Here is a 72,089-nt window from a genome sequence, read left to right as displayed (position 1 = left end):
AGAAAATCAGCTTTTGCTGTAGCAGATGGCAAGCTTGGCGCCTTATTGCTGACATCAGGTGAGTGACTGAACATCTACGCATTTTTTTTATTAGTTCATGGGATATGGGTGTTGCTGGCTAGGCCAGCAATTATTGCCCATCCCGAATTGCCCTTAAGAAGGTGGTGGTGAGCTGCCTTCTTGAACCGCTGCAGTCCACGCGGGGTAGGTAGACCCACAAGGTTGTTAGGAAGGGAGTTCCAGGAATTTGACCCAGTGACAGTGAAGGAACAGTGATATAGTTCCAAGTCAGGATGGTGTGTGGCCCGAGGGGAACTTTCAGATGGTGGTGTTCTCTGGTGGTTTGCTGAACTTGTCCTTCTAGCTGGTAGAGGTTGTGGGTTTGGAAGGTGCTGTCTAAAGAGCCTTGGTGCATTGCTGCAGTGCATCTTGTAGGTGGTACACACTGCTGCCACTATGCGTCGGTGATGGAGGGAGTGAATGTTTGTGGATGGGGTGCCAATCAAGCGGCTGCTTTGTCCTGAATGGTGTCGAGCTTCTTGAGTGTTGTTGGAACTGCACCCATCCAGGCAAGTGGAGTGTATTCCATTTCACTCCTGACTTGTGCCTTGTAGATGGTGGATGAGCTTTGGGGAATCAGGAGGTGAGTTACTCGCCGCAGGATTCCTAGCGTCTTATCTGCTGTTGTAGCCACAGTATTTATATGGCTACTCCAGTTCAGTTTCTGGTTAGTGGCAATCCCCAGTATGTTGATAGTGGGGGATTCAGCGATGCTAATGCCGTTGAATGTCAAGGGGAGATGGTTAGATTCTCTCTTGTTGGAGATGGTCATTGCCTGGCACTTGTGTGGTGAGAATGTTACTTGCCACTTATTAGCCCAAGCCTGGATATTGTCCAAGTCTTGCTGCACTTCTACACGGACTGCTTCAGTATCTCAGGAATTGCAAATGGCGCTGAACATTGTGCAATCATCAGTAAGCATCCCCATTTCTGACCTTATGATTGAAGGAAGGTCATTGATGAAGCAGCTGAAGATGGTTGAGCCTGGTAAACTACCGTGAGGAACTCTTGCAGTGATGTCCTGGAGCTGATGATTGACCTCCAACAATCACAATCATCCTCCTTTGCGTAGGTATGACTCCAACCAGCGGAGAGTTTCCCCCCTGATTCCCATTGACTCCAGCTTTGCTCGGGCACCTTGATGCCCTGGTATTTCTGCGAAGCACCACATAAACACAAGCTTCCACTCCCTTCTCTGTCTCCTTAATCCCAAAGTGGCATTATTTTTAGGAGTCAATTTTAACTGGGGCTGTGCTCTTCGCAGGTGGGGGTGCAGGCCAGGAGAGAAAACCCCATGGGGAGCTCAGCATCAGTCAGAGCCATTTTAACTTCCAGCCTTTTAAAAATATTATGGGACAAGCTCTTGCCCAAAACGTGTAGGAGTCAAGTCAGGGCTGGCTGGCAGGAAAAAATCGTGTGAGCAGCTTGAGGACATCTGAAACCCAATGGGAAAACTCATGGCATATAATGAACGCTGGGCAACTGCTTTGGAAGCTGATGCTGGAGCTGGGAGATGGAGGCTTGGAAGGCCTAAGCAGGAGTGCTCCCCTGGCTGCCACAAGGAATTGCTATGGAAAGGCTTTTCAAAATATGACCTTGAAATCTTCTGGACACTCCTCGACTCCACTCTGGTTCTGCTGTCAGGGATAGCTCCAGTGGGCATCCTGTATCCAAAATTAAAATGCAGTCATGGACCTGATCACGCCAGCCAGCCACAACTTTTCAGTGTAAAAATGTGGGCAGTCCTCCTGTTCCTTTTGAAGTTCACCCATGGATTTCAGAAAAATTGTCACCCTATTGTGACATTCCCTTGTCCCATCCTATTCAATTCCATCTGCATGGAGTTTTCTGCTTCTGTCATTGGTTTCACTCTCTAAACTTGGCCAAATCTGCATCTGAAGCTATGCTAATTAACTGAAATTTGCATACAAATAGTATATTTCCATTTCCTCTGTCCAAAGATAGCAATAGCCATTCTGGCATAAACTTTGCCAAAAACAGAAAATTTGAACTATAGTATTGCTGTTAATGAGCTCCAAAAGGCTGTTAAAGTCCAAATCTCCTTATTAATTTATAGATAGTTTGCGGCAATTTTTACATCATTAGATCCATGGAAGGCTAACTTCCATCACTTGTGACAGGTAGTCTTCCTGAAAGCATTTCCTCCTTCCATATAAGAATATAGCACTGCAGTTATACAGACTACTGACTTATTTCAATATCAAGTGAAGCAGCCATTGATATAACAGTCATTTTGTCCTTAGATACCATTCAGGCAAGTCAGCACCCAACTTGTGTTTGAAATGCAAAGCATTTTCTAGCACATATAAACTGAGACTCGGGACAATAATGGTGCAGACAGAACAGAGAGCAGACAAATTGGCTGGGATTAAAATGATACAGCGAGTGAGCACACCAGAGAAACTATGCAACATTAAGCTGCTAAATAGGTCAATCCAAATACATCCACGATCTTGTCTTGTAAATTTTAATTTGTGGTTTATTCAGATTCATTCTTAATCAACTTCTTCTTTGGCCTCCTTATCTCGAGAGACAATGGATACGCGCCTGGAGGTGGTCAGTGGTTTGTGAAGCAGCGCCTGGAGTGGCTATAAAGGCCAATTCTAGAGTGACAGGCTCTTCCACAGGTGCTGCAGAGAAATTTGTTTGTCGGGGCTGTTGCACAGTTGGCTCTCGCCTTACGCCTCTGTCTTTTTTCCTGCCAACTACTAAGTCTCTTCGACTCGCCACATTTTAGCCCCATCTTTATGGCTGCCCGCCAGCTCTGGCGAACGCTGGCAACTGACTCCCACGACTTGCGATCTATGTCACAGGATGTAATGTCGCGTTTGCAGACGTCTTTAAAGCGGAGACATGGAGGGCCGGTGGGTCTGATACCAGTGGCGAGCTCGCTGTACAATGTGTCTTTGGGGATCCTGCCATCTTCCATGCGGCTCACATGGCCAAGCCATCTCAAGCGCCGCTGACTCAGTAGTGTGTACAAGCTGGGGATGTTGGCCGCCTCGAGGACTTCTGTGTTGGAGATACGGTCCTGCCACCTGATGCCAAGTATTCTCCGGAGGCAGCAAAGATGGAATGAATTGAGACGTCGCTCTTGGTTGACATACGTTGTCCAGGCCTCGCTGCCATAGAGCAAGGTACTGAGGACACAGGCCTGATACACTCGGACTTTTGTGTTCCGTGTCAGTGCGCCATTTTCCCACACTCTCTTGGCCAGTCTGGACATAGCAGTGGAAGCCTTTCCCATGCGCTTGTTGATTTCTGCATCTAGAGACAGGTTACTGGTGATAGTTAAGCCTAGGTAGGTGAAATCTTGAACCACTTCCAGAGCATGGTCGCCGATATTGATGGATGGAGCATTTCTGACGTCCTGCCCCATGATGTTCATTTTCTTGAGGCTGATGGTTAGGCCAAATTCATTGCAGGCAGCCGCAAACCTGTTGATGAGACTCTGCAGGCACTCTTCAGTGTGAGATGTTAAAGCAGCATCGTCAGCAAAGAGCAGTTCCCTGATGAGGACTTTCTGTACTTTGGACTTCGCTCTTAGACGGACAAGGTTGAACAACCTTCCCCCTGATCTTGTGTGGAGGAAAATTCCTTCTTCAGAGGACTTGAACGCATGTGAAAGCAGCAGGGAGAAGAAAATCCCAAAAAGTGTAGGTGCGAGAACACAGCCCTGTTTCACGCCACTCAGGACAGGAAAGGGCTCTAATGAGGAGCCACCATGTTGAATTGTGCCTTTCATATTGTCATGGAATGAGGTGATGATACTTAGTAGCTTTGGTGGGCATCCAATCTTTTCTAGTAGTTTGAAGTGACCACGTCTGCTGATGAGGTCAAAGGCTTTGGTGAGATCAATGAAAGCAACGTAGAGGGGCATCTGTTGTTCACGGCATTTCTCCTGTATCTGACGAAGGGAGAACAGCATGTCAATGGTCGATCTCTCTGCACGAAAGCCACACTGTGCCTCAGGGTAGACGCACTCAGCCAGCTTCTGGAGCCTGTTCAGAGCGACTCGATTCATTCTTAATCTACTGAGTCCATGTAAATAAGGTTTCCAAAGGCCTTCAAAGTTTATGCCTTTGAGCAGCTTGAATCTGTTCCCTTGTGATAATAATGCTTCTGTTGTATTAACAATGCAGACCTTTTGAAAAATGTGATTGTCTGGCTTGCTGACAGAAAAGAATAGCTGGTGCTGTCTTCACCGAGCACATGCGATAAAATCAATCCTATGGTAAAAATACTCGAAAGCATTGTACCGGTTGAAAACAAATACATAAAACACCACTTCAGTGATCACAGATTTGTTAGTAGGTCCATCAGGGACAGTCAGAGGTCAAACGACTGACAGAAAACCATTTTGCCTTTGGCCAACAGAGATCTTTGGTCTCCTCCATTTATTTAGTGCAGAAGGTATAATCTTTTTTTGTCAATTTGACATCAATTCAGTGAAGTGGTCAGCACCCAGCAAATAGAATAATAGACACTTGGGATTAGTTGCTAACCATGTTTTTTTTTTATTATCTCTTGGCTCAGGTGAAGTTAAAAGCCACAAAATTAAAACTTGCCTGGTTTATTAATGTCATCTGATCTTGAGTTAGAAATGCAGATCACTCCTAGTTGTTTTCTAATTTATATAGTACGGCTACCATTCACCTTGAACACAAAAGCCACTCAGAAATATTCAAAGAGCAATGGAAACAACTGTCCTTTATTTGAACAAAATTATTGATTGGAATGAGTGACCTGTAGGAATCAAAGGCACTTGATCCTTTGAATTACATTCTTCTCAAGTTTGATGACTTTGAGAGTAAAGTTGTGCAGATTATCCCTGTCACTGAGAAATGTCGAAGGTGCAAGAGAATCACGACAGTCACTGTAGGATAACGTCGAAGTTTATCATCTCGGTTGGATTTCTAAAATAGGAACTGAATATTCAGGGATATTCGGCATTTAGGAAGGATTGGTGGAGGGGAAAAGGAGGTGAGGTAGGGCTGTTAATAAGGGACGACATCAGTACATTAGTGAGAGAGGGTCTTCAATCGAAGGAGCAAGATGTAGAATCAGTTTGGGTGGAGCTAAGAAACAGCAAGGGGCAGCAAACATTGGTGGGAACTATTTTTAGGCCACCAAACTGTAGTGGTAATCTTGGGCATGGTGTAACTCAGGAAATTAAAGCTGTATGTAGCATGGGAAATACAGTAACAATGGATGATTTAAATTTACATACAGATTGGGTAAACCTAATTAGCACTGATGCTGTGGTGGATGAATTCCTGGAATGTGTACGAGATGGGTTTCTGGAACAGTATGTTGAAGAACCAACTAGGGATCGGACTATTTTAGATTTAGAAATATATGTAATGACAAAGGGCTAATTAATAACCTTGTTGTAAAGGAACCATTAGGAAATAGTGACCACAATATGATAGAATTTTACATTAAGTTTGAAAGAGATATCGTTCGTTCTGAAACTAGCGTCTTAAAACTGAACAAAGGAAACTATGAAGGTATGAGGGGCAAGTTGGTTCTGGTGGATTGGGAAAATACATTAAAAGACTTGATGGTAGACAAGCAATGGCTAGTATTTAAAGATGTATTACATGATTTACAACAAATATACATTCCTCAAAGAAACAAAACCCAACAAGAAGGGTGAATCAACCGTGGCTAATACAAGAAGTTAAAGATTGCATTAGGTCAAAGGAAGTGGCTTGTAAGGTCGCCAGAAAAAGTGATAAGCCCAAGGCTTGGGAGCAATTTAGAATCCAACAAAGGAGGACCAAAATAAAAGCAAAATATTGCAGATGCTGGAAATCTGAAATAAAAACACGAAATGCTGGAAATACTCAGCAGGTCTGGCAGCATCTGTGGAGAGACAATCAGAGTTAAATTTCAGGTCAGTGACCCTTCATCAGAACAGGAGGATCAAGAAACTGATAAAGAAAGGGAAAAGAGATTATAAATGTAAGCTAGCTAGAAACATAAAGGCAAACTATAAAAGCTTCTTCAGATATGTGAAAAGGCAAAGATTAGCAAGGATGAATGTGGGTTAATTGCAGCCAGAGACAGGAGAGTTTGTGGTGGAAAATGAGGAAATGGCAGAGATACAAAACAATTACTTCAAGTCTGTGTTCATGGAGGAAGACACAGAAAATCACCCAAAAAATACTAGGGAGCCAAGGGACTTGTAAAAATGAGGAGCAGAATGAAATAAGTATCAATAAAGATGTCTTCTTTCTTCTTCTTTGGCCTCCTTGTCTCGAGAGACAATGGGTAAGCGCCTGGAGGTGGTCAGTGGTTTGTGAAGCAGCGCCTGGAGTGACTAAAAAGGCCAATTCTAGAGTGACAGACTCTTCCACAGGTGCTGCAGATAAAATTGGTTGTCGGGGCTGTTACACAGTTGGCTCACCCCTTGTGCTTCTGTCTTTTTTCCTGCCACTGCTAAGTCTCTTCGACTCGCCACACTTTAGCCCCGCCTTTATGGCTGTCCGCCAGCTCTGGCGATCACTGGCAACTGACTGCCACGACTTGTGATCAATGTCACAGGACTTCATGTCGTGTTTGCAGACGCCTTTAAAGCGGAGACATGGACGGCCAGTGGGTCTGATACCAGTGATGAGCTCGCTGTACAATGTGTCCTTGGGGATCCTGCCATCTTCCATGCGGCTCACATGGCCAAGCCATCTCAAGTGCCGCTGGCTCAGTAGGGTGTATATGCTGGGGATGTTGGCCGCCTCGAGGACTTCTGCGTTGGAGATACAGTCCTGCCACCTGATGCGAAGGATTCTCTAGAGGCAGCGAAGATGGAATGAATTGAGATGTCGCTCTTGGCTGACATACGTTGTCCAGGTCTCGCTGCCGTAGAGCAAGGTACTGAGGACACAGGCTTGAAACACTCGACCTTTTGTGTTCCGTTTCAGTGCGTCATTTTCCCACGCTCTCTTGGCCAGTCTGGACATAGCAGCAGATGCCTTTCCCATGCGCTTGTTGATTTCTGCATCGAGAGACAGGTTACTGGTGATAGTTGAGCCTAGGTAGATGAACTGTTGAACCACTTCCAGAGCGTGGTCGCCGATACTGATGGATGGAGCATTTCTGACGTTGGCTGATGGTTAGGCCAAATTCGTTGCATTGCGGAGAGGCGGTGGCGTAGTGGTATTGTCACTGGACTAGTAACCCAGAGACCCAGGGTATTGCACTGGGGACATGGGTTCAAATCCCACCACAGCAGAAGGTGGAATTTGAATTCAATTAATAAATATGGAATTAAAAAGCTAGTCTAATGATGGCCATGAAACCATTGTTGATTGTTGTAAAAACCCATCTGGTTCACTAATGTCCTTTCGGGAAGGAAATCTGCTGTCCTTACCTGGTCTGGCCGACATGTGACTCCAGACCCACAGCAATGTGTTTGACTCTTACATGCCCTCTGAAATGGCCTAGCAAGCCACTCAGTTAGGGCAATTAGGGATGGGCAATAAATGTTGACCTGGCCAGCGATGCCCACATCCCATGAATGAACAAAAAACAAAGGCAGCTGCAATCCTGTCGATGAGTCTCTGCAGACACTCTTCTGTGTGGGATGTTAATGCAGCATCGTCAGCAAAGAGGAGTTCCCTGATGAGGACCTTCATTACTTTGGTCTTCGCTCTTAGGCGGGCAAGGTTGAACAACCTGCCATCTGATCTTGTGTGGTGGCAGAAAGATGTAGTACTTGAAAAATTATTTGGATTGAAAGTTAATAAATCCCCTGGACCAAATGAGCTACATTCCAGAGTATTGAAGGAGGTGGCTATAGAGATAGTAAATGCATTGTTGCTTATCTTTTTAAATTTTATAGATTCCAGAAGGGTTCCTGCAGACTAGAAAGTAGCAAATGTAATCCCACTATTTAAGAAAGGAGCAAGAGAGAAAATGGAAAACTACAGCCCTGTTAGTTTGACATCAGTAGTAGGGAAAATGTTAGAATCTATTATAAGAGATGTGATAACTGGACACTTCAAAAATAATGATATGATTGGGCAGAGTCAACATGGATTTATGAAAAAGAAATCATGTTTGACAAACCAGTTGGAGTTTTTTGAGGATGTTACTTGTAGCATAGATAAAGGAGAACCAGTGGATGTGGAGTATTTGGATTTTCAGAAGGCTTTTGATAAGGTCCCGCTTTGGAGGTTAGTAAACAAAATTAGAGTACATGGGATGGGGGGGAATATACTGCTATGGATTGAGAATTGGTCAACAGACAGAAAACGGAAGTAGGAATAAATGGGTCTTTCTCAGGATGGCAGGCTGTTACTAGTGGGATACCGCAAGGATCAGCGCTTGGGCCACAGCTGTTCACAATCTATATAAATGATTTGGATATGGGGGCTAAATATAATATTTCCAAATTTGCTGATGACCCAAACTACATGGGAATGTCAGTTGAGAGGAGGATGCAAGGAGGCTTCAAGGGGATTTGGACAGGCTAAGTGAATGGGCAAGAACATGGCAGATGGAATATAATGTGAATAAGTGTGAAGTGATCCACTTTGGTAGAAAAAACAGAAAAGCAGAGTATTTCTTAAATGGTGAGAGGTAGGGCAGTGTCAATGTCCAAAAGGACCTGGGTGTCCTTGCTCATAAGTCCCTAAAAGCTAGCGTGCAGGTACAGCATGCAGCTAGGAAGGCAAATGGTATGTTGGCCTTCATTGCAAGGGGATTTGCATACAGGAATAAAGAAGTTTTGTTGCAATTGTCTAAAGCCTTGGTGAGACTGCACCTGGAATATTGTGTACAGTTTTGGTCTCCTTATCTAAGGAAGAATATACTTGCCATGGAAGGAATGCAATGGAGGTTCACCAGACTAATCCCTGGGATGGCGGGATTGTCTTATGAGGAGAGATTTCAGAAACTGGGCCTGTATTCTCTAGAGTTTCAAAGAATGAGAAGTGATCTCACTGAAGCTTCCAAGATTCTTACAGGGCGTGAAGGGTAGATGTAGATAGGATGTTTCCTCTGGCTGGTGGGCCTAGAACCAGGGGACACAATCTCAGAATAAGGCGTAGGCCATTTAAGACTGAGATGAGGAGGAATTTCTTTACTCAGAGGGTGGGGAATCTGTGGAGTTCTCTATCCCAGAGGGCTGTGGAAGCTCAATCATTGAGTATGTTCAAGACAGAAATTGATAGATTTCTGGATACTAATGACATCAAGGGTTATGGGGATAGTGAGGAAAAATGGCGCAGAGTAGACGATCAGCCATAACTTGTTTGAATGGCGGAGCAGGCTCGATGGGCCGAGTTGCCTACTCCTGTTCCGATTTCCTATGATCCTAAAGCATTATTTTATAAATTAGTGCAGCTTAGACTAAGTGTTAAGCATGCTTTTAGATAAATAATTGATAACATTGTGAAAGACACATTTCTCCAAAGCCATTAATATTTTCTTTATTTGCTGATTAAGGGACTCAAACTCCGGGGGCTCTTTTATGCTGCCAGATGTGTAACAGGATGGAATATCTGGGCACTGTCTGGGCATGATTATGACCTTGTTCTCAATACTGAGCATGGAGTCACTTTAATAATCAGGGCAGGCAGCCCACAACTGTAAAGGTGTAACTGAAGAAATTTGGAGCAGTACCATGATGTTCCCTTTGAGGTGGTGGAAATCCAATGGTTTTTACTGGGGAAAGAAGACATTAAAATGTTTCATATTTTTTCCCCTGAAGAGAAACAAGGAGCTATGATCAATTACCTGAGCTTTGCAAACTATTTGGGACCTTCGGAAGGCACAGTACGGAGCCTGTGCTTATTCGCAGCAAGCTGGGCTCACGTGGATGTGATGGGTGGAATCTAATGGCATAGTCCACGAACATTCCCAGACACATCCCCAAATTACTGCTGGTATCGCAGGTTGAAGACTCAGTTGTCCCAATCCCACCCATTGTAATTTGGAAGGCACTAATGGTGGAACTGGGTTCTGTTCCAAATTCCTGCCCTCTTTTCGGTGACCTGCTTAACTTGCACCGTCCCTCACCCTACAATTTCAGGCCCTAGGTGTTCGTGAAACATTAAGGTGGAATCCTCAATGAATGATGATATTCAGAAATCATACATCAGCTAAAATAGCCCAATATTTACTGAGGCGGGATTTCCACGCAGGTAGGGGAGGAGTTCTAGTCACCTGAACACTATGGAGTTTTAATTGGTTCTCCACCCAGAAGCCAGCTTGATTGACAGGCTTGGCTCCCTGTTGGCCAGGGGATACTGCAAAAGGGGCCACGGCCTAGAAGCAGATAAGTTGTGCTGCTCAAGGTAGAGATTGCGAGGGGGAGGTAGATACAATGTGGTTTGGAACATTGGGGTGGAGTGTTGACAGTGGGGGGTGGGTGTTGGAGAGAAATCAGAGGCAGAGAATGGTGGTGTGAAAGGGGGTGGGGGGGGGGGGTGGTGTCGGTGATCACAAGGGTGGTTTGGTGATCGTGAGGTGGGTCCAATTGCAGAAAGGCAGCAGGCTAACTTGGGGGGGCTGGGAGTGAAATCTTCCTGGTCTACTAGCAGTGCTGGAAAAGCATTTGTCTATTCCATGCAGCAGTCCTGGACTTTCATGTACCTGCCTGGGCTGCGATTGGAGGCAGGTGGGAGCTAAAAATAGCCCCACTGGCTGGCGTGCCAGTTCCTCGACTCCATCCTGCCTCCGGGCTGTTTTCGGAAGCTGGTAGCTGACATGGCTTATTAAGAGCCACTTAAGGCCAATTAAAGGAGGCCAACTTGGATTTTTCAGTTGACCTCCAGGTTCCCCCAATTTAGGTGCCTGAAAGCAGCCTCTTGGTGGCAGGTGGGGGGTGGCCAGCACTCCAGGCAGGCCTAACGACCCTTCCTCCCTGCCTGGGTGCAGGAGAAGCCACAGGCCGCCCTGCAGATGGGTTCCCCTCTGTCCCGCATCACCCCCTCACCCACCCCATGGTGTTGACCTGGCTGAAAAAAACATTTTTTAATTTAGATTTTAAAAAATTGCAGAGCGGCTCCTCCATCTTGAAGTGCCCTCTCTTTTACTTACCTTCCATTGCAGCCTGCTGCTTCTTTCAAGCTGGAAGGCCTCTGATTTGTCCTCCAGCTTTGAGAGCCTGCCCACCATCCTTAATTGTTCGGCGAGCTAATTTCTAGGTCAATTAAAGGGGTGCCTCCTGAAAATCACAATGAGTGACTGCTCCCCCCGGGGAGGTGGGATCAGGAACCGGAAACGGTCCCGACCTCTGTTTCCTGCCCCCGGAGGGAATATCATGCTCAAAATGTCAGGCACGCAGCCTTATTAAAATATGTAAAGGAGCCTCGTGGTTGGTCCCCTGCCTCGCCCATTATCCCCCTGTCAGAAACAGAAGTGGGAAGATTTGAGGCAGGTTGGTTTCAGGTTTGAGAATTTTAAAATTTTCACATCCCACCCAACTCAAACCCACTGATTTTTGGTCTTAAAATTACCCCAGTGCCTCCAGACAATGCAACAGTAATCATTTCAAGTTGACTTTATGAAGTCTGAATGGTGATTTCCTGAAGAAGTAGTAGATTCCTAGAAATAAAAACAAGAAATGCTGGAAATACTCAGTAGGTCTGGCAGCATCTGTGGACAGGGAAACAGAGTCAATGTTTCAGGTCAGTGACCCTTCCAGAGGAGTGTTCAATACGGTAACAAAGGAGACAACCTGAAATAACAACTGTGGCCTATATATTGTATCGTATTATACATATAATTAAGTTCTCTGCCTATGCACCTGAATCCACGTTTCGTAACTTTCAAAAGTTTTGCAGCCTGTGAACATGGCACTGCATTTTCTCTCCTGTGAGCACTGGGATTGTGGTGAAGGACAAGCCCCTGTGGGCTCTGATGAAGGGATGTACCAAACCTATTTTGCCCCTGCGGAGGAATCAATCCATCCTGACATTTCTTCTCTGAATGAATTGATGATGGACATTTTGCCTATTTTCATTGTTCCTGATTCCCTCGCTTTGCTGCACATTCCAGATCATTTATAGAGATATCGATATATTTATGGAGATATCGACAGCGCAAAGAAAGATTTCAAAGCTTTCTTCAACTCTACCAATTATTAAGAACCCAGTTGATGACGTATGAATGGTGGCCATATCTTTTGATCACATAAAATACAATTTTATAAACTGTTTTGCCAGAATTTTCAAAAGATAGATGGAAATTTTGGCTTTTGGCTGTTGCCTGTTTTAGATCATTTTCTGTCGCTTAGTGCCTGGACTATGATAGGCATTGGTTTTGAGTAGTCCTTCTTGTCGTTGCAGATCAAGCAAGTCACAGATGTTTAGACCCAGAGTATCCGTGAATTCATAAGCAAAGTATTCAAAGATGCACTCAAATTATTGATGATGTTGTGAGCCCTAACAAGCAAGCTTTGCTGTCTGTAAGGGTTTTGCTAGTTGAGTTTGTGTAATCTAAAATGGGCATGGGCTCACAGAACAAAATGACCCCTAACTAGTCACTAATTGGTAGCTAACTTTGCAGTCTCATTTGGGGAAACCTACTGACAGCTGGCATGGGAAATGACTGTCACATTGGCACAGTGAGGGCATTCTCCCGAGCTGGACCTGAGGAACTTTGTTGGGCCAGACTAGTGGGAGCTTTAAACGACATCTAACAAGCTTTACCTGACCGGGAAGTGCTTGTTGTTGACTCTAGCTGCCTAAAATGGAAAGTTTTCCATTCCGCAGGACAAGCATCCCCCATCTTGATGAAAATTCACAAAAAGTGCAAGAGAGGGAAAAAGAAGATTTTGATCAACCTAGGTTATGACTGCTCCTCGAATGCTTCTGCACTTTTTCCTCAGGTGAGGTTTTTTTAAAATCACTTTGTTGTGCCACAGTGAAGAGAGAAGGAACAATTTTTCACTGATTAGTGCTCGTGAAATACTTACTGTCCAAGTGCTAAGAACAGGAAATTGGGATAAAAACATGTGACACCAGAATTCTTCCCTCTTTATGTTGCTCCAGGATTTCCAGAGCTTCCTTTGAGGAGTGGATAACCTGAGCCTAAAATAGGTGCAGCCCAGGTACAGTCAGTGAGCAGGTACAGGGAGTGAGCAGTTCCAGCCCTGCCACTTTATTTACCTATTTGCTTGCCAGTAAGGGGCACATTTTGAGGGAGGCACAGAAGCAGACCTAATAACCTGTGCCTGACCATTCTCCAAACACAGCATATCTTGGTAAATACTGGATTAAAATTCATTCAGGTAAAATTGCTCAATACTATCCATCACAATCAATTTAACCATGCCAAAATAGGAGTTTGATCATATTATAGATGATCGAGGTATGGAACAACAGGTGACTCTCAATGCCGAGGATCTGCAAAAGCAGCAGGTGAAATAGTTTTAAGATTGTGTGTAATAAGGCCCAGTAAGAGACTGTACCAGAAGTGAAATAGTACCAGGTGTGACATTGATTGTTAAGACAGGCTGTAGGAGTTGGAAGGAAATGTGTTTCATTGAGAAAAGGAACACCGATTGGGTATAAATGTTTGGTGTTTTCATTCTCTGACATTCAGTCCTTGAGGATGCCCTTGGATAATGTAGCCTCAAACCTGCCATTCATCTGTTACCATTGATCTGTTGGTCAAAAGAGATCTTAAAGAAGTGAAAGTGATTTTCAAAGGATCGTTTAGTTCCTTGTCAAAAAAAAACTCATTGTGATGTCCTTTTAATCGTTGTCTTTCTGTGTTAGGGACCTGTGACAATTGTATTCTTAGTGAGGATTTGATGTGAAATTTTAATGTCTTCATCTTCTGTCATGCTAGGCCCCCACCTGGTAAGAATGAGGCACATTAATTTTGTCATGAACATTGATTTTTAACTGTTGCTGGAGTGAGGAAATGACTTGTTAAACAGATCAGCCATGGCTGGAAAAGATATTTGCATATTAACAGACAGTACATGGAAGGACAAATGACCATTTCCTGACACATTCCAGGGCCTGCTGGGGTGATGCAATCCACAGGGGCCAGGACTGGTTAGACCAGCTGGTCACATGACTACCCGGCTGTTCCAGTCTTTTGAACCAGCCACAGAAGGTTTGAACTCAGAAAGACTGTTTGCTCCTGGACAGAGAAGACCTCTCCTGTCTGCTCCCATCTCTTTCTCACAAACCTCTGAATCCACAGAAGACACATGAACCCCAAGAGAGAGAAGTCTCCTAAGCGAACAAGTTTTAAGAAGAATACTGGGCCCCAACGAAAAGCAAGATCTACCTACAATAAAGGACTCTACAGTGAGCTCGAAGAACCGTAACAAAAACTCTTCAGATATTGCCTCAAACCTGTCCACTTTATTTTCCTTCTGCTCTTTTCTGTCTCTATTTGCACGCGTATCTCGCATATGTATGTTAGCGTGGGCGTGTCGCCTATCCGTGGGCGTCAACCAAATTAGAGTTTAAGTTCTTCTTTAGAACTAAGAAACCCTGTTTGTGCTGGTTTCTTTGCCTTATAATTGGAAAGTGGTGAACAAGGATTCACCAAGGGGGAGCTAAAAGCAATGTGTTTAAAATTAAACCCTGTTACAGTAAGACCAGGTGAAGGCTGAGAGGGGCCCCTAGACATCTTTCTCACCCAGTCATAACAATCTTGCTAGAGAGCAAAAATTAATACAAGTGGTTCCATGGGATTTGGGACAAGGGTGAGATTAAAGTGTTCCATTCTTAATCACTGTATCTGTGCATTTCTGCCAAACTCCTTGTTAATTGTATATCAATTGTCTTTAATTATGTGCAATTGGAGGGCATTAATTGGGGTTTCACTTGAGCACATATAAAGAGACACTTACTGAAACTGTAGTGTGTTTGAGTTATAAGGCGTATGCTTGTAATGTTTCACTCTGTAAATAAATGTAATACTGAATAAAGATTGGCTCCAGTATTATCCTTCACCAACTGACTTTTCAGAATAGAACACTTGTTCTCCACCAATTGTTTTAATGGGCATCAGAGCAGGTTGTTTGAGTGAGAGTCACTGGTCTCCTCTTTAGAATGCAATTATAGGACATGTTCAGGCCTGTTTACTATTAAATTTTATTCAAACAGTGAAAAATTCTCATTCCATGTTAATTATCAGTTATCCTTTTTTCCTCTTGGTCATAGCTTTATTTTTCTAATTCTCTAATATTTTACCTTTCTGTAAACTGATGGTTCAATCAAAAAAAAAATCAAATTGCAGCACATATTTAAGAAGTACAAGAGTATCAGGGGAATAGTTGAAGAATGAAGACAAGCAACTCTGATTGAAGGACACGAGTTAAAACATTGACTCCTTCAATCAAGCTGCCTGTCATCAATTACCACCTGCTGACATTTAAAGATGTGTTTTTGCAAACTATTAAATGCATGTTAACAGACACTGGTTGGCAATGGAACTGTCATACTTGAGCTGGTGTTTCTTGAGAAGGAAAATCTGATTGAAAAATAAACATTTCACCTGTCTATTAATATGTCTCTGTTAAGGAAAAGTATCTGAACAGACCAAAGAATAGAAAATGTTTTGGATTAAAAACAATGGTAATTATTGAAGCATCATTTTAGCCTGTTCTAATGCTGGTCACTCTATATTGTGCCAACAATCAAAACCTCAAGCCAGCTTGAAAGGTATCTTCTGATGGTACTCATAAAGAATTTCTATTCTCTGCACTCTGAAGTCTTGATTTTAGTATGTTTGTTGTTAACTTTATGTCATAGGCTTAGTGCTCCTAGGAGGTGGGTTACAACCTTTAATTCAATCATGAACTCTTATCAGTTGATGCTGAGAGAAGAACTTACCAAGAGAAGTCAAATAACCACCAAACATTGTAGGTGGGTCTAAATAGAAGTAAGACTATGGTTGCTATTCTGGTAAGATGTATTTGTTACAAGATAAATTGAATCTTTTAATCATGGGTCAAGTGTACAACATTGCTTCATAATTAAATACTGGACATATTGATGTATTTCAGGATAAGTTTGGCTACAAGTAGAGTATCCAATAAATGTAGTCATTTATAAATTATTTCAGACAATCAATTTAATGAATACATTCATAACAAGCACAAGCAACAAAACCTTTAATGAATAACATTAAACATAAATGAACTCACCAGGGGAGTAAGCACGGAAAATCTTAATAATGTATTATAAAATTCATTTTCATGAAAGGCAGTCATAAATAATTCTCGGTGGGGATGTTTGGTCTTTAGGTCCCATCACAGCATTCTCTTCCTACCTTGACTCCACTCAAATTCTTAGAGCTATGTATATCTAACAAATTATTAATTGAGCTAAGATCAAAGACTTACATTATACTAATTTGCACTTACCATACAAACCATTGATACAAATTTAATCTAAAAGCTCATTTACATTACTCACCAAGTCAAGAGCAACTCTACAGGTCTAGTTTGTTTCCTTTGCGTTACTCCTGAGATAATATATAAAACATTCTTCCGATTGTGAAAGTTTATTTACAGTAAAGGCATTCCAATGTTCACTATCGGGAACTGTGCCATTCCCTACTTGTTTCAATTTTCTTTTGATAAGTTATTTTGAAAGATGCCAAATAAATATTAGATTTACTTGTCAGTCAGAAGAATTGAAACCAGCCCATGCCATAGCACAGTGCTACACAGTGTAGTGAGACATTAATATTTAGAAGTTGAATCTGTTTTCATTTTCGGCAACTTTTCTAGACTTTGTTTTGGCAATATAATTAAACAGAGTTGACATTTAGATATTCCTTAAGTCAGTGGAAAACCTGAAGAGAAATTTCCATAAATCTATGTTGACTAATGAGATTTTATTATAATTGATAATGAACAATGCTCTTCAGGCTGTCAAAACAGATATAAACACCTACCCTACTATTTCTTAATTTAGCTTGTGTTCTCTCTTTTCAAACTGATGCTATCCTGCATTAAACATATTGGTCCTTCAGTCAGCTGACTCAATGGCCCTGAAATTCTTTTGGGGTCCCTACCAATGTCCTCCTAATTCTAGTGCGAGTCCAGCAAAACCCCCCAGGAAAATGCTGGATACTCGATTGCGCTAGCAGCCATTACACCAAGAGAGCGGAGGTTTTCCCATCTCCAGAAGCCTGTAGTGGATCCGAGGGGAATGTGGCTCCACTCTGCCTCCAGGTTTTGATCCCAAACTTTGCAGGGTGAGTAGGGATGTAGGACACTTCATTAGTATGGGATAGACAGGTACAAGTAGAACGAAGAGCCCATTTCTGATCCCTGCCTGTCCTATGCCCATGGAAACTCTTCCATTCACTAGTCCTTCTGGGAGGAGGTTTGCCTAATCTCTTGTTCCTTCTCCCAACCTCGACCATGTTCTGCTCTTTGGGCTGGATTTTGCCAAGCCCTTGACGTCGTGATCCGTGGTGGGGGGGGCCTGAAGATGGGTCTGGATGAGGCTCACCACAGACCTCGACGCCATATAAAATTAATAAATTTACATAGACATACCTCCAATTTTGGGAGCCCGCCACGATCTTCGGCACGGCGGCCGGCACTCCCGCACCTTCAATTCTCTGTCTGGGGAAGGAGGCATGACACTGGTGGGGAGGGGGGAGGAAGTAAGATTTTCAGTGCGAGGTGGGGGGAAACGAGGTCAAATGCACATTATGGGTGTAGGGGATGGTGGGAAGAGTTGAGCTTCAAACCTTGTGCAGTTTGAGGGGGAAAGGTTAGATGTAAAAGGTAAGCATTTTGGGGCGGAAGGGAAAATAGTTAATGTAATCATTATTAGGGGTGGGAAAGGGGCATAAGAAATTAATTTTTTTAATTTTGGGGAGGGTATGTGTTTAAAATTTAAAATTAGGTGCCCTTTAAAAATGGCACCTGCGCACAGGCAGCTGACGCAATTACCGGGAACAAACAGCCCACTCCCTGCAAGTGATTGTGGGGGGTGGGTGGGGGGGGGGGGGGGGGTGGGCGCAGGCTGCCCTGTCTATTTAAATGAGTCACTGCGCTTGAGATTCCAGCGGCTCTTTGGTGTGCGGTCCACACACGCAAGCTACCATTTTCTGAACTCGCCGCCAAGATCAGTGACGGGCTCTTAAAATTCAGCCTGGCCTGAGCTCCAACCGATGGGGCCCACAAGTTCCTCCAATCATTCGGCATTGCACCTGCCACAGAAACACCGGGTTGCCTTTCAGGTTGAAGAGAGTGAGCTCCTGGTTTACGGAGTCCCCACCCCTGGTTCCATTCCATGGCCATGAGCTGCCTAGTATGGCATGAATGGAGGTTCTGCCTCTTATAAGGCAGTCAGGAAACTCCTGGAAATGACAGTGATCTGGAGATTGACATAACACACAAGGAATTTCAGGGGCTTAACGAATAGGGAAACAAGTGAAAAAAAATCAAATGTGAATACAGTCAGTAGATTACTATTAATAAACTGCTCTGGTAATCTGTCAGAATTCTCACTGGACAAAGCTTTAGGTGAGATGCTTGCTAATACAGATCTATTTTAGTGGCCTTTTCCCCATTGAGAGGGACGCACTAAAGTTTGGGGCAGCGACTGCAAAGGCTCAATGGGGAAAGGCCACTGTGTAATGCCTTCCTGCCATAGTGAACTGAGGGACTGGAACCCATGTAAAACCCCTTGGGCTGTATGCAACAAAATATGGTTTTGCTGTGTAAGGCAAATGTACATTGCATGTAAAATGGAATGGCACGGGTTGTGAGGCAAGTCATTTTCTGTATCGACGGAAACTGACTTCGTTTACACTTTCTGGAATGTCAAATTGGAACTGGTTTGTAATGTATTTTATTTTACAGATTTTTATGAATAAAGTATATTTTTGGGAAAAAAATCTATTTCAGCTTTCTTTGATGAAGAAGGCTCTGTATTTTTAAAAAATTGTTCTAATTTCTGTGCAAGGGACAGTAATGCAGCATTTGAATGAGAACAAATTCTGTTGATTTGATTGTCTGTTAAAATTCATTACCTACCAAATGGAGCTCCCCTTCATTATGGCTGATAATGGCAGCTCTGCTAGACTTTATTATCTCCGGGTAGGAACTTGCAAATTGGCTGTGAAACTCTCCGAGAAGGTTAATCTCCATGCTGCTCTTCTGACTTTCTGACAAAAAGTATACAGATTACAAATAGGATTGCATGATCATCAATATGTATTCCACCCCACACTCCCACTACTTTCACTGAGGCTAGAAAATTAAGCATTGCGTTTTTTATGGGATGGTGGGGGGCGGGTTTCAATATACAGTGAAAGCTTTGTTATCTGGCATGTGCCAGACGTGAGAGGTTCCGGATAATCAAAACTTCTGGTTAATCAAGAGTTGTACATGGAACTCAGGAGCAAAATGCATCTGACTGCAGAATCCCAATATAGTGAATGGAAAACCAGTCACCAAGGCAAGGTAGCATTTCCACCCGCAGATGGCAATCTTAATTCCCGCGGTTCTTGGTGGTGCAGCCCGGTAGGTTGAGAAGTCTCCCAACCGGCTTCCCGCTCTCAGACTGGGTTGGTTCTGGTTCTGTTGGATGCCACTTGAGCCCCATGCCCACCAACCGACGCATGGAGAAGGTCAACCTTGGCCTTGCGGATTCAAGAGACGGGAAGAGATTTCCCCTTTCCTGTTGCTACTCAGCCGGACAGAGGTGCAGCCATGGGGCACTGGTACTGTCTGCTGTGCCTCACCGAGCCCTATCACCTGCCATTGTCCGCATGGAGATCAGACCTTCCACTCTGAAGTTATTGCCAGAGGACCGAAGGGTACCCAGCGCCCGGCATTGGAAAGCCGATTTTTAATTTTCCCTTAACCCTTCAGGGTCGATGCACTAATATATTGTAGTACGCATGACAGCGCACTCGGGAAAACTCGGCCCGTCACAGCTTTGGGAGATTTTGGAAATTCCGGATAATAGAGCTTGCTGGTTGGTAAAGTGCCGAATAACAAAGCTTTTACTGGATTACGTAGCCCTGTCTTAGGCTTCCCTGGGCTTCGACACCAACTGCAACTGAGACAACAAGGATGCACCTAGTCTCAGGTTTCTGCCAATGCTGATCTGTACCAGTCGCTAGGAGACCAGTCTGCTGATGATTGCGTGATTTGTCCTCCTCCTGTGGGGAATCATTAGGCTTCTGCTGAGACTGGGAACTTGGCAATGTAAACACTACACTGGGCACATTGTTTAAGGAGCCGTGATATAATTTGTGATGATTTCAGCTCTTTTATTGTTCTCTGATTGGGTGTTTGTTAGCCTCTCATTGTTTTGTGCATAAGTTAAGTAGAAATGAACTTGTATTTCTCTATTATTTAAAGGTGCATGCAAATTCACAAATGGTTTTATCAACTTGATGGTGATTACATTGCTTGCTCAGCCAGTACAAACTCACTGTACGCCTATGATGAGCTCTGATCTCGACTGGTCCATCAGGAAGAGATGCCAAGTAGAAGCCAAACACAGAAGCCACAGGGATCACAGAGAAACTTGAGGCAGCACGCGAACCTGACAGCTCTTATGTACCTCCTGGAAAACTATTTTCATAGCGGTAGAGTCTTACAAGCAAATGGCCTGTCCAATGTTTCCATTGAGGAATGATGTGTATCAGTGTTGGATGGCAGTTTTTTTTTACTCATTCATGGGATGTGGGCGTCACTGGCTATACCAGCATTTATTGCCCATCCCTAATTGCCCTTGAGAAGGTGGTGGTGAGCTGCCTTCTTGAACCGCTGCAGTCCAAGTGAGGTAGGTACACCCACAGTGCTGTTAGGAAAGGAGTTCCAGGATTTTGACCCAGCGACAGTGAAGGAACGGCAATATAGTTCCAAGTCAGGATGGTGTGTGACTTGGACGGGAACTTGCAGGTGGTGGTGTTCCCATGCATCTGCTGCTCTTGTCCTTTGAGGTGGTAGAGGTCGCGGGTTTGGAAGGTGCTGTCCAAGGAGCCTTGGTGCGTTGCTGCAGTGCATCTTGTAGATGGTACACACTGCTGCCACTGTGCGTCAGTGGTGGAGGGGGTGAATGTTTGTGGATGGTGTGCCAATCAAGCGGGCTGCTTTGTTCTGGATGGTGTCGAGCTTCTTGAGTGTTGTTGGAGCTGCACCCATCCAGGCAAGTGGGGAGTATTCCACCATACTCCTGACTTGTGCCTTGTAGATGGTGGACAGGCTTTGGGGAGTCAGGAGGTGAGTTACTCGCTGCAGGATTCCTAGCCTCTGACTTGCTCTTGTAGCCATGGTATTTATATGGCTGCTGCAGTTCAGTTTCTGGTCAAACGTAGCCCCCAGGATGCTGATAGTGGGGGATCCAGCATTGGAAATGCCATTGAATGTCAAGGGGAGATGGTTAGATTCTCTCTTGTTGGAGATGGTCATTGCCTGGCATTTGTGTGGCGCAAATGTTACTTGCCACTTATCAGCTCAAGCCTATATATTGTCCAGGTCTTGCTGCATTTCTACATGGACTGCTTCAGTATTTGAGGAGTCGCGAATGGTGCTGAACATTGTGCAATCATCAGCGAACATCCCCACTTCTGACCTTATGTTTGACGGAAGGTCATTGATGAAGCAGCTGAAGATGGTTGGGCCCAGGACACTACCCTGAGGAACACCTGCAGTGATGTCCTGGAGCTTAGATGATTGACCTCCAACAACCACAACCATCTTCCTTTGCGCTAGGTATGACTCCAACCAGCCAAGAGTTTTCCGCTTGATTCCCATTGACTCCAGTTTTGCTAGGGCTCCATGATGCCATACTCGGTCAAATGCTGCCTTGATGTCAAGGGCAGACACTCTCACCTCACCTCTTGAGTTCAGCTCTTTTGTCCATGTATGAACCAAGGTTGTAATGAGGTCAGGAGCTGAGTGGCCCTGGCGGAACCCAAACTGAGCATCACTAAGCAGGTCATTGCTAAGCAAGTGCTGCTTGATGGCACTGTTGAAGACACCTTCCATCACTTTACTGATGATTGAGAGTAGACTGGTGGGGCGGTAATGGGTCAGGTTGGATTTGTCCTGCTTTTTGTGTACAGGACATACCTGGACAATTTTCCACATTGCCGGGTAGATGCCAGTGTTGTAGCTATACTGGAACAGCTTGGCTAGGGGTGCAACAGGTTCTGGAGCACAGGTTTTTAGTACTATTGCCAGAATATTGTCAGGACCCATAGCCTTTACAGTATCCAATGCCTTCAGTCGTTTCTTGATATCACGCGGAGTGAATCGAATTGGCTGAAGTCTGGCATCTGTAATGCTGGGGACTTCAGGAGGGGTCCAAGATGGATCATCAACTCAGCACTTCTGGCTGAAGATTGTTGCAAATGCTTCAGCCTTATCTTTCGCACTGATGTGCTGGGCTCCCCCATCATTGAGGATGGGGATATTTGTGGAGCCACCTCCTCCAGTTAGCTGTCCAATTGTCCACCACCATTCACGGCTGGATGTGGCAGGACTGCAGAGCTTAGATCTGATCCGTTGGTTATGGGATCGCTTCGCTCTGTGTATTGCATGCAGCTTATGCAGTTTGGCATGCAAGTAGTCCTGGGTTGTAACTTCACCAGGTTGACACCTCATTTTGAGGTATGCCTGGTGCTGCTCATGGCATGCCCTCCTGCACTCGTCATTGAACCAGAGTTGGTCTCCTGGCTTGATGGTAATGGTAGAGTGGGGGATATGCCGGGCCATGAGGTTACAGATTGTGGTTGAGTCCAGTGCTGCTGCTGCTACTGATGGCCCACAGCGCCTCATGGATGCCCAGTTTTGCATTGCTAGATCTGTTCGAAATCTATCCTATTTAGCCCGGTGATAGTGCCACACAACACGATGGATGATATCCTCAATGTGAAGGCGGGACTTCGTCTCCACAAGAACTGTACGGTGGTCACTCCTACCAATACAGTCAAGGCACAGAAGCATCTGTGGCAGGCAGATTGGTGAGGACAAGGTCAAGTATGTTTTTCCCTCGTGTTGGTTCCCCAACCACCTGCCGCAGACCCAGTCTGGCAATTATGTCCTTTAGTACTCGGCCAGTTCGGTCAGTAGTGGTGCTACCAAGCCACTCTTGGTGATGGACATTGAAGTCCCCCACCCAGAGTACATTTTGTGCCCTTGACACCCTCAGTGCTCCCTCCAAGTGGTGTTCAACATGGAGGAGTACTGACTCATCAGCTGAGGGAGGGCGGTATGTTTGCCCATGTTTAACCTGATGCCATGAGACTTCATGGGGTCCGGAGTCGATGTTGAGGACTCCCAGGGCGACTCCCTCCCTACTGTAGACCACTGTCCCGCCACCTCTGGTGGGTCTGTCCTGCCGGTGGGACAGGACATACCCAGGGATAGTGACTGCAGTGTCTGGGATATTGTCTGTAAGATATGATTCCGTGAGTATGACTCTGTCAGGCTGTTGCTTGACTAGTCTGTGGGACAGCTCTCCCAACTTTGGCACAAGCCCCCAGATGTTAGTAAGGAGGACTTTGCAGGGTCAACAGGGCTGGGTTTGCCATTGTCGTTTCCGGTGCCTTGATTGATGCCAGGCGTTCCATCCGGTTTCATTCCTTTTATTGACTTTGTAGCGGTTAGGTACAACTGACTGGCTTGCTTGGCCATTTCAGAGGGCATATAAGAGTTAACCACATTGCTGTGGGTCTGGAGTCACATGTAGGCCAGACCAGGTAAGGACAGCAGATTTCCTTCCCTGAAGGACATTAGTGAACCAGATGGGTTTTTACAACAATCGACAATGGTTTCATAGCCATCATTAGACTAGCTTTTAATTCCAGATTTATTAATTAAATTCAAATTCCACCTTCTGCTGTGGTGGGATTCGAACCCATGTCTCCAGATCAATACCCTGGGTCTGTGGGTTACTGGTAGTAAGGAAAGGACTACAAGGAGAAGCAGAACAAATAAAACTTTTGCGTCTTTCTACTGCTGTTAGATGTAAATGCTGGTGGCTGCGAAAATTAACCACTTAAAATCACTCTTAAAGGAAATAAAAAATTCATGGCAGAAAAACCCGGATGGTTTTTGATGCCAAACTGCACAATTTTAAAACTCTAACGTTTACAAGAAAATCAAAGCATTATTAGAGACAGCTTCAGGTATCATCAAATTATGTATAATTTACACAGCAAAATCAGATTTTGTCCCTTTTGAAATATGGCTGAAAATAAATAATCTACTCACTTCACCTGTGGACTGCAGTAAGGATTTGCTGGCCTCTTGACTGCTGCACTGAAACTGTGCTTGGAGACTGCTGCCATCACATCACAGTAAGAGGCTTATATGTCCATTTTGGCTCACTCTGAATCAACTCTATTCTCTATTTGCCCAAAGACACAGTCAAATCCAAATTGAACTACCTACTATTTTCCATTTCCCGTAATGTTGCTACGTTCACTCTTTGTCCCATAAAACATTCTTTTAATATTTAAAATGCAGTATGAAGTTCTATACTGTAAGGTTCGACACGTGTAAGTAGACTGGTCTCTCTGAGACTTAGAAAATACTGTGCTAAGTTTGTGTTAGACTTACAAAATGGATGATAGAGTCAGTTCGATGAAACCATCTGCCTCTAAGAAACTGAATTCAAATTTCAGAATCAGGATCCCGTTCGGCACTGCATGGAGATGCAACTACCGAGACATAGAGAAACTGGCACAAACCCTGTGACTGGGTCACTTCACTTTGTTTAAAATTTGAATGGAATATGATCTTCTATAAAAGAATTAAAAGTTAATGTAACATCTTATAATAAACTATTATAACAAACCTCTCACCCTGACAAGCTTTTGTCTTGAAGACAGCTCAAGTTCTATTAGAATCAAATATGGATAAGAACTCCCAGGCTGCTTTCTAATAGGCTGTAAGCGTGACTGGATTTTATATCAGCCTCCAATGCAATACAAGTCTTAACCATCTCCAGATACAGTGGGCTGAATTTTATGAGACCTCTGGCGACGGGGGTCGTGGCGGGGGCCCCGGAAAATTCTTCCGGGTGAGGCCCGCCACAACCTCCGCGCTGAGAAGACCCTGCCACATTTTACCGGCAGTGATGAGGCCCTGGTGCAGCACCCGCATCCCGCCCCCCAACCCTTCACCCCTGCTGCTTGGCAGCGGGGCCTTCACTTAATTCTTAAAATTAATGAATAAACATGCAAATCAACTTACCTTGCCTTGGCGGCCGACCCACACCGATATTACCGCTGCTGGCCGGAAGTCCCATGCCTTCGGAAGTCCGTTTGGAGTTCCGAGGAATGAAACTGAGGGGGAGGGAAATCTTCAGGTCGGGAAGGGTGTGGGAGTGAGGAAAACTGCTCCGATTGGTTGTGGGGATGGTGGGAAGGGGTTGAGGGTCAAATGTTCTGAAGGTGGGGGGGGGGGTTAAAGGTCATTATTTGAAAAATTGGTTTTCCCGGAGTATTTGTAATTTTATTTATTGTGAACTCGTGGGGCGGGGGGGAGGGGAGAGGGGATGCAAAGTTTGAAGAAAATTTTATTTCAAATATAAGTGCAGTGGGACCTTTAAACATTTAAATTTACATGTAGCACTTGAAGCCCCTTAAAAATGGCGCTGGATCCTGTGCAGTGGTGCCGGACACCATTGTTTGGGACGGTGTGGCCGCTCCCTCTACGTCATCGGGGGCGGGATTTCCACCCCCCCCATTTCAATGAGCACCCGCGTGAAATATCGTGGGGGCTCAGCGACGGCACATCGCACCTGCAGAGTGCATCGCTGAGGTTTGCAGTGCGCTCATAAATCTCTGCTCAGTGAAACTCCTGAAAGAATGAATCTCCTTATACAATGATACACTGGCCCATCTGTCAGCATCTAGCAAGAGAAAAATTAAGTACATGAGGAAGAAAGGAATAGATGGATGTGCTGATAGGGTTAAATGAAGTAAGGTGGGAGGAGGCTTTGGTTGAGTGTAAAAGCCATCCTAAAGCAGTTGGGCCGAGTGGCCTATTTCTAAGCTATAAATTCTATGTTAACATTTTGTGCTGAAGCACTCATTAAGGACCTTGACCCGAAACGTCTTTCACTGATACCCATGGATCTCGTATCAATTTCCTGCACTTTTGGCCTATAATTTCAGATTTTCAGGAATTTGTAGTTTCTCTTTATCATTGCCAATTCTTCCAGCAGAGGTTTAATTAGAAGATGATTTCTATAAAAAGTCAACTCTGTTTTTTCCTTAACAAAACGAAGAACAAAGAACAGTACAGCACAGGAACAGGCCATTCGGCCCTCCAAGCCTGCGCCGATCTTGATGCCTGTCTAAACTAAAACCTTTTGCACTTCCGGGGACCATATCCCTCTATTCCCATCCTATTCTTAATGAAGGAGAAAAATGGGGAAGGAGGATCAAGAGTTTAAATGATAACAAATTAATGGCTGGATGCTAGATTGGAGCATTGTGAAGCAGACATATTTCCAGTCCAAAAAAAGGGAATGTTTCCCTTTATTATCTTTCTTCTAAATCATTTGAGCACACAGAAAAGTCTTCTCAAGCAACACCACTCGATGAATAGATTAATATAGCTGAGAAATGACTGCAGTTGATAACAGTGGATGAACACTTAGATTTATACATTTCTCTGTCTGTAATTTTAACAATCATTAACCTGTTTACTCCAAACATTTTAAAGCACTATTAGGTATTCATTCACTACTATCAGTGACAATCATTTCTATACTTGAGAAAACAAGCTCTTTGGAATCATGTTTTAATTTGTTTCTCTATCTGGAGGATTTTAAATTCAGAAAGAGATCTTCATCTGGACTCAAAAGCTGGACAAATAAGTGATAATACATTTGCACTGAAATAATTAAATCCTGTGAAATGCTTATTGATAATTCAGACAAGCTGGACATGCACTCAACTAATTCCATTTTTTCGTTGATCAGAATCATATCTGCTTTACAGTTCTTCAGTCTAACACTGGATAATTGTAAAATATTGCTGCAGCATCTAACTCAGTGTGAGAAGAAGCTGGTTGAGCCAATTCCTCAAGCAACATTGGGAAAAGAGATAATCTGGACATTTATCTCATTGCTGTTTGTGGGACCTTGTTGCCTACATAATTAATGGTGCCTATATGTCAAAAATACATCATTGGCTTCGGAAGCATTTTGGCATGTCCTGAGAATGTGAAAAACACAAAGTAAATGCAAGCATGTTCCCTTTTTTCTACCTTCCCTGCAATTGGATGCACAAATAATTTGGCATAGTAAATGGATTATCCGAGTCCTGAATCACAGCGAGGTTTCCGGTGTGCACTCGAGGCATGTGAAGTATGTGAACAGACTCAGGGGGTTGAATTTTACAAGCGCCCCGCATTTCGCGGCAGCGCACTCTCATCTTGGCGGTCTGTTCATGCGGATGCGCTGTCACTGAGCACCCGCGATATTTCGCGCGGGGGCCCATTTAAATGGAGGGGGTGGAGCGGCTGCCTCCGGTGACATAAAGGGGGCGGCCCCTCCGTCCCTGCAACAGCGTCCAGCGCCACCGTGCATGCGCCAGCACCATTCAATCTGCTTCAAGCCCTTCAATCTCATTTCAATAACTAAAGATGCTGCTTCACCAGAACCTGCCGAACACTTTTATTTCAACTTAGATTCCCCTTTCCCACAGCCCCCACTGAGTCCTCGTGTATTACAGTTACATATGCCCCCCAAAAAGCACCTTTTCATTTTGTGAACTTGCCCCCCTAACTTCAGAACTTTTGACCCTCAACCCCTTCCCATCATCCCCACAACCAATTACAATAGCTCTGCCTCTCCCCCCACGCCCTGAAATTTTCACCTTCCCCCCTCCCCACCAGGGTCACGCCTTGGAGTTCTGAAGGTGTGCAAGTTGCAGCTGGCGGCAGTAATATCGGCATGGGACAGCTGCCGAGACAAGGTAAGTATATGTAAATCTATTTGCGTTGATTTTGCTATTTGACTGAAGGCCCTTCCGCTTGGAGGCGGGAGGGCCGCACCGAGGCCTCGTCGCCGAGTGGCGGGGGGATCGTATCGAGGCCTCACCGCTGAGCAGCAGGGGGGTTGCACCGAGGCCTTGCCACTACTGGTAAAATGCGGCGGGGCCTTCTCGGCATTGGGGGTCGTGGCGGGCTGCTCTCGCAGGTATTTTACCGGCCCCTCCCGCCACAACCCCCGTGTCGAGGGGATGGTAAAATTCAGCCCAAAGAATCTACTTTTGTGTTCATTATTAATTTGAATCTGATCAGCTGCTGCACTTTTGATTCAGAAAATGTGTCCAGTAATTCAAAAAAATTCTAAAAGACTTATTTTGGCTCATAATGTGATGACTATTCATTAAAATTAAAATCCAGGTTTTCAAATCTATTAATCCACCTTTACACTGAATTTCATTGATATAGGTGAGGGGGTTACAGCTGTTCATCTCCTGAACGCATAAAAATCACTTATTAGAGGTCACAGTTACATCGTACTTCAAGTGACAGTGAAATTTTATGAAGTGAGTAAGATCATCATGTCACGTTTCTATGGTGACCACACTTCTTTAATAGCGGTCAGCAAGTAACAATCCTCTATTGGCCAAATGAGATGTCATGGATGTGAAAGATTGATGATAGATACTTAGATCAGATGTATTGCTTCATTATTTGATTAGTCACATCTGGGTTAATATTTTATTGATCGATTATGCTTGTCATCAATGTAAGTATGATACATTAATGTGGTCTAGCACTGCTAATCATGGTTGTAAGGAAAGAGTAAATGGTAAAAGGTAGATTTCTGATAAATGTACAGAAATATAAATCCTGAACCAGAAACTTTAATCATTATTTCAGTCTTACAGTTCTCTCTTTGATCCATCCTTGTAAAATCAGGATAGTCCAAATCACTAGCTTCTCTCTAGCCACCATAAGTGCTGTTCTGTTATTGGCTGAAAGAAGACATGGGGCTGAATTTTACCAGCCCCTCGACACATGGGTTGTGGTGGGGGTGCCCGTAAAATTCTATGGGGAGAGGCCCGCCTCAACCCCCGACGTCGAGAAGGTCCCGCTGCAAGTACCGGCAGGTACCTTGGTTCGCACCTCCCCCCCCTCCCCCCTCCCCCTCCCCCCCCCCCCCGCTGCTTGGCGGTGGGGCCTTCATCTAAATATTTAAATGAACATAACTAAGATGCAAATGAACTTACCTGCTGGCGGAGGCCGACCCACGCCGATTTTATGGCCACCGATTGCAACTCGCGCACCTTCGGAACTCCATACGGAATTCCGAGGCAAGACACTGGTGGGGAGGAATAAAATTATCAGGGCGGGAGGGGTGGGGGAGCGGGGAAAACACTTTTTATTGGCTGTGTGGATAGTGGGAAGGAGTTGAAAGGCAAATGTGAGAAGGTTGAGGGGGAAGGTCGGGTCGGGAATAAAGTTAATTTTGGAGCAATAGGCCCAAAAACAAACATGGGTGGCGGGATGGGGGTGGGTGGGGAGGGAAAGGGCCTCCAGCTTTTATTTAATGTTTTAATTGCAATGTTAAACACTGTGCCTTTAAAAATTCAAATTTCTTCTAAGGGCTTGAAGCCCTTTAAAAATGGCGCAGGCATCTACGTCATTGGTGACAGCCGCTCCACCCCCTCCATTTAAATCAGCCCCCGCACGTAATGTGGAATTGTTGTCTACTCCTGTTACACAAAGATCCATATTGTGACCCAGCCAAGAAGTGGTCCATCTCTTCCAATGGAGAACAGGAAGATCCAAATGCTAGTCAGTGTTGAACTTCAAGCTTCGCTTGGGTGTTGCACCCTCAGACAGCTTCAGTTACATTAAATATCAAATCTATCCATTTGCAATTATGCCTGTGTATTGCCTACTGATATGTTAAAGCTAAAATTGGGCACTGCATCATTCCACCATGACAAAAAAGGGTGCTATTTGGTGTTTATTTAACTCTTCTTCAACCATAAATTAGGTGCTCAACAAGGCCAACCCTTCTCCTATCAACCAACATTGGGATGAGTTTAGTAATTTCCAGTTCAACTGCTGGTGACCCAGGGATAAACATCACACTCACTCATGCTTTACTGTTACAGAATAGAATCCACAAAAGTTGCTGTAGTTGTGAAGGAAGTTGTGCTTCTGCTCACAAGGTAATCACACTAAGTTAATCATCATGAGGTGACAGATGGGTCACCAAAGGAAAGGGAGATACTGAACTAGCATCTACCTTTTTAGGACTTGGTCTCACTCATTTTCCTTCACAAAGTTATACTTTTTGTTTATTCAGAAAAAGTTGCCTTATGAAATATCCTTACATATAATTTACATTACTAATTCTACCAGATAACATTCAATATATTTCACACAAACTTGGCTGTCTGGGTATTAAGGGACAAAAATTTGTTGAAACATTTGCTCGAAAATGGTTGCTGTCTTCTGACTGACAAATAAAGTGCATTAGAGATTTGTCTCCTCAGCTTATGCTGTTCTTGAGTTACTGAGTGAATAGTGGGAGCACACACAGACACGCAACAGAGACCTACCATTTTACAAACACAGGTGTGGAAGAGGGTATTCTTCAGTGCAAACAATGGCATTATTTATAATAGTTAAAATACTTGTGCTGTTATTTGAACTCATATCCTTACCAAACCTTTCTTCCAAGTCCTCCTTGTTATTACATGCACAGCAGCAGCAGTTCAATAGATCACATCCCTTTTCCTCAACTGCATGCATTAGTTAATTTCTTGAAGAGATACCAAAGTTACATTTACATCTCTCTTTTCCCCAATTTCTAAATTCACATAAATAAACTAGAAGTCTGTAGTTAATTATGTAGCAAAAGTATAGAGTAGTCTCTTTTGGTCAGAGACATCATCTGGCTGTTTAGTACTTAGGGAGCTTGTGGCAAACATGCTCACAAAGCAATGCTGTCTGTGTAGGGTAGAAATTAAACAGTAGGAGAGGAAGGTTACAATTCCACAAAGAGAAAGAAAAACGAATACTAAGGTAATGAGCTCACCTGCTTCTGCATCCTCCCTTTACTGTGAGTTTTCAATCTCTTTTATCCAGATGCCATGATAAATAATGTAATATTAATTCCGCCTGACCTATAAAACTGATGCTATGAAGACAACAGGCACGCCAGGACTAGGAGAAGTAGAGATTATTAAACAAGACATGTTGAGCGGAAGTGGTTGAGACATGTGGGCACTTTACATAATATCTACAATTTGTCAGTGTCCTCCGCTAATGGAGGAGGCAGTTATTTAATTATTCATCCATTTTACTATTGATCCAATGTACCTTTTAAACCAGTAAAATTATTCAAAGGTTTCAATATTAAAAACATTAGATATGGTTTTAGATGATAAATTACAATAATAATTGATCTATCTTTTGTTATTCTGGTCACCTGGAAATTAATCCACAGACTATTTTTCCAATATGAATCTGAACTTGCCTCATTTAGCCATGAATGTTTATTACTGATGCTACAGAAACAGACACCATCTGTTGAAGTGTTCCATGAAAGTTGATACTATGCATTAGACATTGTGAGTTTTTTTTGTGTTGGACTTTTTAAACTTTTTTACTTCCACTTATAGAACCACAAAATGCTGTAATAACAGGCACAGAACACTTTAACAGTTATTAAACTCTTATTACCAAGACTTTCAGTGTGCGAGTCAACCTGCTAATCACTCCAAATCTGAACATTATTTAAAAAAAAAATCCCCTTCCACCACCTTCATCCAGAGGGAAAGTAGGGAGTATCACTATGGTAATTATAATCAGGACACACCTTCTGCACCAGTCTATAGTCTGTGCTGTAAAATGAAATGTAGATACATATAACTTTAAAGGGCTTGGAACAGATCCAGGACACATGGCTTTGGGTCTGTTCCTGGTAACAAGTCTTGGATGGATCATAATTACATAGTGCAGTCTTCTTTGCTCTGTCAATTTTTTCATATTCAACGCGGCAGTTAAATATTTTCGAATCTTTGGCGTCAATTACTGTTTGTTGAGCCAGGTCAAATTCGACCGCTTTTGTAGGTGGCACAAGGCTAACTGATATATTTCCCTGGCCAGTGGAATTGTGGCGGAAGTACACACTAAACGTACCATTTCCATGGTCCACGATTTTCCCAGTGATGAGGAGGTTTAGTTTCACGGTTTTGATGTTTGAGTAAAAATCGCCCCATCCAAACATTTTCTTAAATTTCCCAGTTTTAACAATCGGTCGTCTCTTGACTCTGGACTGGGGGTCTTCATGCTGCTCTGACACATTTCCCAACCAATCCCAAATATCCTGTTTGGAGTAAGAGGCTGGTGAGGAATATGGAAATCCCAGTAGAGTCGAGTTCCCTGCGCTTGGCAACGTATGCATCATCCATTGGCTGAGGGGCGACATTTTGTTGCTTTTTATTAAGACATGCTTTTGAGTGCCTTTAGATCCTCTGGACTTCACATCTTCAGTATCATTTGATGTATTCCCATGTGCAAAAGCAACCTGCAGAAACAGATACTAAATGTTATTTTAAAGAGATGCACAGGTACCTATTCTTTAATATGCATGATCAACACAAAACAATTTATTTTGAAAACCCATTGCAACAGTTATATAACTCATTGAATTGCATCATTACTTGTGTGGCAACTCCCCAAAGCCTGTCCACCATCTACAAGCCACAAGTTAGGAGTGTGGTGGAATACTCCCCACATGCCTGGATGGGTGCAGCTCCAACAACACTCAAGAAGCTCAACACCATCCAGAACAAAGCAGCTTGCTTCATTGGCACCCCATCCACCACCTTAAACATTCATTCCCTCCACCACTGCTGCACAGTGTGTACCATCTACAAGATGCACTGCAGCAACTCACCAAGGTTTCCTCGACGGCATCTTCCAAAACGTGACCTCTACCACCTAGAAGAACAAGGGCAGCAGACGCATGAGAAAACCACCACCTGCAAGTTCCTCTCCAAGTCACACATCATCCCAATTTGGGAATATATTGCCATTCCTTCACTGTTGCTGGGTCAAAATCCTGGAACTCCCTCCCTAACAGCACTGTGGGTGTATCTACACCTCACGGAGTGCAGAAGTTCAAAAAGGCAATTCGCCACCACCTTCCCGAGGAATTCGGAATGGGCAATAAATGCTGGCCTTGCCAGTGACGCCCACATCCCACGGGCAAATAACTAACAAGCCTTCAAACAAAAACTGTTGGCTAAAGGCTTGACATGGATCCCCTTTAAATAGTAACTCTGCCCTAATTATAACTGGATAAATAAATTGGTTTCTTTGTATTGTAGTGATGTTTTACCAAAATGATCCAAACAGCTGAAGTACAACTAGCTGAAGGTAACGGGCTAGATTTTAAGTGCCCGCCACGAAAATAATCATGGCCTGCACGTGCAGCCCATACACTGCTGAGCTGCCGCGATCTCCCGCACGATGGCTCATTTAAATGCCCCGGTTGACCCTCCCTCCCAATCACATAGAGGGGGTGTGCTTTCCAACACCGGCAATGGCGTCAGCTGCCTGTGCACAAACGCTGGTGCCATTTTTAAAGGGCAGCCAGCCCTGCTGTTTAATTTAAGTTTTTGAAAGGTACCACCCCGCCACCCCCCCCACCATTGAAATCAAATTTCTAACACCCCTTTCCCAGCCTCCAATAGCATTATATTTAAGTATCTGCCCTTCCCCCCCCCAAAACACTTACCTTACAAATATGACCTTCCCCCTGCCAAACTGTACAAAGTTCACAGTTGACCCCTTTCCACCATCCTCTGCATTGATGATAATTTGACCCCATCTCCCCACCCGCACTAAAAATCTTACATTCCCCTCTTCCCCACCAGTGTGGCGTCTACTTTCCCTAGGAGGGCCCGTAAGATGGCAGGTAAGTGTATTTTAATTTATTCATTTTTATTAATTAACATGTTTAAATATAGGTCCCGTTGCCCAGCGCGGGGGTGCTGCCATGCAGCCTTGCCACCACTGGGAAGATCGGGCCTGGCCCGCCCGGCGTTGGACTCCATGGTGGGCCGCTGCCAGAACGATCTTCAAGCCCCCCACCGCCATGGAGCCTGATGTCAGGGGCCCTGTAAAATCCTGGCCAACATGTGGATTTCGGGAGACCGGAGTGAAGCTCTGAAGCTTTATTTGGTTCTCAGGACAACCTCCAATGTTGGCTACATCTAATTGTTGATTTTGTTTTTTCTATTTGGCTTTGTTTAGTTTGAAATGTGTCAAGGGTTTTGTCAATTGCCTAACACAAGAACACAAGAAATAGGAACAGGAGTCGATCATATAGGGCATCAAGCCTGCTTTGCCATTCAGTATGATCATGGCTCATCTTAGGCTTCAACACTTTTTCACCCACTTACCATATTGCTTGATTCCCTGAGAGAGCAAAAATCTGTCTATCCCACCCTTAAATGTATTCAACAATGAAGCATCCGTGACCCACTGGGGTAGAGAATTCCAAAGATTCACAACCCCTTGAGTGAAGTAATTTCTCCTGATCTCAGTCCTAAATGTTTGGCCCCTTATCTTGAGACTATGAGCCCATGTTTTAGATTCCTCTACCAGTGGAAACAATCTCTCAATGTCTGCCCTATCCAGCCCCTTTAGAATCTTGTATGTTTCAATGAGATCGCCTCTCATTCTTCTAAACTCCAGAGAATTATAAGCCCAATTTACTCAGCCTCTCACCATAGGACAACTCCCTCATCTCATTTAGTAACAATTTAGTGAACCCTTGCTGTACCGTCTCCAACACAAGTATATCCTTTTTTAAATATGGAGGCCAAAACTGCAAACAGTACTCCAGATGTGGTCTCACCAAAACCCTGTACAATTGTAGCAAGACATCTTTATTCCTGTGCTCCAATCCCTTTGCAATAAAGGCCAACATGTCATTTGCCTTCCTAATTGCTTGCTGTACCTGCATACTAACTTTCTGCATTTTTTGTACAAGCACACCCAAGTCAACACTTACAAGTTTCACACCATTTAAAAAAAATTCTGATATTCTGCTTTTCTATTCTTACGAGCAAAGTGAATAACTTCACATTTCCCGACATTATATTCCATTTGCCATCTTGTTGCCCACCTACTTAACCTGTCTAAATCTCTTTGCAGCCTCTCTGCGTCCTCTCCACAGCCTACCTTTCCACCTACCTTTGTATCATCAGCAAACTTAGATACATTATTCTATGTCTCTTCATCTAAGTCCTTGATATAGATTATAAATAGCTGAGGCCCCACCACTGATCCTTGTGGCACTCCACTATTCACTGCCTGCCAAATTAAAAATACCCCATTTATGCCCACTCTTTGCTTCCTGTCAGTTAACCAATCCTCTATCCATGCTAATATGTTCCGTCCAACTCCATTAACCTATTAACCTTTTGTGTGGCACCTTATTGAATGCCTTTTTGAAATCCAGGTATACTACATCTACTGGTTCCCCTTTATCTACCCTACTAGTTACATCCTCAAAAAACTCTAATAAATTTGTCAAACAGGATTTCCCTTCAGTAAAGCCATGTTGACTTATTCTAATCATACTGAATATTTACTGCATCTTTATAAATAATTGAACAATCAGTAAGTGGAACAACCATTCACCAAGTACAGCAAATAGCAAGTCACTTGGATAAAAAGAAGCATTTGATATTGCCATCAGTGTTGATACTGTTATGAGGGCATTTAATTCTTTATGAGGAATGTGTAAGTGGAGAGAATCAAACTGTAGGGCAAAGTTTCCTCTGCTGGGGTAACAATTCTGCATTCAAGAGACAATTTGGTGAAGGATATTCCTGAGTGCCTGCAACATGCTGTCCTAGGAAGTTGAAGTACCTCCTCGCTGCAAAATAAAACCAAGCCTGCAATGTACTGTGGCCTGGAATTGAGTTTCTAATCTCAGCCCTGCACCACAGTCCTGTAAGGGACTGCTGTTTACAACCAAAGAAGGGAGGTAGATCTGGATAAGAATAGAATAGAATCATAGAAAGTTTAAGCACAGAAAGAGGCCACTTGGCCCATCGTGTCTGTGCCGGCCGAAAAACGATCCACTTATTCTAATCCCACCTTCCAGCATTTGGACTGTAGCCCTGCAGATTACGTTATCCATGTGTTAGTTTGTGGCTTTGTGAGACAAGAAAAAAAAAGAGAAATGGAGGGAATCGTAAAGACTTAAAAAAAAAGCTATTTGCATTTATTCTAGAGCGAATCATAGAATGTTACAGTGTAGAAAGAGGCCATTTGGCCCATCATGTGTCAGGCTATGTCAGCTCTTTGAAAGAGCTATCCAATTAGTCCTGTGCCCCTGCTCGTTCCCCATAGCCCTGCAATTTTTTTCCCCTTCAAGTATTTATCCATTTCCCTTTTGCAAGTTACTACTGAATCTGTTTCCTCCTCCCTTTCAGATGGTGCATTCCAGATCATAACAACTTGTTCATAAGGAAGTGTTTTCCTCATGTCAAATTGTGAATTATCTTGAATCTGTGTCCTTTTGACACTGACCCATCTTCCATGGGGAACACATTCTCCTTTATTTACTCTATCCAAACCCTTCATGATTTTGAACACCTTTATCAAATCTTTCCTCCTCAGCCTCTCCACATAACTGAAGTCCCGCACCTCTGGTACCATTCCAGTAAATCTCTTCTGCAACCTTGTCACAATCTTCACATTCTTCCGAGAGCGCAGTGCATAGAATTGGCCACAATACTCCAGCTGGAGCCTAACTAGTGCTTTATAAAGGTTTCGCATAACTGCCTTGCTTTTGTACTCTATGCCTCTATTTATCAAGCCAAAGATCCCATGTGCCTTTTTAACAACCTTCTGAACTTGTCCCGCCACCTTCCAACATTTGTGTACATACATCCCCAGATCTCTCTGGTCCTGCACCCCCTTTAAAATTGTACCATTTAGTTTGTATTGTCTTGCCCCATTCTTCGTAGCAAAATGAATCACTTCACACTTCTCTGGATTAGGTTTCATCTGCCACGTGTCTGCTCATTTCACCAGTCTGCCTATGTCCTCCTGAAGTCTGTTACTATCCGCATCACTGTTTACTACATTTCCACGTTTCATATCATCTGTAAACTTCGAAATTATGTCCCGTATAGCCAAGTCAAGGACACTAATATATATCAAGAAAGCAGTGGTCCTAATACTGACCCCTGGGGAATACCACTGTGTACTTCCCTACAGTCTGAGAAACAACCATTCAGCACTGCACTCTACTTTCTGTCCCTGAGCCAATTTCATATTCCCACAGCCACTGCCCCTTTAATCCCACGGCTTCAACTTTCTAACATGTTTATTGCATGGTACTTTATCAACTGTCCTTTGAAAGTACATAAACATAACTTCAACTGCACCACCCACATTAACCCTCTCTGTTACCTCAGCAAGGAATTCAATTAAGTTAGTTGAACATGATTTACCTTCAACAAATCCATGCTGGATTTCATTTATTAACTTATAATGTTCCGAGTGCCAATTCATTTTGACTCAGATTATTTGGTGTTAAAATTGGTAGCTCCCAAAATTGGGTCTGGGGATCGTGATCCACGATGACCCCACGCCCATTCAAAGTATTGCAGGCAAGGCACAAACCTCATGCTTCCTGCTCATTTGAATAATTATGGCATGCAGTCCAGTGTTGAACGCACTGCTGATTGGCTGCACACCTCAACAAGGGGGTCCCAGATTGTGCGACGCTAGAACAACTTAAATCTAGCCTGCACAAGTTACAGCCACTCTGCATCTCTTAAAGATGAGTACATTCTGGCTGCAGCAGGGGCTCAAAACTGCTTGGAGAAGATATGAAGACCTAGGGGTAGGAACAGAAATGGTGCAACAGGCGAGAGCGTGTGCGTCCAGGTTTTTGGATGCTGTGCTGGAGTCCTTAGTGCTGGAGGTCAATAGGAAGAGAGAGGGAAGGGCATTAACATATATCAAAAAGTGCAATGGTCCTAATTCTGACCCCTGGCGAACACCACTATATACTTCCCTCCAGATTCAAAAACAACCATTCACCACTGTTCTCTGATTTCTGTCCCATAGCTAATTTCATATTCCCACAATCACTGCCCCTTTAATCACATGGGCCTAATGTCCCTCAGGGGGTCAGGAGGCCCTTCAGACAAGTGCTGAGAGGCAGTGGGAGCAAGTGGCAGTGACAGCCAATGTCAACAGTCTGGCACCGAGAACCTGGGCACAGTGCCACAAGTTAAATGACCTCACAAGAGTGGTCAGGGTCAATGAATGTATCCTTACATGGCAAGTCCTATCAACTGCACCACTAGCCTCACAACTGCTCCATTCACCACACCCCTTTCACTCACCTATCAACTGTAATGTTAATCACAACTCAAATTTCACATTCATATGTTTCACCTTACTCTCACACACTTAGCACTGCTGTAAACGATACTCACACTTTGCACACGCTATCAGCTATTCAAGTGTGGGAGGCACATCACCCAAACACATGCCACTAGGCTCACTGACACACTTCCCTCCCTTTTGCAGAACAAGGTGGCCCATAATAAATGGCAGCAGCAGCAGCTACCTGGCGGGGGATGGGGGCACGGTTGCATGCGCTCATTCCAATGGAGGAGATGGTGCTGAGAATAATTGGAGCGCCGTCAATGAAGCTGTGGCCAGCAGCATTGCTGAAGCCATCAAGGATGATGGTATGTCCCCACCTAATGCACCTTCGCAAATTCACTTCACCCTCATCCTACAATTTGTTATAATGTACAACTTGCAGATGTTGTAACCTTGCACCTCTTTCTTTTTCCCCACCCTTGCCTCACATCAACCCTACCCATGTGCATTTATGGTTTCAGATATCCAAGAATTGTCACCTTGCCAGCCTATGGTGCTGGAGGCTGAAGGCCTAGAGGGAGAACAGACTGAGGAGGAAGAAACATCATCACTCAATCTAACACCTTGATGGCCTGCTTGTTGGTGTTCCTCGTGGCAGCATGGCTCTCATTATATGAGTGTTGGCCATGTTGGTGGGGTTGCAGAGGGAAGTCAGAGCTGATAGCCCTTGTGGCCGACCAGCCACTCTCTGTTTCGGCATGGTGTCTGAAAGATTGCTGCAACAGCAAACTGGTGCAAGATGAACGAATCATGACTGCTACCAGGATAGCGGGCGTTCACCAGAATGATGTGCTGGGCATGGTTGTACAACAACTGCACATTGAGTGAGTGGTACCCATTGTGGTTGCAGTATGTCTCACCATTGAGGTACCCGCAAAGCCACTGTGACAGAAACCACACCTGCCGAATGGAAACATATTAATTTCTTCAGATGGAACACTACTTGAACCCTTTTACTGGACATTGCACAGAACTTGTTTATAAAAAAGACCACAGAGTTGGACAGCTGAAACATGGTAGCACATTTGCATTCTGAGAGACAGTTGAATAGAAAGACAATGAGAGTGCTTACTGATTCAGTTAACAAGATTGGTCTAGACAATCGTAATAATCAACCTTCTTTGTCTGTGTAAGAGCCAGAGCTCCACATCCCATTGAGTGTGACTGGAGAATTTTGAGAATAAACAACCCTCACAGAAGATGCTGTTTCAAACAAAGAGCTGGTCACATGACTTACCTGCTGGCCAGATTGGGAACTGTTTGAATTGTGCCTCACAGAAAAGTTAGGGCAGGCTGCAATTTGAAGACCAAAGAGAAGGAAGCTCTCTCTCCCTGCCTCTCTCTCTCAAGCAAAGTCCCTGAGACACACAGAAGCAGCTTAATCCTCAAGACAGAGGACCTCTTCAGCCTTCTGGTACCAGCAAAACAAGTTTGAAAGTGTGCACTAGGCCCCAGCGAGAACTGCAAGACCTCAACTCCAACCAAGGACTTTACATCCAAACCAAAAGACAGTAACTGAATTCTATTTATTGCCAACCCTACTTAAACCTCCCCTTTTAATTCTTTCTCCCCCTCTGTATCTATTTGTGTATGTGTTTATCTTGTATGCATGCTAGCATGGTTGCGTTGCATAGTTTAGTAATTTTAACCGAGTTAGAGTGATAAGGTTAATAAACTTACATCTTTCTTGTTTAAACCTGAGAAAACCTGTCTGGTTGGTTCATTTACAATTACAATTCGAGAGTAGTGAGCAAGGACTCACTGAGGTGTAAAGCTAAAAACACTGTGTTTTAAAAGATAAACCCTGTTATGGTCAAACCAGGAAAGGGGCAAGAAGGGAGCCTGAGACCCCTTCCTCACCCGGTCGTAACACCATGTCTGTGCAGCTGATGGCACCTGAACCACGGGGAATCTCTGTTTGAGAGAAGGGAATGAATTCCCCTGTCCTTGCATTCAGAGTCTCTGTAACCTCCTGGACGCAGCAATGATAGGTGAACTGCAAGACATTTGCTATGTCAGCTGTTTCAAACCAGAAGGATACGCTGACGAAAATATTCAGGGCCGCGGTTACCTTGACAGCCACTAGCAGCTGCATCCTTACCCTCCTCTGAGGGTGTATCTCTGGTTCCAAGAGGTGGCACAGTTCTGTGACCATCTACTTGGTGAACTGCAGCCGGTGGGCACACGGCTCCTGGTTTAGGTGTTAGTGGGAGAAATGCCTCAAGACCCTAGATGGGTAAGGCCTCCTGCTAAGAACCCCCCTCCTCCTCCTCCCTCTGCAAGCAGCTGGTCCGCTTTGTTGCCTCTTCCCCATCTCTCTCTGATGCTGCAGCCCAAGGGGAAATGCAACTATAGCCCCATGACTGGGAGCAAGTGGCATGCTCGGAGGTCTTGCTGTAGCAACTAACGTCTTTACAACATCCAGGACTACTCCCTGCAGACATTATCAACATTTCAGAGCTCTTCAAAAAACCCAATATTTCCACAGACTCAGCAAGAGCCAATATATAGTATTAAGCAAATAACCTGGAAAGTGATGCTTTTAAATAGCGGTGGTGGGGTGTCCCTTAATCTGCTGAATGCATGTTCAGCTATGCGTATTTAAAAGAGAGGGTATTAATTACAGTGGTGAGGTCTAAAATGGCAGGTTCAGCAGCAAATTAGCATTAGACGCTGATTGGCATCATGATCTGCCTACTCTGCATATTTCCTGTGCATGCACATAACGCCCGCACTATCGCCCTCAACATCATGGCATTTGGTGTGGGCCATGCGGAAGAGGGCGGAAGTGGCACAGACACCATTTCACACCTAAATTGGCATCCATAGCACCAAAACTGAAGCTGAATTTTGCATCCATATGCAGCGTCGGGGGTCGTGGTGGGGGGGGGCCCAGAAAATTCTTCCGGGAGAGGCCTGCCACGACCCCCAATGCCGAAAAGGCCCCACTGCATTTTACCGGCGGTGGCGAGGCCTCGGTGCAGCCACTCGGTGGTGAGGCCTTCATTTAAATATTAAAATGAAGTAAAATAAATGCAAATTAACTTACCTTGTCCTGCTGGCCGTCCCACATCAATATTCTGCCTGCCAGCTGCAACTCATGCGCCTTTGGAACTCCGTTTGGAGCTCCGAGGTGTGACACTGGTGGTGGGGGGGGGGGGGGGGGAGGAGTGAAAATTTCAGAGTGGGGTGGGGAGTGGGAAAAACACTGTGGGGATGGTTGGAAGTGGTTGAAGGGCAAATGTTATGAGGTTGGGGGGGCTGGAAGTTTGCATTGGCAATTAAGTTTATTTAGGGTCGGTGGCCCTAAAACAGACATTGCGGAGGAGGCGGGGGGTTGGTGTTGTAAGGGCCTCCAGCTTTTATTAAAATTTTAAATTCACATTTATAAAAATGGCCCTTTAAAAATGAAAATTTCCTCTCAGGGCTTGAAGCCCTTTAAAAATGGCACCGGCACCTGCGTGGTGCCGCCGGACGCCATAACCAGGGACTCAGCGGCTGCCCCCTCTACGTCATTGGGGGTGGCTGCCCCAAGCCCTCTATTTAAATGAGCCCCCGCGTGAAATATCACGAGGGCTCAGTGATGGCGCATCCCCATGGGAAGACCGACGATATTGGACCGCGCTCTGCCGTTTGCGGTGTGCTCGTAAATTTCAGCCCATTGTCTCTAAAAGTTGCCCCACTACCAACATGAGACTGACTGGCCAGTAGTTGTCAGGCTTATGTCTCTTGGCAGTGAAACAACAAAGCTGAAGGTTTTACCTCTGAATGAATAAAGTGGATTATCAATGGATTGGAAAAACTCATCATAAACACAGAATTGAAGAGCGAAGAGAAATGGAATTACATCAAAGTCCAATAACCTGAATGAACCATATGGCCCTCCTATAGCAGTTTTCTTTTTGACAGAATTAGATGGCTATATACAATTTACACTTTATATTTCCTTTCATTTTAATACATTTCATTAAATAAATGTTATTAAAACAATTGGTACTATTTCCAGATCTAACACCTAGCTGACTGCCTTCTCTGTGAAAATAAAGAATATCAAATGCCTCCTTGTGCAGTATTTTTTTTTATTTCAACGATGATCGAGACTGGCTGTATGAGAAATGGAGTATGATTAAGTTATATTGAAGATCAAGTGGAACAGTAACTGTGTTATAACACTCTTGGGGCTCAACGTTATTGTATGTTGTGGCAGCACGAGTGCCGTCTTATTGTGTTTGAACGTAACTATAACTGCAGCAGGTATCTATTTCAATTATTGGTCAATATGGATTCTGCCCTACCTCTGTGCCACTTTCAGCTGCAGCACTATGTGCTGTAAAATACACCTTGCATAATAAAAATATAAGAACATTTCTGTGCTTTGTCATCCATAGTAGCCAATATCTTGTGTACACCAGAGGCAGGATATCTAGTGGCAGAGCTCATAATACCAAAAACAGCAAATGCAGCCCAAAAAAGGTGAAATAAAAGGGTGAAAGGGTGATACCGCAATGCAACTGGTGGTGTGACCTTGCCATTCCTCACTTCCAAAGTCGCCAAGACTCTTGTGAGGATGTATTGGGTAGGGTCCCAGTGCATTTCCACGGAAGCAGAAAATTGCGGAGAGGGTCAGTAGCCACTCCTTTCACTCCCTTACACACGCCATCGACCTGGAAGCAGTTCAGACAAGTCTAACTTTGCCCCAGTGTCACTAACCAGAACAAGAGTTCCTCAAGAGCCCTCCCACCCCCACGGCTAATGAGACATCACTACTATAACAATTTGAACATGATGCCCAATAAAACTAAAAGCTTACACTGAAGCTGAATCATAGTATTATTATCCATATCAATTAAACAGAGTATGTCCTGCTGTGCCCACTTGCCATGGAAGGCCTCGTGCATACCAATGGATACCACCCACATGTTCCCCCCACAGGGCCATTCAGGCACAGACAATTAAAGACACCACTGGGAACTGAACCCTTGAGCAAGATAAGTGCTTACACCAGTAAGCCAGGGTGCCCAACTGAAGAAATTTCCTGACCATTAAAAAATATTAGGAACAGGAATAGGCCATTTGACCCAACAGGCCTGTTCCTTTATCAATGATCAGAACTCCCGATTACTTGCCTTCCCACAAACTCCCCCAATCCCTTCCCTCTCTAGAAATGTAACTATCATTTCATGAACCATTTATATTGACCGAAATTTGTTGTCAAAATAATGGTGAGGCTAATGACACTCATTGTTATTTACGGGTAAATGATACAGCAGTTTCACATGAGGAGCAGATATGTAGTTAAATGGGAATACTCAGATGTAGTTGTCCAAGTTGTGCCACTCCACTGTTAGCTTCGAAAAAACATCATCTTGCTGTCTGCCTCCCATTGACATGCATTGAACGTCATGAAGTTGCTGTACTTATGTGGTAGATAGGGACTAAATTTGCCACAGATATTTAGGGCTACTAATTATAGTATAGGTACCCTTTCCATGACATGATAATTGCTAACATGGCAATTGTACGTCAGCTGTGCCTCAGATGGTCGCACTCTCACCTCTGAGCCGGAAGGTTCTGATTTCAAATCCCACTCCAGGACTTCAATGCAAAAATTGTGGCTGATACACCACTGCAGTATTGAGGGAGCACTGTACTGTCAGAGGTACTGACTTTTGGATGATATGTTAAACTGAGGCCCTGTCTGCCCTCTAAGGTAAATAAAAGATCCCATGGCACTATTTTGAAAAAGAGCAGGGATGCTAACAATGGTGTCTGGGGCAATATCTACCCTTCAATCAACACCATAAAAACAGATTATCTGATCCATTATCACATTGCTGCTTGTGGGAGCTCGTTGTGTGCAAATTGACTGTTCTGTTTCCTACATTACAACAGTGACGAAACTTCAAAAGTACTTAACTGGCTGGAAAGCACTTTGGAATTTGCTGTGGTTGTGAAAAGCGCTATATACATGCAAGTTTTTCTTTAATTACTGTCAATCAACCACTCTGGCACTGAAATTTAACTAATCCAAATGTGGAGTCTCATTCCTTCAGGTTTTGAATTTTCTGAGGAGATTTTAAAATTGTCAATCTTTTTTCTTTTTCTTTTCTGTCTCTTTGTTTCTTTCCCTCTTAATGCAATCTTTCTTTCCCTTTATTTCTCTTTCTGTGCCTTATTTGTCATTGAATTCACCTCTCTAATTCACCTTTCTTCCCTGTCCTCCAGATGTTTATTTTCAAATCCTTAAATCTCATCGGTTAAGGAGATACCCTGTTGGTTGCCCTGTTCACGTGGGACCCAGATGCCCTTTTGCCCTCACTGTGCCGTTATCAGTTCACATGTTCAGCAAATTAGTGGGGACCTTTTCTGAGTTGAAAGGGTGCAGGGCAAGTGTAACGACCAGTAGATGCCATTAGATGCCCTGCTATGCAAAACTGGCCCACTGTTTACATCAAAGCTTTTTCCTGTACATGTTCACACAAGAAAAAGGAAAGTAAAACTAATAAAATACCAGAAAAACATAATTACATTTCTAATTTAAGAGAAATTATTTAAACACAAAGAAGATATGCAGGGATTAGGGAAAAACACAGATAAGGAGATATGAGGTCGAATTCCACAATCCCAATGGGGAAGCCAACTTGAAGGGAGTGTGATCCATTAATGGGTTACTGTAATCCCAATCCCCACACCCAGGGAGTGTGGTTCCCCGCTGGAAATGGAGAATGGCAGAATTAGCCCCATAATACTGTTACGAAAGTACTTCCAATTTTTGTTAAATTTTGAGGACTAGTGTTTTAAAAACTGAAAAAAGGATTCTATTGATGCTGGACTTAGTGATTTTTAAAAAAATAGAAGTCATTGTAAGGTCTTTTGGACTTGGTTTGTAAACAACCTTTACTGGAAGTCAGCTTTCTTCAGATAAATACCCAGCCGGACGTTTTGACTTGGAGAAGGCGTTTACAGAAACGTGACAGGTCAAGATTTATAAGGGTCAGGAGGGTTGACTCTTGAGATATTGTTTCGGTTTCACTTTGGACTGTCGGTTGGGGTATGGACAGTGTTTTGAAAAGGAGTTTAAAAATCAGCCTGAAGGATAAAACTCCAGCTCAGTCTGTTCCATCTCTTTGAGAAGCTCTTAGAAGCGAGTGTAAGGAATAGAGAAATTGATGCTACATTCATCCTGAAAGGCCTGCTTGAAACCCCTGTTGTCTTCTGGAAAATCTGCCAAACTGATCCTCAATGTCAGTAGAAAAGAACTGTTCTAGGGAGATCCCAGAAACAGCCATCTATGCGCATTTGGACACCAAACCAAAAAAAAAAGACAAGTGACGTCTTTCTATATCTTCTCTTTTTTCTTCAAGAATTAGTAAGTGTTTGGCCAAAATATTCTCTTTTATCTTTTTTTTTGTACCAGAGCTCTAAAAAAGAACATCTCTATTTTATTCAGCGTGTGTGTGTGTTTGTGTGAGAGGCTAAGGTAAAAGGGAACTTTTATATTTCACTCTGTTTTAATGCTTTGCTTCATTACTGGTTATGTCTTGTTTTATAATAAACTGATAATTTTGTTGTTTATTAAAGAAACCTCGTTGGTGTATGTTATTTAGGGATGAAGAGTAGAGTCTATGATTGACCACATCGGTAACTGGGTAAACATTTAAATATATGTTGTGACCTGTGGAAAAGTTGAACTAGAAAAGACAGTGCACTCCTCCCACCTCAGTCGTAACAATATTTACAGAAATTAGAAGTAGGTCAAGATAAAGCAAACTGAAGGAAGAAATAGCAAAGGCAGCAATTATAGACATGAGCTGGAATGTTTTTATAATAGCTGATTTAATTATTCCTCAGAACTTTGTAATAACTGGCTCTAATCAAATTTTTATAACTCAATATTAAAGTGTTGGACCTCCTGCTCTGATTTAATGATCTGCTTATATTCAATAGTCATATAAATGTATTAGTCATCCTAAGCGTTTAGAATGTCAGCTAGAAGGTTGGCTAATTACAATCCACAAAGCAAAGTTTAGGGAGGAAAAAGGTTAACCATCTCAACTTGGCTCATTATATTTGTATTATTACTTACAAGGCTTCTTCAAAAGGACAATGTCAATGATTAGGCACCAGGGCCTGTAAATAATTTTTATAGGCAGTCCAAAGTAACGTACAGCATGCGCCATGGAGCGTAGCCCTGAATCTCCGGATTTAATTGTCATACCTCAATTTTGCAAATAAATTTATCCTGCCTTTGGAATGGCATTCCCAAATTGTGAAGTATCTTCCATGCTTAAACATTATTTTTCCTTTTGGAGTTGAGGAATTGGGGGATGAAGCAAGTCTGATGTTTAATGTTTTTATTTCTGTCAGAAGGATTAATGCTTTATTGGTTTTTGATGGTACATAGTCTAAATTATGTACTGTGAAAATATTGTTAGTCCCTCTGGTTGGACCTGTGAAAAAATAAATTAAACATGGACCAGGCTGAAACTCCCTTGAGCTGTATTTGGATTTGCAATAATGCATTGAACTCATTAACATATAAATAATAGCACAAGATTGAGACTGTCTAATTGATTATTTGAATATTCATGCTGCTACACATTGTACACTAAAATGTTTCTGATCTTGCCATAAGTCCCTGACTTTTACATTATCAGAGTAAGATGGACAGGTAGGTGATTGGCTTGTACTGAGCTAATGATTTCAGCAGTGCTACTTGGTGGCAATGCAGGATGGAGATGAGACACTTCCCTGTATCACCACTTGTTATTCTATTTCATGCTTTACAACCATTGGTTGAAGGAAGCCTGGTGGCAGCCATTCTATGAAGGGCTGATGAATTCATGAAGTTCCCTCCACCATCATCCTGAATTGAGGCTTTAGATTTCCCCATTTATTGCATTAGCCAAAATAAAGTGATCCTTCAATATAACATTGTTCTTCAGAACCAAGAGAAAATTGTGTGATATATGAAGCTCTTTTATAAACAAGACTAATAAAACAAACATTACAGTTGTACACCAAAATCATTAGTGTTGTTATCTCATCAGGAAAGGATTGAGAAAGAAAGGATCGAGAACAAGAGGGCACAGATTTAAAGTATTTGGTAAGAGAAGCAAAAGTGACATGAGGAAAAACTTTTTCACGCAGAGAGTGGTTAAGGTCTGGAATGCGCTGCCTGAGAACGTGGTGGAGGCAAGTTCAATTGAAGCATTCAAAAGGGAATTAGACAGTTAAATGAAAAGGAAGAATGTGCAGGGTTATGGGAGAAGGCAGGGGAATGGAACTGAGGGAGATGCTCTTTCAGAGAGCAGGTGCGGACATGATGGGCCGAATGGCCTCCTTCTGCACTGTAACGATTCTGTGATTTGTTGAAATTTATTGTTGGAAATCAATGAAAACACTCTGAAGTAGAGTTTGCCCAGAGACTCCCCCAATCTCTAGCAGTAACTTCTGCAGAAACCCTGGAGAATTTTTTACTCACTTCTCTGGGGTTTCCAATGATGATCTAAAAAGTTCTGGCAGGATGGAGATCAGGAGAATCCTGTGGAAATTCGACCTCAATGTAAACTTGGAACACGAGTAAAAAAAAAGTTTGCATCTGAAATAACTCGAAAATCATCAGTATCCAGAGACAGCTGCAGTTAACGTAAAACATCTTATAGCAGCCCTCGTTGAAAGAGAAATTATGTGGAGGAGTGGGTAGTGCAGTGGTCAGCCACTAGGGTTTGGGTTTAAATCCAGACTAGACTGATGGAATTGGTAGTTTCCTCACTCTACTGGCCATGAGGATCCTCCATGAAATGGATTTGCACAGTTTCAATTTAGGTTATAACGGGCATTGGCCTACAGCACAAAACTGCTCCAGTTTGCAAATCTCACTCAGGTGTTGGAAGTGGAAAAATGTCATCCTGATGAGAAAATAAAAATGAGAGGAAAAAAATTGACAATGCAGTATCTTATTTATGTTCTTTGCTGTCTCAAAACATTAGCTCCTGCTGAGCTGAAGCTTGATGAACATGACATATTTCTGGTTGTCATTTTCTCTCCTCTTATGAACAGCCTTTATAATCAAATTTTCCACTTCCAGTGCAAATCAGTTGTCATGCAGGCCCCCACCTGCCAAGAGTGAGGCACATTAATTTTGCCACATAGACATTAAATTTCAAATTGTTTCTGGGAAGAAGAGGCCTGTGACAAGGTGTTGCCATGCCCCTGACTGGAAATGCATTTTTGCATATTAATAGACAGTGTTTCGGAATAAAGGAGCTTTCCACTGCTCCAATACAATCCACAAACAGAGGTGGTCAAATCAGATAGTCACATGACTAACCTCCTTGGCAGTCTTTTTTTTTTCTGAATTGTACAGTTTGAACTGAGAGTTTGGGCAGAAAGCTCTTTGCTCCTGGATTGAAAAGACCTCTCCTGGCTAGCTCGCCACAGCCCCTCCTGTCTGCTCCCATCTCTTTCTCACGGAACTCCAAAACCCGACTGCAGACACATGAACCCCAAGAGAGAAACGTTTCCTATAGCGAACAAGGTTTAAGAAGAATACTGTGCCCCGACAAAAAGCAAGATCTACCTGCAATCAAGGACTTTACAGTGAGCTCGAAGAACCGCAACAACAATTCTTCAGATATTGCCTCAAACCTTTCCACTTTACTTTTCTTCTGCTCTTTTCTGTCTCTATTTGCATGTGTGCATCACATATCCATGCTAGTGTGGGTGCGTCATGTATCGGTAGACATCAACCGAATTTGAGTTTAAGTTTAAATTTAATAAAATTTCACCTTTCTTCTTTAAACCTGAGAAAGCCTGTTTGTGCTAATTTCTTTGCCTTATAATTAGAAAGCGGTGAACAAGGATTCACCAAGGGGGAGCTAAAAACACAGTGTGTTTAAAAATAAAATCCTGTTACAGTAAGACCAGGTGAAGGCTGAAAGGGAACCCTAGACCTCTTTCTCACCTGGTCGTAACACAATGATCAGTGGATGGTGGCAGTGCACAAGCATGCACGCACACACATCATGGCAAATTGTGCTGCTGCCCAGTATAATACTAAGAAAGAATATCTGCTGTGTGTCTAACAAGGGCTCAAACCCATGCAGGTAAATTATCTAATGATTAACCTCTTTGGGAAAAGGAAGGTAAGCTGAGTATTTTTGGGGTCTAATCGGCTCCAAATCGTAACACATGACAACGGGAAATTGGATTCCAGTTGGCTTTCTGCGACAGACTTTGGAATGCAATACGTGAGTTATGTGGGTCTACAGCACTGCTGATCAATGTTAGCTGGACAGTTTGGCTTATAGATGGAACCTGGAGGCTACCCCTGTCACTACGGCTACAATCCTTTCCATGTCATTGCAGATAACCCTGCCAGCCAAGTTCAAGCTGGTAGAATATCAAAGTTGGACAAGCAACAGGAAGTTTACAAGTGGTCTGGGCTGGCACGTTATGTGGTTTCAGCTAGTTTAAAGTCCAACAGTCACACTTGAGGGACCTCTTTCCTTTCCAGCCTGGACCTAAATTGGTGGCTTTTAAGTAAGTGAGTGGTTCCCTTCATGGAGAGAATTTGCACTCCACATCAGGCAGCGGAACCTATGGACTGGATTTTATTAGTTCGCCGCGCTCCGTGGCAGCGCACTTTGAACTCGCCGGCCTTCCGACGTGGAAGAGCCACTGCACAGCCTCCGCAATATTATGCGCGGGGGCTGAGTTAAATAGAGGGGGTGGAGCGGCCGCCCCCAATGATGTAGAGGGGGCGGCCGCTGCATCCCCGGCAACGGTGTCCAGCACCACTGCGCAGGCGCCGGCGCCATTTTTGAAGGGCTTCGAGCCATTCAGTTATATTTTAAACTTTAAAGGTCCCGATCTCCGGGAAATAAAAATAAAATGCCATTTCAATTGTAAATCACGTCTCCCACCACCCCCCCCCACAATGGATTAATACATTAATTTCCTTTTCCCCCCATAATAAACTTTTATTAATATCCTGAACTTTCCCCCCGGAAATCTGTTCCCTTTGACCCTCAACCCCTTCCCATCATTCACACAAACAAGAAAAATTGATTTCCCCACTCCCCACCCCTCTCACCCCGAGAATTTTATTCCTCCCCCCTCACCATCAGGTTCCCACCTCGGTACTCAGTATGGAGTGCCGAAGGCGCGCAAGGGACGAACGGTAGCTGTAAAATCGGCGTGGGATGGATGCCGCCTGCAGGTAGGTTTATTAGCATCTCATTTAGGTTCATTTGAGTATGTTGAATGAAGGGCCCCCCCGCCAGGCGGTGGTGGCGCTGCACTGAGGCCCCCTCCCACTGCCGGTATTATGCAGCAGGCCCTTCTCGATGTCGCGGGTCGAGGCGGGCCTCTCCCTGCAGAATTTTACCAGCCCCCACGCCGTGAGCCATAGTGTCGAGGACCCAGTAAAATTCAGCCCTGTATGTGGATTTCTCAGTAGTTTGGTGATTCTTAAATATGGTGATGTATTTCCATACGTGTTAGACACCCAGCTCACCTAAAAAAGCCAAGTATATTGTTTGTGTATTACTAATTAATGACTGTACATTCTCTTATTGTACGAGCAGCACTGTCAGAGAAATATTAAACTTGTAAATGAAGCTAATGTGCTTCTCCGGCAAGGGACTAATTCCATTAAAGGCCAACTTTGTAATTATTTTTTAATGTGTTGTCAGAATGAGAACTCAGCAGGCATTTGAGGCAGAGTAATTAGTGGGTTCTGTCTGTCTGTGGCAGGGTGTGAAAGCACTGTTTGAAAATGATTTATGACTGTGTGTTGTAGTCAGTAAATCTTTGCATTCTTTATGAAGTTGAGACTTTTTGAGATAGCTGTAAACATAACTATGCAATTCATTTGAAAAGGCAAGTTGAAAGAATTGACATTAAAAATTAACTTTGGCACATTTTAATAAGTGTAATACTGGACTATTTCATTTTCTTGGCATCAGACACATGTAGCTTGTCAAAGCTAATGGAAATAATATATGGAAAACAGTGAATATTTTATAATTTCATCATAAATTATCCTTTTATTTGAGAGATAAAGCATGTGCCTAGGATGAAAGATTGCGGACAAATGCTGTGATATTTTAAGGAACTGTAATTGTTCTATTTAAATAGATGATATAGTGTCCTGGATCATTAGCCACCCAGAGGGTGGTTGGAATCTGGAACACACTGCCTGAAGGGGTGGTAGAGGCAGGAAATCCTCAGAACATTTACAAAGTATTTAAATGAGCACTTGAAACGCCATAGCATACAAGGCTATGGGCCAAGTGCTGGAAAATAGTCTTGCTCCTTCTAATCTCCAGGCCTACAACCCTCCAAAGTCACTAGACTCCTCTAATTCTGCTCTCTTGTGCATCACTGATTTTTATCACTCTATTACTGGCAGCCAGGCCATCAAGCTGCCTAGGCCTTAAGCTCTGCAATTCCCTTCCTAAACCTCTCCATCTCTCTATCTCTCCCTCTTCCTTTAAGACAGTACTTAAAACTTTGACCAGGCTTTTGGTCATGTGTCCTAAAATGTTCTTCTGTGGCTCAGCATCAAATTTTGTTTGATAAAGCTCCTGTGAAGAGCCTTGAGACATTTTGCTCTATGCTACATAAATGCGAGTCGTTGTTCCTCTTCTTGACCATCAGTAAAAGGCTAAAAATGGGTCAGCGCTATTTGTTGGCCACAGGGGTCATTATAAGTGGCTGCCCGCGCTCATTGTTGTGAAGGTAGGCAGCATGAAAATTTGATGTTGTCTCCTCATTTACCCAAGTGTAGCATTGGACAGAGTGTCAGTCGCACAGCTGGCTGCCTGACCGCTCAGCAGGGGATCAACCAGAAAGTGCTGATAATGCGTGGTGCAGACAGCTGCTCTTCTTAAAGGAAGGCTGTCCCTCTTAAAGAGAAGTTGCACTGAATCACAGGAGGCTGCTGCTGAATCCTATTGCTGCAATTCTGAAGAAGGAAAATAGCACACCAGGCTCCCAAGTTATAGATGCAGCGTTGAAGGCTTTAACAATGTTACCAAGGCAGGAGGAGTACACTATCTTTTCTAGTTCCATTTCTCCACAGGTCACAACTTATATTTAAATGTTTACCCAGTTATCGTTACAATCATATACTCTATTTTTTTAATCCCAGAATAAACTACACAACCAGGTTTCTTTAATAAACAACAAAATTATCAATTTATTATGAAACAAGACTTAACCAATAATGAAGCAAAGCATTAACACACAGATTGAAATATAAAAGTTCCCTTTTTAAATTCCCGAATTACATGCACACACACACTGGAAAAAAATACAGAAATTCCCTCTGCAGAGGTCTGTTACAAAAAAAAGACAAAAAAGACTACTTTGGCCAAATACTTGCTAATTCTTGATGGAAAAAAAGAAAATATATGGAAGGATGTCAGTTGCCCCTTTTTTGGTCTGGCATCCAAGTGTACAGAGAGGGGCCACGGGGATAATTTCAGAAGTAATTTTTCTGGAGATGTCAAAAATTATTCTAGTAGGCTTTCTAGGAAAAATGTGACATCAGGGTTTTCTGCCAGCACACAATTGAATCACAGATTTTTTTTTTAGCTTCTCAGGAGTTATGCAGCACCAGGAATTTTAGCTCTCCCACACTTGATTTTTGCAGGATTTCTTCAAAGAGGTAGAGAAGGAGGTGAGCTGGGTAGTTTCATTTTCCTTGGCAGGAAAACACTATCTGTCTTCAATCAGTTCACACCCCAACTAAACTGAAAGCAATGTCCAAACCCCAGACAGAGAGTCAACCTCCTCACCTCCATAAACCTTGACATGTGGCTTCTCTGTAACCATTTCCCCCTGGTCACCAAGGGATCTGTTGTTTACTGAGCCCAAAGCTTCCCAAAGCTGACTTCCAGCACAGGGGGCTTTCAAACAACATCTCAAATGTCCTTTCAGTGAACTTAGTAAAAAAAAACACTTTCATGGAATCTTTTCAGTTTTAACACAAGTTTTCAAATAATGGAATATTTAAAAAAAAGAAAGCACTTTTATAACATGGTGGTCAGGAAGAGAGAGGCCAATGTTCCATGGGGGATTGGGGGTGGGGGCAGGAGTCCCCCAAGGACCACTGACTGAAGGGATTGGGTGCAGGAGACCAGAGAGGTCATTTCCGGAGCCTGGGCCAGAGAGCCTGCCACCAGCGCTACAAGACATCAAATGGCCTCACGCTCATGGTCAAGGTCAGTGAATGCATCTTCACATGACATCACCTACCCATCACTTCACCAACTTCTCACACTGCTAAATGCACCACACTCCCATCACTCATTCATGAGCAGCCCCTGGCACTCAGGACTGAGGCCTAACATTCAGATACTTCACCTCACCCTCACACACATTCCAATGATGCCAGCCTTGCATCCAGCTCCTGCTGTTTCTACATACCTCCAGCTATTCAGCTGTCGCAGGCACATCACCCAAACACAGTGAAACACAATCACTGACATTCTGCCCTCTCTCTTGCAGGACATGGTTGCACATAATAGAAGGGAGCACCACAGAATCAGTGGGGGACAAGCACAATTGCATCGCCTGAGCCTTACGGAGTCGATGGTTCTCCTTACCATTGGCCATTCAGAACATTGAAGATGATGCTATCTTCAAGTCTTATGTCCCTTCTTGACTCCCAGCTCACCCTCATCCTGCTATCCAGAAAGCTATAGATGGTATGACCATGGACCTCTTGCTTTCCACCCCACCTCCCTTCCCTCACCCCAACCTTCCCCTTTCCGATTGCCTGCTTTCAGACACCCAAGGGCTGATGCCTGCCCAGCCACAGCACACCCAGGAGGAAGAGAGAGAGGTCCCATCATTTGATCTGACACATGCAGCCTCCAGCTCAGATACTGATACTGCACTTATTTTAGAGGCAAGTATAGCAATGGGATCAGCACATAGTGGGGAGAATTTTACAGGCCCCATGACGTTGGGGGTCGTGGCGGGGGTGGGTGGAGCCAGAAAATGCCTCCAGGAGAGGCCTGCCATGGATCTCAACACCAGGAAGGCCCGGCCCAATATTGCCGCTGGCGATGAGGCCTTGTGGCGGCACCTCCCGCCGCTCGGTGACAGGAGCCCAATTTAAATATGTAAATTAAAGTAAATTAATGAATTAATTACCTTCATGCACCCACCGTCCATCCCAGAGCAATATTGGTGCCGGTGGCCGCCACTCCCGTGTCTTCAGATCCCCATCCAGGGATCTGAGGCGGAACGCAGGTGGGAATGGGGGTCAGGTAAGTTTTTCAGTGTGGATATGGGGGGAGCGGGGTCAAGCTCATCTGATTGATGTAACGGATGGTGGAAAGGGTTACAGTGCAAAGTTTATGAACTTTGGGATGGGTAAGGTCAGGTGCTCAAGGTAAGTGTTTTGCGGAGGGGGTGGGGAAGGGCAAGGAATTAATTCTATGGTTATTGCAGGGGGTGGTGGGAGAGGGTCAAGATCAATGTATTTAATTTTTTAAAATCAATCTAGCTTTAAATAATTTAATTGAAATATAGGGCTTGAAGACCTTTCAAAATGGCATCAGCAACTGCGCAAAGGTTAGCACTGCCGCCTCACAGCTCCAGGGACCCGGGTTCGATTCTGGGTACTGCCTGTGTGGAGTTTGCAAGTTCTCCCTGTGTCTGCGTGGGTTTTCTCCGGGTGCTCCGGTTTCCTCCCACAAGCCAAAAGACTTGCAGGTTGATAGGTAAATTGGCCATTATAAATTGTCACTAGTATAGGTAGGTGGTAGGGAAATATAGGGACAGATGGGGATGTTTGGTAGGAATATGGGATTAGTGTAGGATTAGTATAAATGGGTGGTTGGTCGGCACAGACTCGGTGGGCCGAAGGGCCTGTTTCAGTGCTGTATCTCTAATCTAATCTAAAATAAAAGGCTGCTGGCGCCATTGCTGGGGACGGACAGACGGCCCCCACCATCATCGGGGTGGGCAGTCCACCCCTGCTATTTAAATGAGCCGCCACGCTTAATATTGCAGTCGCTCCACAATGTGCAGCCCGTATTGTTTTCGCCTGCCGCCGATTTGCCGGCGGGACCATAAATTTCAGCCCAGTGCGTCACCAGCAATGTGCCCTTTAAAATTTAGTTGCTGTGCATGGCCCATTTTCTTCACCAACAGAGTTGGTGACGTCTTGAAAAATGTCCCAGAAAATCTTCCAATGTGCAGCCCCTTTAAGTTCTTTTGTGTGCACTCATGCAGCTCAGCGGAAACATTGGTCAGCAAGTATGAGTGGGCTGCAGCCATTCCAGAGGAAAAGGATAGTTTGCGTGCCAGCTCACCAGAGGGCAAGGTCGAGTTCTGCTACGGGGACTTTGATGCGGACCTCAATGCAGCGGCATACAGGAGATCACTGATGAGGATGTACATCAAAATGTTGGGAGCATTAACTGACCTGCCAGACAACCTCCAGCCACCGTCAAGGAGGATGGAAGAGACGGGCTTCAAGTTGGCACTGGGCATTGCGCAGAGCTTGCCTTTTCCGCAGCCTCTGCTCCATCTCCCTGTCATGCTGCAGATCCAGAGGCACTGCAACTACAGCCCCCATACCTGTTATAGCCTTTGTGTGGACAGATTACCAAATTCTCTGCTCTCCCTGTGGGCATGCAGCAACACCGCCTGGTAAATCCAGGAAAACACTACAACATCTCCAAAAACACTCCAGAGAACTTGCAGAGATGTGGCAATAGCAGAAGTTACTCTAAATTACCTTAACTGCAAGCTGGGTACCTGGCTTTTTAAACAATGCTGGTGCTGGGCCCCTCTGACATGTTCTTTGGTGAGTGACAACTGAATACATTGAATGGACCTGTGTCGCTTTGTCAAGGGGAGATGGTGTCCAACAAACTTGTTTGAATTTTTCAAGGAGGTGACTAAATGTGTAGATGAGAGTAAAGCAGTTCATGTAGTCTACATGGACTTCAGTAAGGCTTTTGATATGGGAGATTGGTTAAGAAGGTAAGAGCCCATGGGATCCAGGGCAATTTGGCAAATTGGATCCAAAATTGGCTTAGTGGCAGGAGGCAGAGGATGATGGTCGAGGGTTGTTTTTGTGAGTGGAAGCCTATGACCAGTGGTGTACCACAGGGATCGATGCTGGGACCCTTGCTGTTTGTAGTATACATTAATGATTTAGACGTGAATATAGGAGGTATGATCAGTAAGTTCGCAGATGACACGAAAACTGGTGGTGTCGTAAATAGTGAGGAGGAAAGCCTTAGATTACAGGACGATATAGATGGGCTGGTAAGATGGGCAGAGTAGTGGCAAATGGAATTTAATTCTGAGAAGTGTGTGGTGATGCATTTTGGGAGGACTAACAAGGCAAGGGAATATACAATGGATGGTAGGACCCTAGGAAGTACAGAGGGTCAGAAGGACCTTGGTGTACTTGTCCATAGATCACTGAAGGCAGCAGCACAGGTAGATAAGGTGGTTAGGAAGGCATATGGGATACTAGTCTTTATTAGCCAAGGCATAGAATATAAGAGCAGGGAGGTTATGATGCAGCTGTATAAAACGCTAGTTCGGCCTCAGCTGAAGTACTGTGTACAGTTCTGGTCACCGCACTATAGAAGGATGTGATTGCACTGGAGAGGGTGCAGAGGAGATTCACCAGGATGTTGCCTGGACTGGAGCATTTCAGCTATGAAGAGAGACTAGATAGGCTGGGGTTGTTTTCCTTAGAGCAGAGAAGGCTGAGGGGCTCCTGATTGAGGTATACAAAATTATGAGGGGCATAAATAGGATAGATAGGAAGAACCTTTTTCCCTTAGCGGAAGGATCAATAACAATGGGGCATAGATTTAAGGTAAGGGACAGGAGGTTTAGAGGGGATTTGAGGATGGTTTTTAGCCAGAGGATGCTTGGAATCTGGAACACACTACCTGAAGAGGTGGTAGAGGCAGGAACCCTCACAACATTTAAGAAGTATTTAGATGAGCACTTGAAACGCCATAGCATACAAGGCCAAGTACTGGAAAATGAGATTAGAATAGATAGGTGCTTAATGGCCGGCACAGACACGATGGGCCGAAGGGCCTGTTTCTGTGCTGTATAATTCTATGACTCTATGACTGTATGGTCCAAGGTCACAAATATAGCGTCAAACCAGCTGGTAGGGCTGAATGACATCATATCAGCACTAGCTCAGAGGCTTCTGGCGCACACAGGGGATGCCCGCATCAGCTCCCCTTCTCAGTATGGGACACTATGCAGATCAAACTGGAAGTGGCTTGAGGCACTGTGTGCCCTACTGAGAAGGCCTCTCAGTAGGGCACAGAGTGCCTTCAGTGCTACGGATCCAAATTTAATCTGGCATGTTGTTGGGCATCCTGGAGAATTCTATGTTGGACATCTTGGGAATTAAGAGTTAATGGTCTAACATCTTTATATCTTCAAGCACCAGGTTTTCCAATATAAATGATTATGTGGCGACTCTTCAGATTCTGAAGCAGTCCATGTAGAGATGCAGCAAGACCTGGACAATATCCAGGCTTGGGCTGATAAGTGACAAGCAACATTTGTGTCACACAAGTGCCAGGCAATGATCATCTCCAACTAGAGAGAATCTAACCATCTCCCCTTGATGTTCAATGGCATTACGGCCACTGAATCCCCCACTATCAACAACCTGGGGTAACCATTAACCAGAAACTGAACTGGAGTAGCCATATAAATACCATGGCTATAAGAGCAGGCCAGAGGCTAGGAATCCTGCGGTGAGTAACCCACCTCCTGATTCCCCAAAGCCTGTCCACCATCTACAAGGCACAAGTCAGGAGTGTGATGGAATACTCTCCACTTGCCTGGATGGGTGCAACTCCAACAACACTCAAGAAGTTCGACACCATCCAGAACAAAACAGCCCGCTTGATTGGCACCCCATCCACCACCTTCAACATTCACTCCCTCCACCACTGACGCACAGTGGCAGCAGTGTGCACCATCTACAAGATGCGCCGCAGCAACGCACCAAGGCTCCTTGGACAGGATCTTTCAAACATGCAACATCTACCACCTAAAAGGACAAGAGCAGCAGATGCATGGGAACACCACCTTCGAGGGTAGTATAGAGTCCGGATCTGCACATGGTGAGTCACCAGGTGTGAATGGGCTGCAGCCAAACCAGGGGAAAGGGTAATTCATGTGCCAGCTCATCAGTGGGTGAAGTTGCAGATGGGTTCTGCTGTAGAGGACTCAGAGGTTTGCCTTTATGGAGTGGGTGACATGGAATAGAACTGATGGTCATACGCACTGAGCTACATGTTGTCTTGACCACTGTCAAGGAGCATGAAGGACTCCAACACTAATTTGGCACAAGGTTTTGCACAGAGCTTGCAGCCCATCCTTTCTAGTGTGCAACTGGTGGCTATATCCATGATGCACTTGCGGATCCATTCATAATTTAGTATCTGATGACTGATATCTCATATTCTCTTGTAGCACAGGCGGAAGCCATCCAACATCTCACTGCTACAGTGGAAGTTCAGACTGAGCTCATGGCATTCATGCTTGGTGCCATGTGGCTAAGATTGCTGTCATTATGACTGCTACTCTCAGTGTTCAATGGGGCTTGCAGGTTGTCATTGCAGTTCAGTCATTACTAGGATTGCTGAGGTGCTGTCCCAGGGGTGTGGCAGTTTGTCCATGGTCCACGAACCTGCTGTCCTCTCTCAGGATGACAGCATTTGTGCTCCCACTTCTGTCAATCTGCCAGGGTCCCTGCTGTTGCTTTTCAGCCAACCAGACTGCTGCCACCCAGGCCGAGGTGGTGCAGTCTGAAGGGGGGCTCACAAGGCCCGGAGTTGCACTAAGTCATCCTGCTAGGCCACCTTCCATCTTCCCCAGAGAAAGACAACAGCCTTCCATTAATCATTCTGCAGCTAAAGGAGTAGCACTGTGTAGGAGCACTGGGATGGGCAAAGTCACACAGACGCCAGGCACTAAGGGAGTGCACAAGGGTGAATAGTTCTGTTTTATTTGTATTATTGGAAGTGCTGTTGAATAAAGTTGTTATGAAATGGTTTTTGTTGGTGGCTTTTATTTCAGGACTTCTACCAAGAGGATGCCATGATGGTACGTAGCAGATGAATTGAAAGGTGGGGAATTTTGGAACAACTGTGATGTTCGGATGACATTTTAGGGCAACAAGAATATCCGTTCACAGACAGCCTGTCTAGAGCGATGGAGCCCTGCATGCCTTTTCCCTGCCTCCTCTTCTTTCTCCCGAGGTGGCCTCCAACTGCCTGATGGTAAGTGTTATATATTTGGTTCTTTATGCTGCCACCATATAGAATCTAGCCAGTGAGAGTCTTAGAATGTATTGTTTTAACATTAATCTTTATTGTATAGTAACTATATAAGCTTCACACTAGCCTGTGTGTCTCCTTCAAAAGCCACTCGGTAACTGGTCTCAAGTCTCTCCCACATGATCTCTTACCTCATCATGGTGGGCGATAATCCTTACATTCTCTCTTTGATACCTTTATACCACAGCAAGGGCTGCACCCTCTTGATAGCTAAGTTGTGGAGGGGGCAGCAGACTAAAACAAATTTGGACACACGCTCTGGTGAGTACTGGAGGGTGGCCCTCGTGGAGTCCAGGCCGTGGAGCTATTGCTTCAGGACACCAGTGGCTTGTTCCATGATGTTCCTTGCTGCTGCATGGTTCTCATTATAGATGCACTGTCCTCACGTGATCACGTGGTGGAGGGGCATCATTAGTCAGGTGTAAAGTGGATATCCCTTGTCACCCATCAGGCAGCCTCTGATTCTTTATGGTGGTGCAAAGATGGCAGGTACATCTGACTGCAGCAGGATGAAGGTGTCATGGCTGCTGCCAGGATAGCAGGCATTCATCAAGAGGATCTTCTGCTCATGGTCATACAGCAACTGGATGTTAGTAGAGTGGTAGCCCTTGAAGTTATAAACATCTACCCGTTAACAGGTGAGACCTGCAGAGTCACATGCATGCAGTCAATTGTGCCCTGTGCCATTGGGAACCCTGCCAGCCTGACAAATCCACATATTCCCTCCTCCTGCTTCTCCCTGGTCAGTAAGAATACGATAATGCCAACCTTTCCTTCTAGACAGGGCCTTTGTGTTGTCCCTGATTCAGCAAAGTACAGCAAACTGTAAGATGTTGCTGATGTTGCCTGCTCCTGCCTGGAAGGATCCGCTGGTGTAGAAATTTACCGACTGTGACTTTGACAGCCATTGGCAGTGCCATCCTCATCCAGCTATGCTGTTGCAGGTAGGGGTGCAGGAAGTGGCATAATTCAGTGATCACCACCTTGTGAAACACAGGTGCCTTGGACACTGCTCCTGGCTGAGGTGGAGGTAGGAGGAGTGATCCCTAAATGGTCCTTTGAAAATCCAAAAACTTAGCAAAACTCCTCCATGGTCACAACACAATACCTCCAGAAATTACGTCAAAAGCACCTCACCTGGATGTTGGATGGTTATTCATTTAAAGAACACTACTGGGCAGTCCTTTGTGCAGCTGCACACATGTTCATCTGTGAGTGATTAAGAGAAGCTGTTAACTGGACCTGCGCGGTCCAAATTGGCAGATCCTGTGCCAAATCAGCCTTAGCGGCATGGCACGCCCACACTAGTGCCATGCCAGTCAGGGCGTGCCACACAGGTCATGCTGGAGAAGGCCAGAAGCATTCCAGCCACTATTATTTCACTTCAGGGTTTCCATAGGGCCAGGACCAGTGGCAGTACTGAGCCCAATTTCACGGTTTAGGAATCTGAAAGTATTTATACAGTGCCTTGTACAATTGCAAGATGTCCCAAAGTGCTTTACAGCCAGTGAAGGATGTTTGCAGTGTAAAAGAATTGAGGCACAGCACGGTCCCATAAACAGCACTGAGGTAATGACCAAATAACCTGTTTTTGTGTAGTTGGTTGATGGATAAATGTTGGTCAGGCCACTGGAGAAAACTCCCATGCTCTTCTTCGGATAGTACCAAGGATACTTTGATATCCACCTGAGAAGGCGGTTGGGGCCACAATTTAATCCAGAAAAAGGCACCTCCAACAGTTCTCTACTCCTTCAGTACTGCACTGAGATGCCAGCCTAGAATTTTATGGTCAGAACTCTGGAGTGGAATTTGAATCCACAATTTTCTGACTCAGATGCAAGAGAGCTACCACTGAGCCAAGCCTGAACAAAATACATATATCCATTCTGCTCTTAATTTTATATTTTACATTATAAATTCCTATAATAGAAATGCCTATGTCAACTTGCCACAAGGTATTTGCAACCACTCCCTTCCCTCCACCCCTGCACTTCAGTCAGGGCACTGCAATAATTGTGAGCATTGAAATTTATAACAGAAGAAGTTGACTGGAAGTGCACGCATACTGACGATTTTTAACATAGATTGAAATCAAAGGTTAACTGGTGTTACTTTGCCTTCTTTTCCAGAATACCCTTCTGTATCTGATCTTCAAAATGATTCAACTCCAGCCATTAGACAGGATTACACTCGAGAGAGCAGGTCCTACAATCAATGCATTAGGTAAGTCCCAACAGAAGAGTTACTACTCCTCTTCTTTTTCACTTAGTGGTGGTTAATGTAAGACAGGTTTTGCTTAACTCACATTGATTTGGAACTATATTGCCATTCCTTCACTGTCGCTGGGTCAAAAACTATGAACTCCCTTACAAACAGCACCGTGGGTGTACCTACACCCCAAGGACTGCAGTGGTTCAAGAAGGCAGCTCACCACCACCTTCTCAAGGGCTATTAGGGATGGGCAATAAATGCTGACCTAGCCAGCGATGCCCACATTCCATGAACGAATAAAACAAAACATTGTTAATGTCATCAAAATTAGCCACAGGAACGTTATATATCAAAATTCTGTTCACTTCCTCTATTTGCAGCCAAATAATTTGTTCCGTGTGTTATGGCCAAGGTGAGGAGGGGGTCACAGTCGCCCCTCTTGCCCTTCCGCTTATTTGACCGCAACAGGGTTTATTCTTACCACCTTAGTGAGCGTTTTACCTTTTATCTTTAATGTGATTGTGAAAGAACCAATCGGACAGTTTTTGTTTAGTTTAAACAAGAAAAAGGTAAGTTTATTATACTCAGTAAGTTAAATCCAATCTAAAATAATAAAAAATTACGCTACACATTCACACACACATTCTTACAAGGATCACACACACAAATTGATTACAAAGTGGAAAGTGAGCTTTTTTTGGTTGGATTAAAGTTCAGAATAAATAAAAGTTAAATACACAGTCTGAGGTTGGATGATTTGGTGGTCTTCCGGCTGGAGTTGTATTCTTGAAGTCGTTGGCTATCAAGGTGCACTCTGTGATTGGCCACTTTGCTCAGGGTTTTCTTGAAGGCAGAATTGTAGTTGGCTCTCTTCCTCTGGTGTCTGACTATAGCGGTCTGTAGGCTTGAAGGTCCACAGTAGCAGACGGTTTACAAACTTGATGTTGTCTGGAGAGAGAGAAAGAGAGAAAGGGATGCACAGAGCCTTCTCTGCTATTGCACACTCAGTTACTGCTTGTCTCTTTGTGTGTAACAAAACTCCCAATTTTTCACATCCTGGGGTGATGGTCACATGGTTCTCTCAATCCCCTTTGTTTTTAATGAGGCCCAAAGTCTAAAACCCAAAACCTCTCTCAGGTGGTATTGTCAGTGTTTACCCCCTGGAGGGACATTTCCATTCATTAATGCCTCAAGATGGCTTTGAATGTCCCGCTAAAGAGGGTGATTTGGATAATCTACTCAGTTAGCCAAAGTATTGTCTGGCTGGGTTCCAGTTGGGCTTTGGAATGTTAAAGGTGTTTCAGATGCAAATTGCAGTGGCCATCTTGACTGCCAGTTTTTTAAAAGTTAACTGTAGGATTTTCCCCTTTAAAAGTCTAATGTAAGTTTCCAGCCGATGAATTAATATTTCTTATTTGACATACGCTGTTTTCTTGACACATGGTTCAGTGTACTTTAAGCAGTTATTTACTGACTTCAATGTATCTTGACAGGCAGTAACAAAGTTAGAAATTAGTTGTATAAAGCTGAACATGCTAAGTTATTGGTTCTAGTTTATTAAAAATATGTACATGCCTTGGATCGAAATCTTTGTAAATAATAAATTGCTTGCACAATTTATATGGGCTTTATCTAGGCAGCAACTGACCAGCCTTCAGAACTTGAGATTGTCATGCTTTAGGAATCTGTTGAATATCTGCTGATCATGGGCTTATAAAAAACCTGGTGGAAAGGTCAATGCCACAGGGTTCACAATGCTTAGTCACATTAACATAACCCAGTGCCAGTGACTGGAGATTGGACTCAGTGACCAGAAGATAACTGGCTAAGCAAAGCAGCAGTTGATGATAGGGGCAGTCTGGCAGAACCAAGAGAACCAAGTGGAGCAGTGTCCTAGGCCCAATCATCTTCAACTGCTTCATCAATGACCTTGTCGCAATCATAAGGTCAGAAGTGGGGATGTTCGCTGATGATTGCATAATGTTCAGCACCATTCGTGACTCCTCAGATACTGAAGCAGCCCGTGTCCAGATTCAGCAAGAACTGGACAATATCCAGACTTGGGTTGATTATTGGCAAGTAACATTTGCACCACACAAGTGCCAGGCAATGACCATCTCAAAGAAGAGAGAATCTAACCATTTCGCCTTGATGTTCAATGGCATTACGGTCGCTGAATCCCCCACTATCAACATCCTGGGGGTTGCCATTGACCAGAAACTGAACTGGACCAGCCACATTAATGCTGTGGCAACAAGAGCAGGTCAGAAGCTGGGAATTCTGCAGCGAGTAACTCACCTCCTGTCTCGCCAATGCCTGTCCACCGTCTACAAGACACAAGTCAGGAGTGTGATGGAATACTCTCCACTTGCCTGGATGGGTGCAGCTCCAACAACACTCAAGAAGCTCGACACCATCCAGGACAAAGCAACCTGCTTGATTGTCACACCATTCACACCCCCAACATTCACTCCCTCCACCACCAACGCACAGTGGCAGCCGTGTGTACCACATAGAAGACGCACTGCAGCAATTCACCCAGGCTCCTTCGACAGTACCTTCTAAACCTGTGATCTCTACCACCTAGAAGGATAAGGGCAGCAGATGCATGAGAACACCACCAAGTTTTCCTCCAAGCCATACACCATCCTGACTTGGAACTATATCGCCATTCTTTCACTGTCGCTGGGTCAAAATCCCAGAACTCCCTTCGTAATAGTACCTACTCCACATGGATTGCAGCGTTCAAGAAGGCAGCTCACCACCACCTTCCCAAGGGCAATTAGGGATGGGCAACAAATGCTGGCCTAGCCAGCAATGTCCACATCCTGCAAATGAATAAAAAAAAATCAATGCTGTCATCACCAGATATCTGAGTAAATCTGAGGGATATCAAAAGAAAACGCTGATATGTTTGAGAGACAAGAAGTTACATTTTCAGTAACTGCTAAGAGTAGTTTGCAGAAATAAAATCTGAGATATTTATCTTGGTAACTAGGAGCCAAAAATACATGAGATTTCCTTCTTTGGGTTATTTTAAACATACAGCAACAATAACAGTAATGAAAACACCATTAAAAATAAGTGCCTCAAAAGACCACGTGGAATAAGAATGACAACAGTTGATTTTTCTCCAAAGGAATAATGGATAACAGACCATTGCCCTGCTGCAAGAAGTAGGAATGACATAGATTCAAGTGGCCACGCAAATGAAGAGGCGATTATTGATGAGTCATTTCGGAGGTGACGAGGGGACCTGACTGTAATGAGGAGGAGTGAGAGTGATTTAAGTTCTAATTACTTTTGTAATATAAATCTGGGGTTTAAAGGGGATAATAAAGCCTTAATTAAAACAGTGAATCAGTAGGAAGATCTTTGCAGCATATTGTCAGTTGCTTTGTGTTGGGTTGCAGTGCTGAAGACTGAGTAATCATCAGCAGGGCAATTTGGATTGAGACAAATTACTTCAGTTAAGGTGATGCAACTGTAGACAGAAATTTCCTGGCTGGCTCTTGGCCAAAGTTTCCTGTGTTGAATTGAGTAAAAGTCCATCAGGGAAATTCCTGCCCATAGTTCCACTCGCAATTAAAGGATAAAAGGGAAAAGAGAAATCCTGCCTCACATATAATAGTCTATTATGCTGGCTGCACTGTACAGGCACAAGCAAACGTGATAAGAAGCTCCTCACCTCACACAAAAATTCACTTTCACTCAACATCTTTAACACTTCACAATGTGGCAGCTTCCATCACACCAAACAACTGATTGAGTGCCTCAGTACCTATATACTGTTCTGCTTTAGTCTTGAGTGTCTATTGACACCATTGTGTCAGTGAATGAGTTGCACTGTGTCTGACAAAGACTTGGAGGCAGGACAGATCTTATGATGGCACATACAGCAAATAATGTACTTTACAGCAAAGCCTATTTAGCAAGAAACAGACTGTATTTAAACGGCACACTACAGCAAACAGTCTACAGAGTCTATTTAAACAGTGTCTCTTCAAACTACAGCAAATAAAACTCATGACTGAAACTACAGCAACCTCTCCTGATAAAAGGTGATTTCTCCAGCAAAATGCAGTGAGTTGAGGATAATTAAAGAATACAGATTATGTCCGTAAAATCAATTTATAACACTGTGGTTTCCAAGTGAGAGTGACGGGCGGAATTACCGAATCACCTCCATCTGGCCAGGAATAGTGGTGTTACTATATAGATATATCATTACATGCAGCCACTGTAATCAGGATGTCCAGTCAAACAATGATGCTGAGATAGGTAGCAACAAACTCCCAAGCCAATGAAATCAGCAGGTTCGAAAGAAAAGTATACTCCCGTCCCAAGCAACAGTGTGAATGTTGCCCTATTGTTATTACTGTTTAATTTTCAAATGTGAGAATGGTGCACTAACCTCAGCACAATGATGCTAATCTCTATGGGAAATCACAGTTAGAAGCTCCTTCTGCCAACCATGCTATTTCAATTTTATGGGTTGAGTTCATAGGTACAACTATAATATAGAGGCAATTCTAACATTTTGAGCTGGTGAATGCTGTATTGCGTTTCATACAAGTAACGCTCTGTACTTACAAAGTAAGTGCACAAATTTTATGGTGCAATCTCATCCCAAATAAACAGGAAAATGACTGTAAATGACAAAGACAGAGAAATCATAGGACTTACTCCAAAAGAAAGTTCCTAGTATGTACAAGGTAAAAATGAAGATAGTACACAAAAAATAAATACAAAGGCAGGAATTTATCACTTCATGTTTAACAACCTGAAATATCAGTCTCGTTCTTATCTGAAATGCAGAGAGAATTTGCAGTGAAGCTGCAACTATCAGAAGACAGCAGCCGTGTAGCCATGGATACAATATTAGCTCCACCCCTGACTCCTATTAGGCAGCCAAGCAACTTTAACTAAGACCTTTATCCTGTATAAAAGTTTTTCTCACTCCCACATGGCTTATTGGTTCGTGACTCACCTCAAGATTGGAGCTCATAATCTAAGTTAACTTTCCAGTGCAGTACTGAGGAAGTGCTTCATTGTCAGAGGTGACTTCCTTCAGATGAGGCCTCAAACCAAAGCCCAATGTGCCTGTTCAGTTAGGTGGATATTAAAGATCCCCATGGTGCAATATAGTAGACATTGGGTTGCTCCTGGGCAGATTATGTAAATAGACTGTGATCTTCACAGGAAGTGATGTAATGTTATCTATGCAGAACCTCGTAGAGAGTTGTAGAGGAAACCTTAGCTGCAAGTCAAGTTCAATAAACTCCCGCTATTTCAACTGTCTGACTCTTACATATTCTGTACTAAGCCTAGTAGTTATCAGAATATTACAAGAGCCAGTCCTGGTCTTCAATTCTTCCCTTTCCCATGGCACCCTCCCATGCAATCACAGGAAGTGTAATACCTGGCCTTTTACCTCCTCTCTCCTCACCATCCAAGGCCCCAAACACTCCTTCTAGGCAAAGCATCGATTTACTTCTATATTTTTCAATTAAGTATACTGTATTCGCTGCTCACAGTGTGGTCTACTCTACACTGGGGAGACCAAGCACGAATTGGGTGATCCCTTTACAGAACACCTTTGCTTGGTCCACAAGCATGATCCCGAGCTTCCAGTTGCTTGCCATTTTAATTCACCACCTTGTTCCCATGCCGACATTTCTGATCTTGGCCTGCTGCAGTGTTCCAGTGAACATCAACGCAAGCTCGAGGAACAGCACCTCATCTTCCGATTAGGCACTCTACAGCCTTCTGGACTCAATATTGAATTCAATAATTTCAAACCAGAGCCCCTTTATTTTTTGTTTATTTATTTGTTCAGTTTGGGTTCCGCCAGGGCCACTCAGCTCCTGACCTCATTACAGCCATGGTTCAAACATGGACAAAAGAGCTGAACTCAAGAGGTGAGGTGAGAGTGACTGCCCTTGACATCAAGACAACATTTGACCAAGTATGGCATCAAGGAGCTCTAGCAAAACTGAGGTCAATGGGAATCATGGGGAAAACCCTCTGCTGGCTGGAGTCATACCCAGCGCAAAGGAAGATGGTTGTGGTTGTTGGAGGTCAATCATCTGAGCTCCAGGACATCACTGCAGGAGTTCCTCAGGGTAGTGTCCTGGGCCCAACCATCTTCAGCTGCTTCATCAATGACCTACCTTCAATCATAAGGTCAGAAGTGGGGATGTTCGCTGATGATTGCACAATGTTCAGCACCATTCGTGACTCCTCAGATACTGAAGCAGTCCGTGTAGAAATGCAGCAAGACCTGGACATTATCCAGGCTTGGGCTGATAAGTGGCACATAACATTCGTGCCACACAAGTGCCAGGCAATCACCATCTCCAACAAGAGAGAATCTAACCATCTCCCCTTGATATTCAACGGCATTACCATCACTGAATCCCCCACTATCAATATCCTAGGGGCTGCCATTGACCAGAAACTGAACTGGAGTAGCCATATAAATACTGTGGCTACAAGAGCAAGTCAGGCGCTAGGAATCCTGCAGCGAGTAACTCACCTCCTGACTCCCCAAAGCCTGTCCACCATCTACAAGGCACAAGTCAGGAGTGTGATGGAATACTCTCCACTTGCCTGGATGGGTGCAGCTCAAACAACACTCAAGAAGCTCGACACCATCCAGGACAAAGCAGCCCACTTGATTGGCACCCCATCTACAAACATTCACTCCCTCCACCACCGACGCACAGTGGCAGCAGTGTGTACCATCTACTAGATGCACTGCAGCAATGCACCAAGGCTCCTTAGACAGCACCTTCCAATCCCGCGACCTCTACCAACTAGAAGGACAAGGGCAGCAAATGCATGGGAACACCACCACCTGCAGGTTCCCCTCCAAGTCACACACCATCTTGACTTGGAACTATATTGCCGTTCCTTCACTGTCGCTGGGTCAAAATCTTGGAACTCCCTTCCTAACAGCACTGTGGGTATACCTACCCCAAATGGACTGCAGCAGTTCAAGAAGGCAGCTCACCACCACCTTCTCAAGGGCAATTAGGGATGGGCAATAAATGTTGGCCTAGCCAGCGACGCCCACATCCCTGAATGAATAAAAAAAATTGTAATTTTTAAAAATATATATTTTCTTTAAAAAAAATTTTTTTTACCATGTGCTAGTCTTAAACTTATTTTTCATGTTTTTGCTTTTGTACAGAGCTGTTCATTATCTCTGGACTCATGTTTTGTCTTTCACTACAACTATTTAGCACTCCATCTGCATTCTGCTCCATGACATCTGTCATTTAATCTCTCCCCCCTCCGTCCTATCACAGTCCTTCCTTTCTTGTTCGTCTTCCCCCTCCCCCCTTTCACTTGCTCAAAGGCTGTTACATTTCTAACTTTTGCCAGTTCTGATGAAAGGTCACAGACCTGAAATGTTAACTCTGTTTCCCTCTACACAGATGCTGCCAGCCTTGCTGAGTATTTTCGGCACTTTCTGTTCTCATTTCAGAGTTCCAGCATCCGCGGTATTTTGCTCTTATTTCACAATTTCATTATTAATTTTGTACCTTTGTTTAGTGTGAATAATTTTGTAGCATTTCTAACTCTCGTCTATCCTCATGAATTACATGCATTAAAACAATAACAGAAAATCGATAAACGGTTAAAAGGTACACATTTCAAAATTCTAATGACATGATAAGATGTTGGACACTTAACAAGGAATAAAATCTGTTTAGCATCCAGTACGACTATACGATTACATTACTCTACAAACTGGATGGAGGGAACCATAAGGCAGTTAAAATATTTGGCTGCTGTCTCGCAATGTAATACATGCTTCTAGATACATGGCACATTTACATAGTGTGTCCTGACCTGTGGTACATAATAGAGTCTTGCTGTACGTCAGCATTCTGTGCTGCCTGTAATGAGGCTTTTCTGCCGCCAACACCATAATGCAAATCAGACGAGGTACCTCAGCCAAGCATCTGGTAAAAATATTTGAAGTAAATTCACTAACAACCTTAAGGGCACAGTCAGTGCATTTGCCCAATGTAGTTAAAACCTTAGAAGTACACATTTAATTCACTAAAAAGAAATAAAATGAAACAAGGATAATTAGATTGAATGTGAATGGCATTTTGGAGTTCATTAGGAGGATCAGATTCTTTATTTGGCCGAGTATCCTGTTCAGTGTCGATTGTAAATACCAAGGACAGCACATTCTTCAACAGTACTGTTCTTTCTGTCTCTGCAAGAGCCTGTGAAAGTTGAACAGAGCTCAAACATGTTCTTAAAATGATCATCATGGGTACAGAGCCTCCCCTGTACACTTTCAGGCTGTACTTACTCTGCCACTGATGTAAAATAGTTTTGGGTGTGTATCAAAGCAAAGGTTGCAGTATAACCCTACAGACTACTACGCTCACTGAAGCCAAGAGATGTGGAGTTTCTTTAGTGTAGTCACAGTAAAATAGGAGCAGGAGTAGGCCATTCAGCCCACCGAGCCTGCTCCGCCATTCAATTAGATCATGGCTGATCAGCTACCTCAACGCTACTTTCCCGTATTATTCCCATATCACTTGATGTCATTAGTATCCAGATATATATTGATTTCTGTCTTGAACATACTCAATGATTAAGCTCCCACAGCCCTTGGGATAGAGAATTCCAAAGATTCACCACCCTCTGAGTAAAGAAATTCCTCCTCATCTCAGTCTTAAATGGCCTACCCCTTATTCTGAGACTATGTCCTCTGGTTCTAGACTCACCCACCAGGGGAAACATCCTATTCACATCTATCCTGTCATGCCCTGTAACAATTTTGTAAATTTCAATGAGATCACATCTCATTCTTCGAAACTCTAGAGAATAAAGGCCCAGTTTCCTCAATCTCTCCTCATATGACAATCCTGCCATCCCAGGGATTAGTCTGGTGAACCTCCTTTGCACTCCCTCTCTAGCAAGTATATCCTTCCTTAGATAAGGAGACCAAAACTATACACAATACTTCAGGTGCAGTCTCATCAAGGCTCTATACAACTGCAGCAAAACTTCTTTACTCCTGTACTCAAAACCCCTTATGATGAAGGCCAACATACCATTTGCCTTCCTAATTGCTTGCTACACCTGCATGTTAGCTTTTAATGACTCGTGAACAAGGACACCCAGGTCCCTTTGGATATCAACACTTCTCAACCTCTCACCATTTAAGAAATACTCTGCCTTTCTGTTTTTTCTACCAAAGTGGATAACTTCACACTCACATTATATTCCACCTGCCATATTCTTGCCCATTCACTTAGCCTGTTCAGGTCCCTTTGAAGCCTCCTTGCATCCTCCTCACAACTGACATTCCCTCCTAGTTTGTGTCATCCGCAAACTTGGAAATGTTACATTCGGTCCCCACATCCAAATTATTTATATAGATTATGAACATCTGTGGCCCAGCACTGATCCTTGCAGTACCCCACCAGTAACAGCCTCCCATCCTGAGAATGACCCATTTATTCCTACTCTCTGTTTTCTGTCTCTTAACCAATTCTCAATCCGTACCATTATATTTCCCTCAATCCCATGTGCTCTAATTTTGTTTACTGACCTCCTGCGTGGGACTTGATCAAAAACCTTCTGAAAATCCAAATAATATACTGCAGTCAGTGCAATCTCAATCTGGGAGAATGTGTTTCCCTCCCCAGAGCAGTATCCGGATGACTAGCTGGCTGAACACTGTGGCTGGCAACCTGAGTAGATCTGTTGGGAGGTCCCATCCATGTTGAGGACTGTGCCTCATTTGTATTGGGCCAGCAGACTGCGGCCGGAAATCGAGTGCCCCAGGACAGCCCAGCCTACCAACTGCAGCTTGCCACATAGAGTTCCTGGGGAGGCTCTAATCTGAGGATGGGGGAATGGTAGGGGGGATGGGGGTGGAATTCAGGAAAGGCAGTGCCCCAGGCTGGGATATCCCAGTGCCCCAGGAATATCCTACCTATCCCCACAAAAATGAGGAGGAAGTTACCTGCCAGTCCTATTCAGCCTTGTAGACAGTTAATACAGGCCAGAGC

The 72,089-nt window shown here is 44.0% G+C and overlaps 1 protein-coding gene across 1 annotated transcript; it reads right to left on the bottom strand.

Moving 5' to 3' along the window:
• Positions 1 to 31,638: 31,638 nt before the first annotated feature.
• LOC137347915 (neurexophilin-1-like) lies at positions 31,639 to 67,180 on the bottom strand. Its single transcript, XM_068012964.1, has 2 exons — positions 67,031 to 67,180; positions 31,639 to 32,561 (listed from the first exon to the last, which is right to left on the bottom strand). Exons 1-2 carry the CDS (start codon positions 67,046 to 67,048, stop codon positions 31,797 to 31,799), a joined length of 783 nt encoding a protein of 260 aa, XP_067869065.1. The 5' UTR covers positions 67,049 to 67,180; the 3' UTR covers positions 31,639 to 31,796.
• Positions 67,181 to 72,089: the final 4,909 nt, after the last annotated feature.

The sequence above is a fragment of the Heterodontus francisci genome, chromosome 33 (assembly GCF_036365525.1).
Source record: "Heterodontus francisci isolate sHetFra1 chromosome 33, sHetFra1.hap1, whole genome shotgun sequence".
In the NCBI taxonomy this organism is placed as follows: domain Eukaryota; kingdom Metazoa; phylum Chordata; class Chondrichthyes; order Heterodontiformes; family Heterodontidae; genus Heterodontus; species Heterodontus francisci.
This window is presented reverse-complemented; position numbering and strand designations above follow the sequence as displayed.